Raw genomic sequence first — 72089 nt, forward strand, 5'->3', positions numbered from 1 at the left:
AAATTTAACTGGTTATTTATGATATAATAATGGACAACTATGCATAGTTTCATTAAATTCTGAATGCAAAGTCTATTACCGATAGAACTACCTTAAGGACGTTACCAAAAAATAACTTTTTCTTAGGATTGTCTTTAAATCGTGTGTATGCATTCTTATAAGCAGCTTTAACACTCTTTATAAGCAGCTTAATTTTTTAATACCCATTACGGTGTTAAAATAGTTATGAGGTGCTAAAGTTAGCGTTTTTAACATTTTAAATCTTATAAGTAAGCATATAAATCCCTAAGTGTTTTTAAAGGTATGTTTTTTATGTAACATACATATGTAACGTAAGCTAATTTTCTAAAGATTAGTTTTAAAAACTAATTTTTATTAGATAACAGCATGAGAAATATTTTCCTATAAAGAAAAGTATAACTAGGCGGCACTCGTTTTTCCATAAAATACATTTAAAGTGATGAAATGAATGGCATTTGTGTCTTATTTCTTCTATAAGATTTTCACTAAATCAATATTTCATCTATTCGCTCCGTGCGTGAGTTTCGTTTCCATGATAACGATACACTACTTTAATTATAGAATTGTATGGATGCATATATAATTGTATGTATATTGCATTTAAGACTTACATTGCAAAATTTAATATTATTGTCTCACAAATTTAAATAAATAATTATGAGAACTTACATTTGAAAAATAATATTTGTGCAATTTGATTTCTTATTTTAACAATTTTTAATGCATTAAGTTTAATTAATTCGTGTTTTACAATAATTTTAATTTGACATTTCTATAAGATTAACATGTAAAGAACTGCAAATTAGTCATAACAGCCCCCTTTAACGCCAAAATTTGTCACTGGAAGGCTGGCATCGATTTTATTGTCCCTACCATGACTACGCACACAACGAATAATATATATCGAAAAACTCTTAATTTTCGTTCTTAAAGTTCTATCAAAATTTGAAACGTAGCTCTCAAATATTTTCATACACTCTTTTTTTTGGGAACGTCCTTAAAGTTATGTATCTAAAGCCGGTTTTCCACTAAACAAAAACAAAACTGAAACTCGACTTGAAAAAAACAAAACTGCAACTTTTTACAAACTTTTTAGAGAATGGAAATGTATTAGCCAATGGCTGTTACAGTTTCAAATTTGTTTTTGTTTTTGTTTGAGTTTTGTTTTCGTTTGTCCGATTAGTGGAAAACCGGCATTATATAAAATAATTGGTTGTTTTTATATGCCCTATAATTTGAAAATTATTTTATATAGTATTTCAGTAAAAATTTAAACACGGATATTTTAAAACACAGATTCTGTGTTTGTGATTAAAAATATTAAAAAACCATCAAAATATTCTGTTACAAGGTCACTTTTTGTTGATCATTCCGTTCGTACTGTCATATTGTTTATTATACTATCAAACAGGCTGCATTTTTTGTAAGTAACTATAGACTATATGGAAGTGTACTTCGGACTTATACCCGCTGTCTATGAGATCATCATATTTGGTTATCTAAATTAATTTCATTTTGGAGTTCGGCTGCATTGAACAAAAACATTTCCTTTTTGTCTTAAAGAATCTAATATCCATTTTGTTTTTCCCGGGAATGAGTCCTCTTTTTTTAAAATGAAAGCCTAGAAATTATTTGAAGTACTGAATAGGTCTCTAAAATATATTGAATTATAATCAATATTTTCTTTCAAAATGGCGAAACTAGAGTATCTAGTTCCGACCAAAAACGATCCTGGACTTGTATGTCTGGTCAAGTTTCAAACATAAAAGTTTTCCTAAAAATATGAAAATTTAGTTTTTAACTTCCCATAGAGGAAGTTATTGTAATGGGTCCGATTTACGAAATCGAAATTTTCAACATATCTTTACGTTTCATGGTTAGGACGAGGCTTGGTTAAGGTCTCGTTCGAAGCGTATTAAATGTTTTGAAATTTTTTATTTTTTATTTTAAAATATTATACTGGGAAGTGTGCACCTCAAGAGTCGCACAAGACCCACTCCAGGGCTTGTTCAATTATATACGTACTTATTAGCATCTGGATAAAATCCTGCAACAAACTTGCCAGCAATGCATGTTGATTTCTGAAGTATGACTAAAAAAGAACTATACAAAAAAGCGTTGACAAGGATAGATGCTCGGCACTCTTATGTTTATTTTGCAGGTTTCTGCTTAAATCATTCCACAACGTTTTTCATGTTTGCGTGTTTTTTTTTCAGAAGAATTTTTTGTAGCAGAACCACACAAATTTTGGAACCGACTTATGACTTTTCATCATAATCATAGGGAACATTTTATTTTTATCTTTTTTTTTAAAGCGATAATGAGCACTCCTAAAATGTTGTTTATTATAATTAATCAACATTCACAGAAAAAAAAAAATTGCAAAAATTCATCTATCTATATAGAAAAACAACAGGATTTTCAAGGTTACATTAAAAATTTGTATTACAAAGATGAAAATTATTTTTTATACACTGAACTCATAAATTATAAAGTATATAATTACCATTAGAACCATCATCATTATAAAAACCTACACATTCTATAAATACAATCAAGTTAACAAAAAATTGAATTTAAATAAAGTAAATTCTGATTCTATACCAAATTTTTTATTTCATTTGGCGAGCACGATAGAAAATTCCTTTGGAGTTTTTTTTAATTCAATGTCCAAAAAAATCAGTTTTAAAGGATCGACTTTAAGGTGATATGCAAGGATTGAATAATACGAGGGATTTCAATAAAATTTTATAAATATATTTTTTGATTAACAAAGTTTCCAAAAATCACAAAAAATTCCTAGGTCGTCGGGCTTTTTATTATTATTTTATCGTTCAAAGTTGGCTGAAAAAATGATGAATCATATAGGTTATCCTTCTCATTGGATATTTCTATATCAAAAAATCTAGGGAGTGTGATAAAAAACCATCTAAAATATTTAGACAATCTTGTAGTTTATAATAATACCATAAAAATATAAGGTTGCCGATGATATAAAAATAAAATTTTAATTTAATTATGAGTTCATCGAAGGTCCATCCTTTGATGAACAAAGAAGACTATAGTTAGAGTATTGATGATTGAAGAGCGATATCTATATTATCAAATTTATAAGCAGCACTTGTACACATATATATTATATATTTTTGTAGTTGCGTGGTATTGTAGAGCTAAAAAAACACATTATTTGATTACAAAGACTCATTGAACGCATATGTTTATCATGGTGTTTTTTAGATACGTTCAATTAATTTGATTTATTTTGTTTCATCTTTATATAAAATTACATAATATTTAATAAGATAGGCAGATTATTTGCATGTGATGCGAATCTAAAACACCTAATTTAATGTATCTATTATAAAAAACTAGCTGTGAACTACCCGCTTTGCTGGGAAACATCCCCACTTGCACCCCTCCCTCCACATTTCCTTGCGTTGGATAACAGTTTTGTAATGTACACGTCATGCTCTTTTATTTGATATCCCACTTAGGTATATTTGTAAATTTTCGATAATTCCTTCCCACTTTCTCGCTACACCTTTCTACCCTCCGAAGGTTAAAAGTAGATAAAAACAATAGATCTTTGAAGCTGGTTGTATATCGTGTCAATATTGGAGCTTAATCGATGCACAACTTTTTTATTTTTTTAAGCATATCCCTTTCAACCCCTATTTCAACCCCTTAATCTACTATAATATGGATGTATTATACATGAAAACCTTCCTCTTGAATCACTCTATCTATTAAAAAAACCGCATCAAAATCCGTTGCGTAGTTTCAAAGATTTAAGCGTACATAGGGACATAGGGACAGAAAAAGCGACTTTGTTTTATAATATGTAGTGATAAAACACAATATGATTCCATCTAAAGGTATCCATTTCGAAGCTAATAGTTAGAATTTTAGATAGCTATTATGTTATTGCATATTTCTTTTTTTAACGTTTTTATAATAAAAATAAAATAATAAAAATGACCTCACACACATTTATTTAATAGTTAGTTGTAGATACGTATCCTATTTTTGATGCTACCTATATTTTCATACCTTTTAACATATTTTATATCCATTTATATCCGTATTTAAAACTGATGATAGTGTACAGGAAGTAGTACGAATAAAAATGAATAATAAAACTGCGAGGCCCTATTATGATCCAAAAGTTGTACGAGAAAAATCCGTGCGAGGTGGCCGTGTCACGATTTTTACTATGGTCAAAGCTCTCGATCTTTTCATTTTGCATCAAGACCATCTCGTAGCTCAAATCAGGCAAAAGTTATAAATTTCCCAAAATTTAAATAGCTCTGGGCAAATACACGATGAACCTAGTTGCTTCTCGATTTTTGGCAAAAATTAATTGGCATATCTCCTCTTTGATTGAAGGTTGGAGTTTAAAAAGCCTTTACACTACAAGATCAGGCCTTCACAATGCAAATAAGTTTACAAGTCTACTTGGGGATTCAATTCTCCCTCGTAATTTGAGTTAAAACTTACGAGTTTTGGTGCGAAACGGTAGATAAGGTGATATTTTTGGCATTAGTATGGCTGGTAGCGGTAACATGCCACTCTTTTGCTGATTAGTAGAAGGATGTAAGTATCTGCGAGTTTGCTTGTGACCAGTGGCGTTTGGTCAAACGTGGATGTCACCTAGATGATAAAATTTTTGTCACCAGGAATCATGTTAGAAGAGGTGCTCCGATATGTAAAAGTTAGGGTAAGTACCATGTTATCAGTTTTGCGTGGTACAGGTGAGTACAGTTGAGAATCTGAATAGCACACCCTATCTGGTATCTGGTACCTGGTATCTCACCCCTCCACCAGCAAATATGTACGGCGATGCTAGATACTAGCTCTGCTAATTATCGTACAGGAATAAACCACGTAGTGACGGTAAATCAATTTTCGAAGGGAATCAAGTTTCAATTTGCCTTACAAATACAAAAACGTGTAAATTTTCAAATACTTGTAACTTGCATATACAAAAAAAGTTGTATGTCAATTGATGATGTCATTCAACACGCCATAATACTTTACACTGTTTTAGAAATTTGAATTGGTTTTTTTGAAGTAAATTTGAATATTTTTTGGTGTAAATCAGGTACTAAAAATTTAGGACAAAAGCCTATTACCAACCTCCGTATAATTAATATTACTTTCCAATTACAAGAGTTATGAAGAGATAAAAATAATATTAAATGTTTTTTGTAAATCGACTGGTATCTTCTTAATTCTATGAATCAAGGTAAATTCCTAAAATCTTTTATTAGTTAACATAAAACGATGATAACGTAAAAAAAAAAAGATCCTGTAATACGAAATGGAATAATAATCATTATCGTAAATAATAATAATGTTAGCTACATTAACAACAGTTAAAACCCTCACATTTATTGCTTTAATATATCCGTATCCGCCCACCCATTATATGTATTATTTAAATCAGAAGAAATGAATTTTCCGACTTTCCTTTACATTTTTATTTCAGTTCAGTATCATTTTATTGAGAAAATTTTTCTATACCATGTATATAGGTAATAGATATCAAGGTATACTAAGTTAAGTCTCAAGTTTGTAACGCTTAAAACTATTGATGCTATAAACAAAATTTGGATATAAGTGTTCATAAAATTACCTAATTTGTCCATTTCCGGATGTCCGGTCGCCCGTCTATCTGTGAATACGATAACTCAAAAAAAATTAAAAGAGATACCAAGCTGAAATTTTTACAGTGAAATCAGGAGGTAAAAAGTGAGGTTGCGTTCGTAAAAGAGCAACAAAGGTCAATTGGGTCTTGGGTCCGTAGGACCCATCTTGCAAACCATTAGAAATAGAACAAAACTTTAAATGTAAAAATGTTCCTTACCAAAAAATAAACAACTTTTGTTTGAAACATTTTTTTGTAAACATTACTGTTTACTCACGAGGGCACACATTAGATGCAAATTTTATAGTATGTATTTAGATGGGATTATCAGTTATGTATGTGTGACAGGTATATGTGTAATGTGATAGAGAAATTAACACTGTCTATACATGGTATTTCAACAATTAACACAGTAAATTGTTTGTTTTCACTTGTTTTTTTGTCAAGTCTTGAAAATGCATTAAAACTAAGTTGAAAACACAGCAATTTCGAAAAGTTCAACGAAAACCGGGCTGAAACTTTTTCTATTTTCATATAATTTTATCTATTTTTGAATTATGAATTTTCGCAAGCAAATTTCTCAGGACACGACTAAAGATAACCGAACGGTTGGCGTGAGTTCTCACGTGTTAGCAAAAGAGGTGTTGTCACGCGGACTAATATTGAAGCATCATTAAAAAAAAAGAATACCAATGCTACTTTTTCAACCTTGAAGTATTATTATTCATCCAAAGTGTCAAGGTATCAAAATAGGGTATTATCGTTAGTCAAAAATAAATTATGAAATTTGAAAAAAGTTAAAATTTATGTAAAAATATACTTAAATATTCTGATTTCGAGTCATTAAAGCACATTTTTCTTTTAAAATATTAAAATTAAAAATCGTAATTTCTAAACTGTTTATCACGTGACCTAAAACGCGGGCAAGCCTTGCTGTGATGTCATATCGGTATGAGCCATAAACCATCAGTTAGTTCATTGTAGACAGCTGGGTTAATATATCCATAGATAATCAGTATTTATATTTATTATAATCAGATGTCTATGAATATATCTGTCAAACTTATCTGTGTTATTTCGTATAATGATACCGATATCACGTCATCGAATTGGATGCACGCGTTTTTGACAGTTTAAAAAAGGTTTAAAATTTAATTTAAGTTTTTGTGCAAGAAAGCATGTGTATTTTTCTGAAATAAGTTTTTGGTGGCTTTTTATTAGCAAAATCAACATTTTGAAGTACTTTTTCAAATATTGTAGAATATCCTATTTCCAATTTAAAAATAATCCTTTTTTGTTCTTCGTATCACATTAAAAATATCCAATTAAATAATTTGTTTCCAAATGTAATTTAACATATTATATTATTTATTTAATTAAAACTGTTTTTTGAAAAAAAAAAACAAGTATTGTTTTGCATTTAATATATTATTTAGTAGGTAAATATTAAATTAAATTTTTGAAAATAAATAATAAAATACCCCTTTAATTAAAATGAAATAAAATAAATAAATAATAATATACAACAAAATAGTTGTTAATATCAAATAAAGTCGTTTATTTGAATTGTATATATGTCGTAATGTGTAATCCATGCCAAAACATATTTAACTTCAAATACGTGTTTAATTTTGAACAAAAAAAAAAATCAGGTTAATGTGTTTACAATACATTTTCATTTAATGGATATTTTTTAATAGATCGTTAGCCCATAATGAATCGAAAGAGAGAGAAAACTATTATGTTACTATGGTCCTTATCGCACGTTATCGTTCTGATTTATTTTTAACTTTATGACGTCATAAGAATCCAAAAAATTTAATTTTGCTCTATCACATCCAAATTTTATCCAATTTTGATAAATCAAGTATCAAATGCTACTAAATTTGGGTCATATTTTTCAAATTTGTGTTCAAAATTAATCTAGCTCAATAGATTTCAAGAATGTGGAGCCCTGGTACCGAAATTAAGCACATAATTGATAGCTAGCGAAAAACTGACATCACAGTTGAAAAGAATGGTTCAAAATTAGTGGGTTTCAAAAAAAATTCCAATAAGTTCGGGTCAAATTTGCCTGTGCTATCAAAAAAATCGAATTTTTTAACTTTATGACGTCATCAGAATCCAAAAAATTTAATTTTGCTCTATCACATCCAAATTTTATCCAATTTTGATAAATTAAGTATGTAATCCTACTAAATTTGGGCCATACTTTTCATTTTTGTGATCAAAATTAACCTGGCTCTAATAGATTTCAAGAATGTGGAGCCTTAGTACCGAAATTAAGCACATAATTGATAACTAGCGAAAAACTGACATCACAGTTGAAAAGAATGACCCAAAATTAGTGGGTTTCAAAAAAAATTCCAATAAGTTCGGATCAAATTTGCCTGTGTTATCAAAAAAATCGAATTTTTTAACTTGATGACGTCATCAGAATCCAAAAAATTTAATTTTGCTTTATCACATTCAAATTTTATCCAATTTTGATAAACCAAGTATGTAACCTTATTAAATCTGGATCATACTTTTCATTTTTGTGATCAAAATTAATCTAGCTTTAACAGGTTTCAAGAATGAGGAGTGCTGGCCCCTAAATTAAGCTTATTAGTGATAGCTAGCGAAAAACTGACATTCAACCACAAGACTAAACTTGGTGCTCGTACTACTTTAATTTTTTTGCTGATTTGTTTAGAGTGGTATTACTTCGATACTTCTATGCTTCCTTAAAAGTCTTTTAGTCTAAACTGGATTTTAAAAATATATAAGCATATTAAAATATGTGTGGTAACCAACATTTTACTCAGTCCTTAGTATTAGAATAAGCTGTATATTATTGGTATACTTTAAATACTTTTGATACGCTTGTGGTTTGAGTGATATTTTCTGGTATCAAATAAACTTATATAGTTATATTGTACTACAAAAGAAGCACTATATACTTCATCTAGTCTATATAAGCATCAAAGAGATGATAGTATGGTGGTTTTTGTGAAAAATAAAACGATTTAAGTTGTACAACAAATAATAAAACAAGATGATTTATATTTTTAAAACGTAAAAAAAAGGAGATATATAGAGATTCGTTGAAAGTAGGATACTAGATCTATGTTTTGTATGGTCGGAAAACACAAGGAAAATATATATAACAAAAAACCATTGAAAAAGATTAACACAAACGTACTAAAATAAATTACTTGATTAAAAATAGAAGAAAAATTTATATACAATGTGTTTCAAGTTCATAATGTAATATTTGTCATACCATGTATATGAAATATACCAAGATATACTAAGTTTAGTCCCAAGTTTGTAACGCTTAAAAATATTGATGCTATGAACAAAATTTTAGTATAGGTGTTTATAAAATCACCTAATTAGTCCATTTCCAGTTGTTTGTCTGTCGTCTGTCGTCTGACCGTCTGTCCGTCTGTCATCACGATTGCTCAAAAACGAAAAGAGATATCAAGCTGAAATTTTTATAGCGTGCTAAGGACGTAAAAAGTGAGGTCGAGTTCGTAAATGAGCAACATAGGTCAATTGGGTTCTTTATAAAAAATTAACAACTTTTGATTGAAACATTTTTTCGTAAACATTACTGTTAACTCGTGAGACCGCATACTATGCGCAAATTTTAGTATTATATGGGTATATCAGTTATATGTGTCTGAAATGTATGTATGTGTAATGTGACAGAGTAATCAACACTGTCTATACATGGTATTTCAACAATTAACTCAGTCAATTTATGGTAATTGTATTAGAATATCCTACATTTGTATAAAGAAGCTTAGAATTTTCTGACAATATTCCCGTAGCGATTATTACAACAACCTTAAGAGAATTGAACTAAGATCATGATACATTTCCTTGAAACATAATGTACATATGGAAATGACAAAGTAGTAAAAACAGATGAAAATTGAATTCTATACAATTGAAAATGATTTACGATATAAAATTTATAATTTTTGGTATTGTTTTAAATTAGTTTTAAGAAACTTCTTGTAAATAATTCGTTTATTTTATACACACTTGAAAAAACTCTTCCCAATGCTGTGATATAATCTTTAATTTAAAATTTAATGTTTTTTTTATTCGTATAGAATTATAGATAATAATAATTATAGGATATCATGTACTCAAAAAGTAAGTACTTATAATAAAAATAAAATCTCTTTAAAAAAAATCACTTTTAATAGATAATTAATAATTGTAATGGTGATTCAAAATAACTAAACAAATTAGATTTTTGTGGTAATTATAAATAAATAATAATATTTGCAAATCATGAAAGCAGATTTTAAACAAAATGCAAAAAAAAATTTTTTAACTGACTTTCAGAATTTGCAAAGATTAAGGCAAGATACAAAAAAAAGACAAAGAATATTTATAAAACTAAATTTAATTCTCAATGACATAATATTTTTGGTGTACGGGTTTTATTTTAATGTTGATTTATTAGGTTGGTTCAGTGGCGTGCAAATGATGCTTGTTTTTGGGTGAACAATAATTGTAAAACACCCATTTATTATTTGAAATAAAAATCAAATATAGTTCGATTAAAATCTGAACGTTTTTTTTTCAACACTTTTTAGCATATAACAATACTACTAAATATTAAGAATAGGACATATAAAGTTTAGTAAAATATTAAAAAATGTCCTACATTGAAAACACACATATTTATATGGGCTTAAAGGAGTATTCTGGTCTAGAAGCCAAAATTGTAGGGATTTTTCAAACTAAGCTTATAAAAAAATTATAAAAGTTTTTGTAGACATTTTTATATAATACTAGCTTGATATCCGCCCGCTTCACTGAATTTAAAAGTAAAAACCACCTCACTTTTGATCCCACTTATCTTCCTTCCTCATAAAACTCGAAGGTATGGTTTTACACAGCTAAAATATATGGAGTTTTCAATTTTTTTTTAAGTGTAAAAAATTTATATGTAATTCATTGAGTATATCCTTAAAGATGGCCATGAATTGTTTGACATTTATTTTTAAAATTTTTATAGAAATCTTTAATTTATGATTCTAAATGATGATCATAGATGGAGTAGTAAAATGCAAGATGAACTTTAATTTTTTTAAAAATAATCTTTATAAATTAGATCTCATGTGTTATTCTGATGTATGAGCTATATTATTGTTCAGTTTCATTCAAATCCATTTATTAGTTTTTACGTGAAAGCACTTACTTTCCAAATATAGAGATCTTATAATAAAAAAAATTGTAAAAATTAAAAATTCTTCGAACTACAGGCCGACGGTGACGTGGGGGCTACCAAAAAAACACCGCACTCTCAGCCCTTGTAGTGATCCGAAATAAATAAAAAAAATTGAAAATTTGTTAATTAAGTTATAGATAAATCCAATGTGATAATTTTTTATACATATTTATAGTTAGTTATATTTATAATTATAATAGATTAGATTAATACTGTGAATATAACTCTGTAGTTAACAAATTTATTAAAAAAAAGTCAGTGTTTCTACACAAAAATCATTTTTTTCATTTTAATGCAAAATTCTTATGTATGGGTATGGAGGTTAGCGGGCCATGCTCGAGGATCGCGCCTCGAGGCAATGGTTCAGAGCACCTAGCCAAGTAGACCCTTGTACTCTATTCCCGCTACACTTTTCAGTGGCTATTATAACCAACTGATGTACTGAAACCCAGGATTTGCAAGCGCTGAGTTTCCTAATTTCTTCTGGTTCGACTATGGCCGGACCAAACCATTTCCTTTGCTGCTGTATGAGCGCCGGGCAGTAACAGAGAAAGTGGATCGATGTTTCTTCTGAATTTTCTTCGCATCTGTCACACACGGGAGATTGTCTTTTTCCAATCTGATGTTGGAACTTGTTCAGGTTATCATGCCCTGTGAGTAACTCTATGATGACTCTAATATCAGCTCTGTTTAGTTTCAAGATCTCCTCGGCTCTGTTACCGAACGAGTTTCCTTCACCCAACAGGCTTTTGGCGATTCGCCCTCCCTCGTAGCTGGTCCATGCCTTTAATTGTTGGTTTTTCAGATTGTCACCTAATCTCTTAAGACCTTCTTGGTATGGCATCCTCGCAAGCTTTTCTTGAGTTGGAGCCATGGGGGTTCCCAGTTTGGTTAGCTTGTCTGCTCTCTCATTACCGTTACAACCAGAGTGTCCGGAGATCCAGGTAATATTGACTTTATTGTGCCTCGCCAAGTTGTTTAGACTGTTTCTAGTCTCCTTGATGAGTCGCGATGACACTGTAAAGTTTGATAGCGTTTATGTAAATGGTAACAATTTTAAAAGCATTTATTGACTAAAAAACCAATATTTATTACGATTTCTTCATGTACCCATGTAAATAGGGCTGTTTTTAATATTTAATAGATCAGCTAAACGGACCTATGAATTGTTTTAAAACTAAAGGTTAAAGGGGCTTGGTTAAAAAGCAAAGAAGAATATCGTATGATAATATTTGTTGGTAAAGTTGGAAAAGTATAGCGAAGCGGACGAATACCGGCAAGTAGTATTTCAATAAATAATTTTATTTAGGTAATGACAAAATAATTTAAAAAAAAAGGAATTATCCAGGGTAATAAACCATATCTTTTGTAAATGAAATAATTAATACTTTTCAAAGCTACGCCAATGATCTAATACACATGAATGGTGTATAGAGAAACCTCCTAAATCTATGACGGAATATATAAAAGAATATTTGAAACGTACAATCATCTAATTGAATTTTGTGCATCAAACGAGTAAGATTGCTAAATTTTTTTTATAACTATGACATCATTAAAGGGTAAAGTGGCTTTAGTTACCGGTGCCAGTTCAGGAAATGGACAAGGAATTACACGAGCTCTTGTGAAACATGGAATGATTGTAAGTTAATTGAATTTTTATGTTCCTAAAATAAATTTTCATATTTCGAACTTAGATAGTTGTCCCTTTCGATAGATAAAGCTTGTTTAAAATCTTCTTTAAGAGACTTCGGTTGACTTAGCTATTACTCAGCCATATATAATTACCTGACTAAAACACAGAAATCCAGATTTACAGAAAAGGAAATGTTCACTTCAGTTTCCTCCATGCAACACGATCATTTCATTGATCTGGTAGATACCCTTCAAGAATTATTCTTATTATTCAAGAAAAATATTTTTCGAATAATTTAAGCCTTTTAAACTCAAATAAAACTCTAAGGAGGGATAAGGCTTCATTTCAGCCCCACAATAATGAAAGGAGACTGGGTGCTTAATGATGAAATATATTTTTAGAAAAAAAAACTATAATTAATATTACTGGTAGGACGCAAAGCTATAAGTTGTAATTTTTAAAGCTGAATTGTATAAAAGAAAACCGACTTCAACAGAAAATCTTTTCCAAAACAAATTAAAATGCACTAAAAAGTAAAAAAATAACGATAATATAATGTAGTTAAAATTATTGTATTTTTGGAGTCGGTGTCAGCCGAAGAAACAACTCTGAAAGAACAGTTTGCTACATTAGTTTGGCTGACACCGACTCTAAAAATAACAATAATTTTAACTGCATTATATTATCGTTATTTTTTTACTTTTTAGTGCATAATAATTTGTTTTGGAAAAGATTTTCTTTTGAAGTCGGTTTTCTTTTTGTTAAAAGTTTTTTTATTTTGTGATTTTTAGTGAATCTGAAGTACACTAACTAATTTTTCACTAAAAAAGAATCATCGAAACCGGTTGACGTGATATTGAGTTATTCGTCCTCTTGTCGTGCATAATGAATGCAAATTTAAGACTTTTATGATTTTCTCATGGATGCTGTTGTCAGAACTAGACTAAAATGAAATGGGACCACACGGGAAGCCCAAGCTTTCAAACAGATAAAGAATCATCAAAATCGGTTCACCCAGTCTAAAGTTCTGAGGAACAAACATAAAAAAAAAATACAGTCGAATTGAGAACCTCCTTTTTTTTCTTCTGGGATGTAATGAGGCCATATCGATATCTCTCCTTAACTTTTCCGCGAAAATAAAAGATTTTAGATAAAAATTTGTGGTCCGAGGTAAAATTGTAATAAAAAAACCAGCTGGAGTATAGGTGAAAAACCATTCGACAAAGGAAATCTTTTTGGCGCTCTAATTATTTTACATAGCATGGATGTTTTTAGTTTTAATTTTGAAAGAGTCATTACAAAGAAGGTTCTAGTATTCGAATTACTAATGTTAATTGAAGCCAATTGTTATCTAATAAAAAAAACTGACATAGAATCAATTAATAATATACATAAATAAATATGTTTTTAAGTTCACAAAAAAAAAAGAATTAAAAATATACATTCACTATTGCAATGACCTTGACAATTAAGTAATGATTTGCAAAAATAAATAAATTTAACCTTGACTTTATCTTCCGGTATTATCTCATAATATAAATTACTGAATTTTTTTTAAAGAGAATTGAAAAACATTTCATATATCTATCGCCTTAACCAACTGGACCATAATATGCTTTAGGCTAATGGACAATTTTTTTTTTAACGCAACGAATTTTTATTTATTTTTTTATTTTTTTTTTTACAAAATACAGTCAAACCTGAATAAGCGAGAGTTCAAGGTAGCACAATCTCATTCTCGCTTATAGAGGTTTCTCACTAATCCGAGTTTCTCGCTAATGCAGGTACATGGATAGCGTTTCTCTCTTATAGAGGTACGCAGCAATAACAAGTTACAGCAAGTAAGAATCTAGTAAATTGTAGCTATAGTTCCTCCTAAATAATATAAATAAATAAAGCTCGACTGCCGCTTATAGAGGTATAGATAAGTAGCAGTCTCACTTACGGAGGTCCATGAGGGAAAAACGACTCTCTCTTACAGAGGTTTTTGTTTCTCGCTAATAGTTTTGGGAGCTTAAAAAGACGAGTCCTGGCTATTACTCTCATTTATAGAGTTTTCTCACTTAGCCAGGTTTGACTGTATATACAAAAAAAATCAAAGTCGATTTTCGATGATTTTAAATGTTTATGATTTTGTAAAATAAAAAGACAACTTAATTGTCGAGTAACTCCTTTTTAGAAAATAAATAAGTTTTTTTGGTACTTTTGTTTTAGGTTGTAGGTGTGGCACGTCGATTAGATCGTTTAGAAGCTTTAGCCAAAGAATTGAAAAATGAACCTGGTAAATTTCATTATCTTCAAGTCGATATGTTGAAAGAAGATCAAATTTTGAGCGCTTTCCAATTTATTAAAAAAGAATTTGGAGCGTTACATGTTCTAGTTAACAATGCTGGAGTTGCACGAAATACTAGTTTATCAGGTAAAAATGGCATTGTTTCTTTTAGTGAAGTAAATTCAGCATAAAATATTTTAGTTTTAAAAAAAATACTCGCCCCGTTGTGGAAGAATAATTGTTCTAAAGAATTTAGAAATGTGCTTGCAAAAATCCATTTTGGAAGACAAAAATATAGGGTAGTATAGAGCTAAAAAAACGAAAAAATTTAGACTAGCGAACGTCAAATCCTTTCAAAACTTTACGAGAGAAGACGGTTTTATCTCGTTTTTCGCCATTTATTTTCTCGCCTTGTATGATTGGCAGGAAATTCGTTATGGGTTCAAATTGTAACTTACTGGTATCTTTTTGTAAATGATAACTTTAAATCATATCTTTTCGTCGAAAAATGATATAAGATTGCCGCACAATTCACGAAAATGCAAATTATAGATGCTTCGGCAAAGCCATACGCGATAGGTAACGAAGCATCCTACGTCAATTGAAACAAAAGAATTCCTACGTGATGAAACCGCGAAAACACAAAAGAAAACGGCGTTTTACATTAAAAAAAATACTAAAAAGAAAAATCTCTATCAAAGGATAATTTTAAAGTTTAAAACTTTTACCAAAGCTTTTACTTTCATCTGTGTGACAAAAATGTTATTATTGTTCTTAATAGAGTGGTAAATGTAAATTAGAGAAGCTTTAGCTTAACATAAAGTTAAATATTAAAATAAAGAAGTTAAATGTATATTCATTGCATTTTTTTTTACAGATGGTGACACCAAATTGTGGAAAGAAGTGCTTGACACAAATATACTTAGTTTAGCAATTGCTACTCGTGAAGCTGTCCGTATGATGGAAGAAACTAAAGTTGAAGGCTACATTGTTCATATAAACAGTATCTTTGGATTAACAGTCCCATATAAAGTTGGTAAAGACTTAAATATGTATGCAACAAGCAAATATGGTGTTACAGCAATGACGGAAGCATTACGATTAGAAATTTTAAATAAAAAATTAAAAATTCGTGTAACCGTACGTTTGAAAACTACTCTAAAATTCTGGTGAAAATATTATTAAAGTTATTTGTTATTTTTAGAGTATTTGCCCAGGTGTTGTTGCTACTGAATTACTTCAAGCAGCAAAAATGGAGAAATTCGGTGAACAATTCAAAGATAATCCGATCTTGAAAACAGAAGATATTGCTGCTACAGTTATCTTTTTAATTACATTACCTGGCCATGTTGAAGTAAGTTGATAATCGTACTGGCATAAAATGAAGAAAATCGATTGAAATTATTTAAATTTTTTTATTGAAGCGATTATTAAAAAAAATGAATGGGGAGGGGGCATTTTTACTATGTTTTTATTAATTCGCTTTCTTGTATGTCTGTCCGGGTGGGATTTTTTTAAATTGATTTTAAACTAACTTCCTAGTTAGCTAAAACGAAAAAAAATTGAGCGTTCCGTCACAAAAAAAACCAACACCAACTCGTTAAGCATAATCAATGAAGAAATCAATATATAGGAAAATGTTTCAGTCAGAAATAGTACAGTCTGTACTTCCAAAACTTTTTTTTCTAATTTTTCGGGAAATTTTGTGAGAAAATACATATGAAAATATGCTGCGCCTATAGAAAATTTGATTCCGAATAGCTTTTGGTCTTGTTTTTGTTACGTGCAGGGCGCTTATTTATAAGAAAGAAATCCTGTTACGTTTAGTTGTTTCCATTCTCAAAAGTTTTTAGAAAAAATTAAGAATTCTTTTCTTGTAAGTGAATTTTCCAAAAATATATATATTCTGGGCAACGATGTATATGAATTTGTATTTTTAAATAATATCATAAGACTTTCAAAAACATGCAAAACATTTTTTTAAAGTGAAAAATTTATAAAAGATTCTATTCGATAAGTTCTTGTTTTTTTTTTACAGATTCCTAGTCTTACTATTCGACCATTATGGGAACAATTTTAAGGGCATCAACGACGGATAAAAATTTTGTTTTAAGCTGCGATTTTATTGCTTTTCTTGATTAATTATAAATTATGTAGATTATTGTTTCAAATAAAATTATTATTAAAAGCATAAGCTAATTCTTTCATTTATACTATATACTTCATAGGTACATTTTACACACCACAACTAACTTACTTAATTGTTTAAATACTCTATAATCCATAGAGCTCATAAAGAAAAAATTTTTTTCAAAATGGAATAATAAAAGTTATACGTCTACATAAAATTCTATTAGCTTTAGGAGCTTGATCTATAGAGTAATAAACGTCTTCAAAAACGAAGCATTTGATTTTCTTTGATTTCAATTTGATTTTCTGAGTCCCACAAATTTTTCCAAGAAAGTCATCACGATTTTCGTTCATGCTTACAAACTACTCAAAATGAATAAACTGTTGAATTTTGAATATCGAATAGATCTCTGCTTCGAGTTTCTAGAATCTCGATCTCTGCGTAGGAGGCCACAAAATCCTAGCTAGATTTTTCTAAGACAGTGTATAATGTTAAAAAAAATATGCTTACGGTATTTTCGTTCGAAAAATCATTTTGATCTCGCTTACCTGAAAAAAAAAACGAAAATTTTTAGTTTTTATTAAACAATTTCTTAAATTATTTATTTTTTATTCAAAATTATTTTCACTTAATTACTTTAAGATAAATTATCTATGGCATAGAATCTTAATTGTAATGAAATTGCAACAATTGAAATCAACAACTGTATAAAATTGCAATTTTAAATAATAAGTAGGTATTTCAAAAATAATTACCTATTACTAATAAATAATATGCTTAACATAAACTTCAATTAGAAATCTATTTTCATTAGACCTCGTTGACCGAGAAAAACAAACTTGTTGCATTAAAACAACATTTTACTATTTTATAGTACAATAAAATTAAACATCTATCAAGAAAAAAGTGTTGCTATTTGAAATTACGAACTATTGTTTATTAATTTGTAACTGCGATTTTTTTTTTCAAATAAATTTTTTCTGTATTTATTGTGAATTATAAATTTTTAAAATAGAATGCTTTTTTGAGAAAATGATAAAGTTATACTATTTGTATATAAAATTGACTATAGAAAATTTACATAAGGATTCGCTCGTGCTTGAATGAGCAAAAAAAATGCACGGTTCTAAAATTGGCATATCTCTGTGAATTTTGAAGCTATAAAATCGAATTAAAAACGAAAATGTTTGTAATTTGCAAGAAGCTGCTTATTTTATACTCCCAAAAAAAGGAATATAAGTAATCACTCCCCGAGAAGTCAAATTTTCGGTAGGAAATTGTTAAATTCAAATATGCAACTGTGCCAAATATAAAAAAAAGGACTTTTTTCATTAAAATCATGATTTATTAAATAATTTTATTGTACTATTTTATTCTAAATACAAAATACTGGTTTTAATTACAATTGCATTGCTTATAATTGGATTTAATTGAAATAGTCTCACGTATTTTAGTATGAGAGCTAATTGTAGTAAGCGTTCAACTACATATTAAAATGTTTTGTACTCTAAGAACTATTTCTACAGGCTTGAAGTGATCCAAGCTCCAAAAGGAATAAACTTATTCCATAAAAAAGAAAATTATTTGAAATTAAAATGGAAATTCCCAGAAATTGAAAGGAAAATTCCCAGAAACAGGATGCCAAAAATATTTCCTTGCCATTTTAGAAGGATTAAGACTATACGTATGCAAAACCTTTTTTCTTATTATTTTGCGAAAAGTTATTCTTTATAAAAATCTCTGCTTTCGAAAATATTAACATTCAGAAATTGACTCTTGACATGTAATGTACAGAGTGTCCATCATAATTGAAAATTTTGATAGGGCTGTTAAAGGTCGTTTAGGAATATAGACCATTTTGAACAGATAATAAGGGATAAACTGTTCAAGAAATCATTCCCGATTTTGTAAAAGAATAATTACATGTATGGAACATGAAGATGGATCCGTTGAGGCAAAAACGAACTGACAATTTGTTTTAATGAAAATCTACTCAGCCGTTCGCAGAGCGTCGCGTTAGCCGTTCGCTAAACATGGCTAAGAATACCCGATCAAATGGTTTTCAATTAAATTACGAAACAAACACTCTCGATTAAATTACATTTCAAAAACAATAACCCGCTCTTTTTATTCGGGGGCTAAAATGATATCTTTCGAAAACTTTCGAAAATATTAAATAATTCTAAAAAAGATGTACAAAGTTAAAGAAAATCGTAAACTAATACTAGGGAAATATAAATTTTTTCTTAGAAAGATCATTTCCATCTAATCTCCCGCATGCAATATTATAGACAGACATACGGGCAGATATTGCGTGGTAATAATTTCATTGTTTAATTTATATTTAAATCATAGTTTATCCTTGAAAATTAAATGTTTAATGTCGATTTTTAATAAATTAGTTTCAGAAAAGAGTGTCTTGATGTTACACTGATTCGATATGTCAGAAAATTTACTAATAAATTGTTTTGTTAAAAATATACATACGAATGTCTTTGTAATGTTAGTGAGATAAAAAATCCGGTTTCTATCAATTTAAAAATGTTGTAAACTTGAATTTGTTGTAATTTTAAATTTCCATTTTGATTAATAAAAACAAAGAAAATACGTTTAAATTTCATTTGTAAAAGTGTTAGCAAAGAGAAAATACAAACTTACTTAAAAATTCAATTTGCGCGATAAAGTATGTCTGAAGTTGATCGAATTCATAATGGTTCTTATAAATCATACCTGTACGTAACTACTTAGGTACTGATATTAGTTTAATGTATCTGTTTGGAAGTATCTAATAATTAACTAAAATATTGGTCTTTTGCCGATTCCAAAGTTAAGCAAGTGAAAACAAACAATTAACTGAGATAATTGTTGAAATACCATGCATAGACAGATTGATTACTCTATCACATTACAAACAAAAGTTGGTTATTTTTTTATAAGGAATATTTTTATATTTAAACTTTTGTTCTATCTCTAACGGTTGACAAGATGGGTCCTACTTGACCCATCAGAGATAGAACAATGGACCCAAGACCCCATTGACCTATGTTGCTCATTTACGAACTGGATCTCACTTTTTACGTCCTGAGTACGCTGTAAAAATTTCTGCTTGATATCTTTTTTTGTTTATGAGATATCGTGTTGACAGACAACCGAAAGTGGACTAATTAGGTGATTTTATAAACACCTATACCAAAATTTTGTTCATAGCATTAATATTTTTAAGCGTTACAAACTTGGAACTAAACTTTGTATACCTTGTATATTACATACATGCATGGTATAAAAATAGGGAATTAAAAAGATGCTGGTTGTTTTTCACCGTACCCATTAAATAATTATAGGTAAATGATAAACAAATGATGAAAACATTATAAATATTTCTTATATGGTGATTTATAAATAGAGTTATTTACCATATTACCTATCATTTTTATGATTGACATCTGTAAAAAATGCAACCAATAGCTGGTCAAGTTGCTTTAGTTACTGGTGCAAGTTCTGGAATTGGTGCAGCGCTTGTGAAACTGTTAGTGAAAAATGGGATGAAAGTAAGTGAAAATATATTATTTTTTTATATAAAAGGAACATTTTTTGTTTAATCTTTTGTTTTATTTCTTACGAATTCGAAAATGAATCGCGTATACCCATTACCCAACAAGCCAATTTTACTCGATAAAAATTAAAGCCATTTTTTTTGCTAGAACACTTTATAGAACAATTCTGCATCCTTTAATTTTTGAATTATTTTGTTTAGCGACCGAGATACAGTCAGGCTAGTTGATTTTATGAACACCTAACTAAATTTAATTAACCCTTCCTATATTAAAGAAGCGTGGTTAAAATATGTAAATATTTTTCTGAATTTTTTTAAAAAAATTGAAAAGTTAAAATTAGTATATCAGTTTTTTCATCAGGGAATGATTTCCACACCTAATGAAGGTCAAATCACATACTGCGCGTTTATAATAATTTATTATGTTGATAATGTCTTTAGGACATTCCTCGGGAAGTCAAAAAAAAAACAGAACAAGGATGTCAAAGGACAAAAAAATCACGATTCTTAAGATTTTCTTTGAATCCTTTATAAATAGGTAAATTTTTTTATATCCTTTACGGAGTTAAATTTATAGATTTGTGCTGTTAAAGTTTGCGTTTTTAACATTTAAATCCTTGCTTGAAGTATTTTTAAAGGTATGTTTTATTATGTAACAAGGCAAATTTTCTTAAGATTAATTTGGAAAACTAATAATCATTAGCGAAAAACAAGACAAATATTTTCCTATAAAGAAAATTAAAACAAGCGGTGCTCGTTTTTCCATAAAACACATTAAAATTGATGAAATGAATGGCATTTGTGTGTTAAGTCATTTTCTCTAAATCTTTAAGCATCAATATTTCAAATACCATGGTATATATGGGAAAATTTTACTCTTAATTTTTGTCTAATTTGCCTTTTTTAAAGTCCTAACAGAATCCGCCTCAAAAATTTGAAAGTGAAGTCTCAAACAATTGCATACTTAATAATTTCATCACTTAGCGAGGAACGTCCTTAAGAAACGATCGTTTAAACAATTATTTAACTAAATTAAAAGTAGACGCTACTCTTGAACGTGAATTTAGCTTAATTATTTTTTAATTATGATTAATCAATTAAGTAAATCGATTTATTTCAAATTTCGGCGCAAATAAAAATTTGCTGAAATGAGAGGTACACAAAAATTTGCTGAGATGGGAGGTACCTAGGTGGGTGTGTGCATAAAGGTTAAACAAAAAACTGCCTATTTATCATGTTATAATTTATGATGTTAAAATTTAAATACACATTACAGGTTGTTGGGGTAGCAAGGCGGAAAGACCGCTTACTAGCGTTATCGAATGAATTAAAAAATGAATCAGGAGAATTTCATTATCTTCAAGTAGATATGACCAAGGAAGATGATATTAAAAAAGTGTTCGAATTTATTCAAGACAAATTTTCAGTATTACATGCCCTCGTAAACAATGCTGGTGTAGTTCGACTTGATTCCACTTTAAAAGGTAAAATATTAAATAAGAATTACTGACTAGTGATTTAACTTGTGTTCCTTTATCTCCTGTGGGAGTATGGGACATTCAGAAGAGCTCTCCACCCGCCTTCAAAGCTTTTTAAAGCTTATCGTGCTTATTTTATGAAGTATTTAGGTAGCATTGAGAATTCAGAGTATTGCTAAAATTTTTCCAGATGGTAGTACAGAAAGTTGGCGACAAGTTTTAGATACAAATGTGATAGGTGTTTCAATTGCAACACGTGAAGCTGTGCGCTTAATGAGGAAAACTAATGCTGATGGTTACATAATACATATAAACAGTGTATTGGGTCTTGGATGTCCGTTGCCTGTTGGAAAATATGCTAATATGTACATAGCTTCAAAACATGCTGTAACGGCTATGACAGAAACGTTACGACAAGAATTATTAGATGAAAATCTAAAAATTAGAGTATCGGTAAGTAATCAAATCACATTTAGTTTCAAAAATTTATAGGTCAATTACAATTAGTTTTAAAAGAGATAAAAAACGGCTATGACATTTGGTATTAAATAAAAACTATAGGTTGTAAAGTTTCATTAAAATCTATTCAGTAGTTTTGGTGTGAAAGCGTAAGAAACAAGCAAACAAACAAACAAGCACATTCTATTTTTAGCTTAAACGAAGAATATACTAACAATTTTGCTAAAACAATACATGCTCTTCCCGTAATAATTCGAATTCCTTTTTTTTTAGAGTATATGCCCTGGTGTAGTTGAAACAGAGATGATACAAAGTGTTAAAGGCACACCGATGGAAAAAGCATTATCAGCAAATGCACCAAGTTTAAAAGCGATCGATGTGGCTGAAACTGTTTTGTTTTTATTAACCAGACCATCTAATGTAGAGGTAAACAAAAAGTGGAAAATAGGCATTAAAATATCAATATTCTATAATTTCTGATGTTTTTTCTATTTTTTCTAGATTACACAATTAACCATTAAACCAAAAGGAGAACTAATTTAAGAATTTATGTTTTTGATAACGTGATTTTAGATATGGTACTTTGACTTGTCCAGTAAAATTTAAAAAGTAGTTTAGAATTTAAAAAAAAAAAAATAAGTAAAAAAATATGTTTTTTTTTTTATTGTCATCATCTCCAAAAAATTATATTTTGTGTTGATATCAAAGAATGCTTCAAAATTTTTTCCTATCTTAGTAAGAAACGCATTATGATGTCTTCATGCGTCTCTGAGATATACCATATGGGAAATTTTGATAAAGCAAGAATGTAATCCTACTAAATTTGGGTCAAACTTTTCAAATTTGTGATCAAAAGTAACCTCGCTCAAATAGATTTCAAGAATGTGGAGTCTTGGTCTCGGAATTAAGCACAAAAGTAATAGCTAGCGAAAAATTGACATCACAGCTGAAAAGAATGACGCCAAGTTAGTGGATTTCAAAAAAAATCCAATAAGATTGGATCACGTTTGCCTGTGTTATCGAAAAAATCGAATTTTTTAACTTGATGACGTCACCAGAATCCAAAAAATTTAATTTTGCTATATCATATCCAAATTTTATCCAATTTTGATAAATCAAGTATGTAATCCTACTAAATTTGGGTCATTCTTTTCAAATTTGTGATCAAAATTAACCTATCTCAAATAGGTTTTAAGAACGGGTAGTTCTGGTACCGGAATTCAGCACAAAAGTGATGGCTATCGGAAAATTGACATCACAGCTGAAAAAATGACCTAAAGCAGGTTACAAAAAAAAAAAATTCTAATAAAATTGGATGAAATTTGCCTGTGTTGGAAAAAATACTCAATCCCTTTTGAAATGATAGCAATTAGAAACACCTGTTATTTAAATGAAATGTTTTAATATTACCTACTCAATTTACAAGTATATAATTACACAATTATTAATGTGTTGTTACAAATTGGAAAATAAATGAAATCGTTTAGGTAATATTAAAAACTATTAAGAATTTTATTTCTTCGTTGACCGAGAAAAACTTGTTTCATGAATAAATTATTATTATTTTTAAATAAAATTCTAAAAGTTTTACTTAATTACTTTGATGAGATTGGATTTAAATGTAATCTTTCAATCGGCTATCTTTCTTTACAAATTTCTTATCGAAACAACGTTTGAAGCCCCCTCAGTTTTAAAAACATATCTTTTCGCTTCATATGAGTATTTTATTTGATTGTTGGAACTTTTACGTTCTAGTAGTATTCTCTTAACAAATAGTTTCTCTCTTAACTAAGAATTTTCTAACGGATATATTTTTGAAATAGTTGACAAAATGAATAATTTTTGCCAGATGCGTTCCAGCTAATTTTACTTCACAATTTACACACAATATAGAGATCATTTTAACCTATACCATAGGGATCATTTAACCCTAAATGACATATTTTAATGCATCTCTTAACTAATCTTGATGAGTAAAACAAGAATAAGGCGAAAGCTTACACAAAAAAAGAAATTGTATTATGAAATTTGTCTTGCCATAGATCAGAAGCAGTAAAATTGATATGTTTGCTAAGGAACATCAAATAAATTTTACTAAAGAAGATTTAGGCTAGGTCTCATCATAAGTGTATTTATACGAATTCATTTATGAAGGCGTAGTGTATACTGCGCTTTATAATTCCTTTTAAAAAATAGAAAATTCTCAGTCCTCAAGAATTCTTATAATATGATTCTTTTCGAAATTCTTACAAGAAATTTTTATAAGAAATATACACTGCGTGTCTTCGTAAGAAATTATTGTCTTTGCGCAAAGTAATACCTGTATTTATTTTAAATACAGAGAATCCAGTTTCTAAGAATAATAAACTTTGATTACAACTTTATTTCAATTTATATATAATAGGTATTATTAGGTTAAACATAGAAAAAAGTTATTGATTTCATTCATGAAAAATAAGATTTCGACTATTAAATGAATTAATATTAGGGAGAGCCTGAAAAGAAATGGTAAGGGTTCGTTTGGTTAAATTAATATTACAGTCATTTAAAAATTATATTTACCAAACCTCTCAACAAAGCAAACTAATCGAAAATAGTGTTAAAAAAATTGTAGATAAATAATAATAATTTAATTATCTATAAAAGTTTCCAATTGCAAAGTTCTCGGAATATTTATATTTTGGTTTTTGTTTGTCCAGAAATACTCAAATCTTTAAAATAAGAAGTCCCATGAAAATAGAATATAAATCAAAGTAACGAAGAAAATGGAGTTGTAAAAAAAAAATTCGAAAATATAGTTTGTAGTTAAGGGTGCTCAATTATTGTTAACGTACTCATAAAATATTTTTAATAAATAATAATAACAAATTAATAATTTAAAAACTTTTGGTATTATTAAAAACATAATTTGTTTCTAATATGAGAATAAAATTTATAAAAAGAGTCATTGCTTAGCATTATTCTCATTTGTTGTTGTTATACAATGCAGGAAGTTATTGGTAAAGTTGCGCTAGTTACAGGTGCCAGCTCTGGAGTAGGAGCAGCAATTGTCAGATTACTCGTGAAACACGGAATGACGGTAAGTCCAAAAGTAAAAATATTTCCTAAATATGTTAAAAATTAAAAAAAAAATCAATTGTAAAACATTGCTACAATGGAATTTTAAAGCTAAGATATCAGCGCTTCAAGAACACTCTCAACTAAAATACCTTTCAAAAAATCTTTCACTACATTTCGAAAGCTATGCCAAATGTCGAAAAAGATTTTCCCAATATAAAAAAATGTGTATACCTCAATTTTTTTCAGGTAATTGGAGTAGCACGGCGTCTCGACCGCTTAGAAAACTTATCCACTGAATTGAAGAATGAGTCAGGACAGTTTCATTATCGTCAAGTAGATATGACAAAAGAAGAGGATATACAGGCTGCATTCAAATTTATTAAAGATAAATTTTCAGTTATGCATGTCCTTGTAAACAATGCTGGTGTTCTTCGATTTGATACTAGTCTTAAAGGTATGAAAACAGATTCCTTGTGGAAAATAGCTTTAGTCAAACATCGGAAAATTTTCGTTGCTAAACTTGATTTTGAGAAGGTCTTGAGGCTAGATCTAACAAGGTAGAAGGTGTCATTTGAAATTTTAAAGTTGGGGTGGCTAGGAACGTAGGAGTGTAACTTAAAATTCTCAAGGTACCATTTTTGAACTTAAAAAAGTACCATTTTTGAACGTCAAGAGTTATTAAGAGTAGATATCTTTGAATGATCAAACTGTATACATTCATACATGTACAAATTTTGCAGATGGATCTACAGAAAGTTGGCGTCATCAACTGGATGTTAATGTGACAGGAGTAGCAATTGCATCACGTGAAGCTGTACGCTTAATGAAAGCAACTAATACGGATGGTTTTATAATTAATATCAACAGTATTACAGGGCTTCATGTAGCAGTTCCATTTGGAAAATATGCAAACATTTATCCCGCTACAAAGCACGCTGTAACTGCTATGACAGAAGCATTACGTCAAGAATTATTCAACGAAAATGTTAAAATTAGAGTATCGGTGAGTTTCTATCTATTACAACTTACCTATTTTTATAAAAATTTTGTTACTACAATCAATAATTCTGATAGAAACTATGAGCTAAGCTTGTAAATAAAACAAATGTTTACAAATGACTTGGTAAAAGTGATAAGGGCTGACTGACCAGTCCTGTTCTAACATTTAACTGACTGACAGTCGCTACTGTTACTTATATGCAATATACAATCTATATAACAATTTCCAACTTTAATACATTCATTTAAATATCACGGAAATTCTGACCCTTGTTCTATCGTTCGCTTGACTGACCGCAGTATGTGTGTGTACACAACTACTATAACCAATCTTCAAATGATCAGCTTTAGTTAACTCAACGAATTTTTTTTCGCTCTCTCATTATTATTCTAAATATTTTATTATTTTAGAGTATATGCCCTGGTGTGATTGCTACAGATATGTTTGCGGGTGCAATAGGCACACCTTTGGAAAAAGAGTTTGCAACAGATGCACCAATGCTGCTACCGGAAGAGGTAGCTGACACTGTTTTGTTTTTATTAACACGACCCATTAATGTTGAGGTAAAAATTAAAGATAATGTCAATAGAAATCCATATGAAAAGTCATGAAATTGCTTTTTTTTAATAGGTCACTCAAATCATTATAAAGCCTAGAGGAGAACAGGCATAGACTGTCTGGAATTATTCGATATTGATTTGATCACAATGTTTAGTAAATACAAAGCGGATTAAACGCACTACGTAGTAACTAAGACGTAGTCTGAATGCGGTTTGAAAACGCTCAATAGAGTATTTTTTTTGGTAGTAAATCAACCTTAGTAAAAATTTAAATAAACTGTTTAAGCAAACTGTGACATGTATTTTTCTTTTTCTGTAAATAACCTGTACCAACTTTATGGAAAATGAAGAGAAGTGAAGGCTATAATGCGGTAGTCTTTGTCTTTGTCTAGTTGAAATTTTCCAGCGAAGCGGATGTGTAACTGCCAGTATGCCATAAGATCATGTGTCATACGATAATATAATCTTTAATTCTTTAAAATACTCGAAACGTTTGACTTTAAATTGGGGGAGGTTAGGTGGATTTAATCTCACACTAGAACACGTCTGTCTGGGCTATTGAAATAGTCAAACAGTCAAGAATCTAATGTGTAAAGATTCAAGAAGTGAAATTAGTAAATTTTCAGCATTTCAAATGCATGTCTGATATATTCTCGATTTGTTAAATTATTGAACCGATATGAATATTTTGCACTGTAAAAATTCTCTACTTTTGTGTCATGTACCTACATAAGTAGAAGAATTCGATCAAAAATCCAAGAATCCTCCATTATTAGATAAGAGAAAATGACATTCTGTGAAACTTTTTCTAACCCACCCAAAAATGTTCTTCGGATTATTATGGTCACATATATCACATAAATTTATAGTACCCATATGGCTAGGAAAATGGCTTCCTGTGAAATTTTGTCAAATCGCTCCAAAAATGTTCTTCGGATCGTTTGCAGAATTTTACCGGGCACAAAATTTTTTAAGGAATAGTTTTCGAGCTATAGACTATATAACTATAATGTATGTGTAGGTTTGATCGCCCGTAGCTCGAAAACTACTCGATAATTTTCCATTGTTTTTTAATGTTCGATTTCGTGGCTGGCTCAAGATTACAATTCAGACACTTTTAATAGAAAGCTTTTTGTAAGTAGAAACTTATTTATTAAAATTTCTGATTTCATTTTTGTATGACTTTATGTGTACCTTGAGTATGTAACTTGAACATATATTTAACAGGTAAGCAGTATTACAAGCGATAGCTGTGTTGTTGAGTGGTACCTTGGGATATTACAGCCAAATGTAACATGTTCGAGACGGCTACATGGTCGAGGTTATAATAATGAATTTGTTCAAGTAATGTGTTACTACCACGATTTCACCTATAGCGATCTCCTACACCCTAAGTGGAAATGGTGGCAAATTGAAGCATCTTAACCATCTACACCTTCCTATATGTACGGGGTTTTCCAATAAGAGGTTTCATTTTTCATAGCCCGTTATTTGCATAGATGTAACTTTTGAAGCTGTCATCTTTTGACCATTATTGAAAATGCAACGAATTCACTACAAAAAGGTTTACTACAAAATCACTACACAAATTTTTATGACCAGAATTGGAAGAGGGCGCTACATGCCACACAAGCAACGAAATCATCACAATTTTGCAAGAAAAGTTTCCTGACCGTGTTATTTCTCGATTAGGTGATCACAATTGGACACCGAAATCTTGTAATCTGACACCTTTAGACATTCTTTTTGGGGCCACGTGAAACATAAGGTCTACACCAATGCTCCTTAATCGATTCAACACTTAAAGATGGAATTCGTGAAGTTTTCAAGGACATACAGTTGTAAATATGCGAATTGGTCATGGAAAATTTCATGAAAAGGATACGGTTCTGCAAGTGTGGCCGTGGCGACCGTTTGGCTGATATCGTTTTCCATTATTACTGGCATACCTTCTTCTTTACAATGAAACAAACATTGATTTCTCTTAAGAGATACTCGTTTTTTAGCGAATTGGAGAAGGAAATGGAGCCATTGCTTTTGTACTAATGATTGAATTTTGAAAAATTTGCTTCAAATGTTTAAGTTCGATTTGAATAAAATTTGGTATCAAGATGGGTTTTGGCATTTGAAAGGTCAAGTTCGTTAATGAGAAACTCGACAAATAAGCAAAGGATGGGGGATGGGATGCGCAAAGTACAAAATTTTAGATTAGTTTTAAGCAAAAAACTCTACTCCTGTGGGTTTTTCTCTAGACACTTAGTTCTCGAAATAAAAATTCTTGAAAAACTAAAACTGCAATAATATTCGATTTAAAGAAAAGTGTGCTACTTTTTCTATTTCTGAAGGAATTCGCTAAGCTGATGCAGTTCATGCGCTACGAATTTTGTTTAATATCAAAATGAAACCTCTTATTGGAAAACCCCGTAGGTATTAATACTCTCTGTACTACGACCTAAAAAGTAGTCGGGCGTTATAGTAAACTTCAACGTTTTCTTATATTCGCTTCTACGAAATCGTGAATTTTAGTACAAAATACGTGATTGAAATAATACACTATATGTATGTTCGGGTGGATTGATTTATAATTCATGGGCGGTGTATGGCTGGCTCTTGCTTGTACTTGCTGTTCGCTTCAAGATGTGTGGTTGTGTGTTGTTAGTTCACAACTATTTATTATACTTTTAGTAAATTTTTACAGTCTGTGAGGAACACTTCTCTTATGTTTTACAAGGGTCAATAATAATGATAATGGTTTTTTTTTTTTTTTGTTGTATTGTAGAAATAAATACGTACAGATGTTCCGAGAAGAAATAATACGAAATACGAAATTCGATTAAGTGTTAAACAAATTGATAACCATAAGGTTCAGTAATTATCTACAGTGTGCCCTCATTTAAGGTGAAGACATCCTCACATTTTCGTTATTTATAGAAATTTTTCACAGTCATACCGAGTGATGGCTCACATTTTTATACTTAACCCATATCTGAGCTCAGCTTACTATTAATTGACAAATAGGGCCGATTCTTAATATATTGCCTAGAGTCTGAGAAGTTAGAACTTATTAGCGAAAAAAGTGTCAACACCTACTCAACGCAAGGTCGCGTCGGCAAATATAATACAAATTTTGTAGTTATGTGCTTATCCCTTTGGTAGGATAATATCGAAAGGAAATAAATTTTCTGAGCCCTTCTCTTACCTATGTAAAATAATGGAATGAGGATCCACAAGAAATTGGAATTGGGTCTTGGATCCGTAAGAGCCATTTTGTAAACCGTTAGAGATAGAACAAAAATTTAAATGTAAAAAATATTCTTTATAAAAAAATAACCAACTTTTGTTTGAAACATTTTTTCGTAAACATCACTGTTTACCCGTGAGGGCGCAAATTACGCGTAAATTGTATAGTATGTATTATATGGAAATATCAGTTATGTATGTGTAACATGTATATGTATATGAAATGTTATAGAGTAATCAACACTGTCTATACATGGTATTTCAACAATTAACTAAGTCAATTGTTTATTTTCACTTGTTTTTAAATAAATTAACACAAAGTTAGAAAATAGTATTATATTTTCAATGTCAACCATGTATACAATCCATAGATTTATATGCCCATTTATACAATTATATTATTAATAGTGTGTCGTAGTGAATGATATTATTTAAAAAAATAGATGATTTAATATAGCTAAATATTATTAAAAATAGCTGAATGCTGATGATATAACGTAAAAAAAAAATATTAAATTTATGTATTCATCACATGAATCGATTACCAATATGAATACACAATGAGAACAGAATATACAGATATTAAATACGTATCTATGATGGAAATAAAATGAAAGGAATTTATCACTTCATTACCGTTTAAATCAAATATTTATTAAAAAAATTTTCTTTTCTATTTATTTATTTAAAAAAAAAAGAAAAAAAGTGTATCTGATATGAAAAATATACCACCGATTAAAAGATAGATCGTTTTATTTTATTCACACAAATTAAAAAGTATTAAAAGTATTAATAGATTGTTTCCAGGTAGTTAATTGATTTTATAGACGATGAATTTTCTTTTCATGTACGATTTTGGAGGATATCTCAGAAACCACGGTTCCAACCATTAAATGAACCCGATTTTTGAATTTTTTGGTTGATGATTACCATATGTACTGAGTTTTATCGCAATTGGAAATAAAAAAATTTTCTCGATTATTTCGATTTTTTTCAAAGGGGTACCCCTTAAAAAAATTGCAAAAAATCGAAAAAATTTTCTTGTCACCGATTTTGATAAAACTCACTAGATAAGGTTATTTTGACCCAAAAAATTCAAAAATCGGGTTTATATGACGATTGGACTCATATTTTCGGAGAAAATTGCTCTTCATGTACGATTTTGGAGGATATCTCAGAAACTATGCTTCCAACAATTAAATGAACCCGATTTTTGAATTTTTTGGGTCAAAATTACCATATATACTGAGTTTCATCGCAATTGGAAACAAAAAATTTTTCTCGATTTTTTCGATTTTTTTCAAAGGGGTACCCCTTAAAAAAATTTCAAAAAATCGAAAAAATTTTGTTGTCATCGATTTTGATAAAACTCACTACATAAGGTTATTTTGACCCAGAAAATTCAAAAATAGGGTTTATACAACGATTGGTTTCGTATTTTCGGAGAAAATTGCTCTTTATGTACGATTTTGGAAGATATCTCAGAAACTACGCTTCCAACAATTAAATTAATCCGATTTTTGAATTTTTTGGGTAAAAATTACCATATGTACTGAGTTTCATCGCAATTGGAAACAAAAAATTTTTCTCGATTTTTCGATTTTTTTCAAAGGGGTAGTACCCCTTAAAAAAATTTCAAAAAATCGAAAAAATTTTGTTGTCATCGATTTTGATAAAACTCACTACATAAGGTTATTTTGACCCAGAAAATTCAAAAATAGGGTTTATACAACGATTGGTTTCGTATTTTCGGAGAAAATTGCTCTTTATGTACGATTTTGGAAGATATCTCAGAAATTACGCTTCCAACAATTAAATTAATCCGATTTTGGAATTTTTTGGGTCAAAATTACCATATGTACTGAGTTTTATCGCAATTGGAAACAAAAAATTTTTCTCGATTTTTTCGATTTTTTTCAAAGTGCCCTTAAAAAAATTGCAAAAAATCGAAAAAATTTTGTTATCACCGATTTTGATAAAACTCAGTAAAAAAGGTAATTTTGATCCAAAAAATTCAAAAATCGGGTTTACATGACGGTTGGATTCATATTTTCGGAGAAAATTGCTATTCATATACGATTTTGGAGGATATCTCAGAAACTACGCTTCCAACAATTAAATTAACCCGATTTTTGAATTTTTTGGGTCAAAATTACCATATGTACTGAGTTTTATCACAATTGGAAACAAAAAATTTTTCTCGATTTTTTCGATTTTTCCCTTAAAAAAATTGCAAAAAATCGAAAAAATTTTATTGTCGCCGATTTTGATAAAACTCAGTAAATAAGGTAATTTTGACCCAAAAAATTCAAAAATCGGGTTTATATGACGGTTGGATTCATATTTTCGGAGAAAATTGCTCTTCTTGTACGATTTTGGAGTGTATCTCAGAAACTAGGCTTCCAACAATTAAATTAACCCAATTTTTGAATTATTTGGGTCAAAATTACCATATGTACTGAGTTTCTTCGCAATTGGAAACAAAAAATTTTTCTCGATTTCGAACTCCTTTTCTGTATTTTTTGCGAAAGAAACCTATTTAAAAAAATAACCTTATCCCAAAATTTACCAAATTTATTATCAACCCAACTAATATGGAAATCTGTGCCAAAAAAAAAACTTGTATGGCGTCTGGGGTACGGTAAACCGAGCTATTTTTTAAATCTGCGTACCTACTCAGAAACAAAAATCGGAAAATTTATCGGGTTGTTAAAATCTTGTCCCTTACTCTATTACATAAACTTCTATTTATCTTCTGTTGGTTTATTTTTGGAAGAATGGGAATAACACAGAATTTTTCTTTAAATAATTTTAAAACTTTCCATTTTAATGGATTACCATTATCTGGCCCGGATTATCATTGATTGACCGACATAACATTTTAAAACAAATATATTATTATATAATAAATTTATATTAATAAATACAAAGTATCAGTGAATTAATTTCATGTAAATATTGTGTTTATCTTTATATATAAAAATTAAATGTCACGTTGTTTGTCCGCTATGGACTCCTAAACTACTGAACCGATTTGCAAATTTGATTTGCGCACCGTGTGCAATTTATAGTCGCAATATTATTTTATTGCAAATTAGTTGTCTATTATTTGACAGTCACAATTATCTGTTAGTTTCAAACGGGTCTAGCAGATGGCGATATCTGTTGACTGGATTGAGTAAATATTCAATAGATGGCGCTATGTTAAAACTACAAACGTTTCTTATAGCATAACCACCACGTGTTGTTGAGGCTGAAGGTATAACCTAATATATTTTGTAATAAAAGAAATACAGTGATATTCAATTGTTCTTACATTTTCAATTTTTGGTGTATCTTAGGATATCAACTGTACGAAATAATTTCATTGTATTAAGGGATAACGGTCGTAAAAAATCAGTCATGGAGGCCGCCATGTTTTTTCACAAATGGCACCTAAGTTAAAAAGCATGGTGGTCTTGATGACTGATGTCCTTCTACTGTTCCCCTTGAATAACAACAAATTTAGCCATAGCAATGCGTGGCCGGGTCTGCTGGTGATTATATAAAAAGCAAATCAGATATTGGTTTGGCTGGTTTATAAATGTTATAAAACTCATTATATTCATTAATATTAAATTTTAGTAATTAATTAGTTTAAATTTAATAAAATATTTTAAAACAAATTATTTCATATTTTAATAATTTATGTATTTTATTTTTAGTTTACCCATAATATTTATTAATCAATTACCAATAATCAAATAGAATGAAAATATTAACATAAATCAATTTATATGTTGAAGGATTGATTTGTTATTTTCGATTTGACTGAACCTTATTTTTGGCTGTAAAATAAATTTTATGTGTTATTGTGGTATTAGTACAGCGAACAAAGGTAGTTCAAGCATAGTGGACCATTTTCGGCCCAATGGATTCCTTAGTATTTTGACTCGCTGATCTAGATCTGTTGATGTGGTTTTTCGACTGGACTCAAGACTCATTGTGTGGTATTTTGACTGGACTCTTTGAAAATATTGATGGGAGTATTTCTTAGTAGTTTTAATAAATATAAATACACCCATCTGTAACCACGCCTTCTAGGGAGTGGAAAAATTTATGTTGAAAATGGGAATGAAAAGCAAAATTTAACGTTAAATCAAATTTAACGATAAGTACTCCGAATTAAAATTGCTAATAACTCGGAAAGTTTTGACTTGGGCAAAATCACGTCAAGGCATCTAACTTCTGATCTAGAAGGTGAACAGAGCTAATCTCAAATTTGCATCAAAATCGGTGCTATATGTCAAAATTTAGAGATTTCGTCGTTTCTATCGGGATTAAACTTTGTATACCTTGATATTTTTCAAATATACATGGTATAAAAATGTATGAGTATGCTCGTAAAAATATGGTAAAAAATATATTTGAATGTAGATATATTATTTATATAATATTCAATCGACGTAATCAATTATAACCAGATAATTGAATATTTTATTGATATTGGTATCTATTTACTGGAATAAATGCATTCTATTTTAGTTTAATTTCGTATCTGATTTGTAATTAAAATCGAATCATTTTCATTTGTTTCACATAACGTATTCAATTGAAAAGCCAACTATTATTTCATAACATATATGTATAAAAAATAAGTGAAAACCTGCAATGGATTGAGTTAATGGTTGAAATACTTAGTACGCAAAGTGTTGAATGTTAGTGCCTGCATTATTTTTCTTATAATTTAGAAGAGTTTGGAAATCCAACACAATTATAGCGCCCGAAAGGCTGTCATTTATTTTTTTTTTCGATTATTTCGAAAAGTTTCGAAAGAATTTTCTATAATTTATTTGTTTGATTTTCGAGAATGTCTTATGTTGCAGTTACTTGCAAATTTTCAACTCCCTATCTTTTATAGTTTTGGAGAAAATGGTCACCAAACTTTTGTCCTAGTCTGAAACTTAACGGGTAAGTTTACGAAAAAATGTTTCAAACAAAAGTTTGTATCTCTAACGGTTTACAAGATGGGTCTTATGGACCCAACAGCTTGACCTGTGTTGCTCATTTACGAATACAAACTCATTTTTTACGTTCTGAGAACGCTAAATAAATTTGTGCTTGAAATCTCTTTTTGTTTTTGAGTTATCGTATGGACGGATGGACAGATCTATACCAAAATTTAAGCGTTACAAACTTGTTACTAAACTTAGTATACCTTGATATATATTACAATATAAACAGAGTATAAAAATATTCGTTTACATTTAAAAAAATAATATTAACTTCATTTTAATTATATTTGGTTTGCATACTATGGCGTTAATGTACTGCCTGAGGCCTGTAGCAATGTTTTAAAGGCTCTCTCAAATGAAAAATTTTTCGTAAAATGAAAAAAGTTTTTTGCGAAACGTGCAAAAGCACAATTAATACAGAAAGTAATTAAGTATATGTATTTTTACGTATTTTTATGAATTCCAATTCATTGAAGAGCAAAAATGGAAATAGTTGGAGCTAGTTCATAATTCCAAAATACTATGGCAGATATCCTTCATATAGCTACGTCTTCAAATACTAATAAGTCTTCAATAACTGTACATAACTCCTTAACTATTTGGTTTTGGACAAAAGTATATAAAGCACTTTCGACTTAAAATTGTCCAAAGAATACGCTCTTAATCTCTGTCCATCGAGTCACGGGACACCCTGTATATTCGATAAGATTTTACAACAAAAATTTTGATTTATCCCTCTGGAATCGATATTTCATTTTATCTATTGGTTTATCTATTCCCATAAATAGGTGAAATTTTAGCCTACTTGTGAGGTAAGCAAGTTAAAAACACACTAAATAACAAACATAAATTTTCATCTGATAGATTTTCATAGAGAGCAGAATGTAAATAACCTATAATATGTATCACCTACGTTAGTTACATGTATGGAACATAGATTTGGTATCACCTCAAAACAATAGATGATTTGAATGCCACATATAAACTGTGACAATCATTTACAAACCATTATTTACTGTCGTTATTTGGGTTGTTTGTGACTAGATATAGATTTACAAAACTCACTCCCGCTCATGCCAACTGCAGCATTCAAAACATTTAAATAAATATAACTGGATAGGTACTATAGTGATGTGACGAATATTCGTATTCGCATATTTTTGAACATTCATGTGCAAAGAAACACTAAGGCAAGTGATTTGTAAATTTGATCCAATCTAAAAGGAATTTTTTTAAAAACTCACTAATTTTAGGTCAAAAGTTTTACCTGTGATGTTACTTTTTTGTCACCATTCATCTATATGTTAAAAACCGGGACCATGACCCCAAATTTTTGAAAGCAATTAAGGCTAAGGTTAAATTTGATCAAAAATTTGAAAAATATGGCTTAAATTGAGTAAAATTACAAACTAGATTTACAAAAAATGGATATATTTTGGATGTAATAGAGCAAAATAAATTCTATGGATTTTGATGACGTCATTAAGTTCAAAAATCGATTTATTTTTTATAAAACAGACCAATTTATCCGTTCTTAATGGATTTTGTTTTGAAATCCACTAATTTTTATTCCAACTTTTCATCGGTAATGTAATTTTTTCGCTACCATTCATCTATGTGTTTAAAACCGAGACCGGGACCCAAAAATCTTGAAACTGATGAAGGTATTTCCGAAAAAATGAAAATGATCCAAAAACTTTGAAATTTTATTTATCAATTAATCATCGCTATGTACTTTTTAAATTGAAAATATTCGAGAGACCTGGCGAAGAACCCCGGAGCAAGAAATTATTAAAGAAGGCAAATCCTGGGGAGAAGTCAAGTCCATGGCACAGAATCGAGTTCGTTGGCGAGCATTTTTGAGGCCCTACGTCCCCCTCAGGATCATAGGACATAAATATATATACTTTTTATGTGAAAAATTCATATCGATTCTCTGATCGACTTAGGAGAAATTAACTATCAAAGTCAGTTTTTATCAAATAAAGGGTACATTTGTCATTAACCGTACGGTAAATCGATATTAATTTTCATCAAAGACCTGTATCAGGGTGATTAATTGATAAATAAAATTTTACATTTTTGTTATCCCATTTCAATTCTTTAAGGTATTTCGTCCCATCACTAGTAGGTAGATGCTTATTACCTACTATCAAAACACAACACAAAACAACAAAACACAATATCCACTTGACTATTATTACATATTCACTATACTAAGCGACATTAACCACTTCTGTCGGCCATACAAACAAACATACTACTTTCTATTACCAGAAATTTCAGGATAAAATTTCTTTTTTACAAGCTTTTATGTAACTTGCAATGCATGTATATGTGTGTATGTTTGTCTGGGTGGAATCTTGCAACTCAATTTTGAAGCAGTTATCGTCAACCAATTGAGCTGAGTTGGTATGACAATGCATGGAGTTTTGGAGCACAAGCTTTTATTAAACTAAAAAATAGAAAATAAGTTTTTCTATGAGTCACTCATACATGACTATTCGTAAAAGCTTGAGGCGTTCAATATAAATCTAAGTTGCAAGATTCCTCCCGAACAAACATAGTAACATACATTCAATGAGATGCTCTGAATCGTTGTTGATATCTTATATTGAGCGTCTCAAGCTTTTACGAATAGTCATGTAAAGCTTGTACTCTAAAAAGTATTTTTTATTTAAATCTTTTTAATAATAAATTGGAAAAAGCAAAAGGATTTAGCTGTTAGTCCATAACATCTAAAACGACTAGATCAAAGGTCGTAAAAGCGGTGCCATGGTTCAGAGACGGAAAAATATCGCTCTGTTGAATTTATAGCCAATTCTATGCAAAGAAAGCCTAAGAAAAGTGAACTGGGACGGGTAAAAGAAGAATATAGAAGTAATTAAATCGGAAAAACACAAGGGCGCATCCTGAACGTGGCAAATGCAGATCAAAGTAATGAACTATTAAAACATATAGGAAATATCGTATTAGACTTGTTTGTATCAATTGACCTCCAAAAATGGGAGGAAACCATAGGACACTTGCTTTATCACTACCCAGCGATGGAAAACAAATGCTCCTTTTTAATGAGATACAGATTTCAGATGGGTCTGGGCCAGAAAAATATAACGATTTTTAAACGAAGATGATTCCAGGCATAGAATTTGGATCGATATTATGATTAAAGGTTTACCGGTTTTGGATAACTAGGGCAGCCCATGAAATCTAACCTCTTCAAGCTAAAAGAATGTACGCCAAGCTGCAGACTCTTCACAATTAAAACCGGTTACTCCACCTCGTATCTATGAAATACGTAAACTTGACTGGATTTAATAGCTAAAGTGGATTGAGAAAATTTTAAAGAATTTAAACTTTCACGTCGTTTATAGGATTTCTAGATTTTTTCCTGAAGCATATTGTCCGACATGAAAATACATTTATATTCAGATGTACTGGTATCATAGTTAGATACTATATTTTATATAGTAAAAGATAAACGACATTCATAAAATGGTTGTCTGTTGGCCAGGTGGTTCTACAATGCGGTATACCCATGGTTAGTAGGTAGAAATAGGTATAAGTTAGGTTATAGTACACTAAATGCATATCAAGACTACTCTAAAACCAAATAAATAGATAAATTATATGAAACAAGATTCTATCTCTTTATATAGTGTGTCACATTTAAGATAAAGACACCCCCATATTTTCGTTATTTATAAGAATATCGATTTGCATGTTTGTACAGTCATACAGGTTTATGGATCATATTTTTTATGGATACTTGACCGAAATTGACAAATTGACAAATATGTCCGATTCTTAATATTTTGCTGCGCGTTATATATATCGAAAAAATTATAAGACCAATTAAGGCTTTGTTGTATTTGACCACAAATTTGAAAAGTATGACCTAAATTTAATAGAATTATATATTTGGTTCACAAAAATTGGATTTAATTTGGATATGATAGAGCAAAATAAAAATTTTTGATTTTGATGACGTCATTAAGTACAAAAAATCAATTTTTTGGATACACAGACAAATTTGATCCGATCTAAGTGAAAATTTTTTTTAAACACACAATCTTTGGGTCATACTTTTCGATTGTGACGTTAGTTTTTCGCTACCATTCATCTATGAACTAAAAATCGGAGCCAGGACTCCACAATCTTGGAACTTATTAAGACTTCGTCAAATTTAATCACAAATTTGAAAAGTATATTCTAAATTTAGTAGATTAAATTTTTGGATTTTGTCATTAAAGATTTTCTTTAAAAACATCGTAATATTACTTTAATTTATGACGAATTTTTCGTAAAAAGGAAACGGATCTTGCCTGTCTTGTTAAAAAGAAACAAAAAACAAATTATATATATGCAGTTGTGTCATATATAATTTGTATAAGTATACAAACGATGTATAAGTATTATGTACTACAATAATACGTCTGTTATCTCAAATAGTGCATCTATATTCGTTGTGTGCGTAGTCATGATAGGGACAATAAAATCGATGCTAGCGCTTCCAGTGAAAAATTTTGGCGATAAAGGAGGCTGGAATAACTAATTTGCAGTTCTTTACATGTTAATCTAATAGAAAATGTCAAATTAAAATTATTGAAAAACACTAATTAATTAAACTTAATGAATTAAAAATTGTGAAAATAAGAAATCAAATTGCACAAATATTATTTTTCAAATGTAAATTATCATAATTATATATTTAAATTTGTGAGACAATAATATTAAATTTTCAATGTAAGTCTTAAATGTAATCTATACAATTCTATATGCATCCATACAATTCTATAATTAAACTAGTGTACCGTTACCATGGAAACGCCTCCTTTAAAACTCACGCACGGTGCGAATAGCAGCATGTTTTAATAAATTTAACTATATAACGGACATTATACTTTAAACTATTAATAAACTATTCGTTAAAGTGATAAACAGTTAAAATTTTGTCCTTTAACTAGTTTCTAATTTTTTTAAAGAGACAAAATTATTCATTGTGCGCATGTACCTGCTATAAACTGCTGAGCACTTCTTAGACTATTGTCATCATAATTATTCCGAAAACTTTGTATAAGTATGAAGTATTGTTTTATAAGTATCATGTTGATATCTTTATGCATCATACATCAAAAACATAAAATTATGACTATTTTCTCTCATATTTGCTTGAATGAATAATCAAATAGTTCTGTTTGATTTATGTCTATTGCCTGCACGTAAAAAAACATCTCCGAAAAAAAACTACTACCAAATATTATATTTTATATGATACCAACCAAGATCCTTCGACAATAGTTATAAAAGCTGTATTATGTAAAAAAAAAGCTGTAACATGGGTTTAATATCCTTAATTTTTATCTAAACCAGTCAAAACAATTGACTGATGTAAATGTTGAAACACCACTGTATATAGAAAGTGTTGAATATCAGTGATTGCATTGTTTTTAATAAATTATTAATAATATTTTTAAGCGTTATAAACTTGGTACTAAAATTAGTATACCTTGATATATATTTCATATATACAGGGTAAAAAAATCAGTACAGTAAGTACCGTACATTTTGAAACGCAAACACTCATATGCTGAGAAGAGTTAATAGTTTTCCCAAATTGCTTTTCATAAATGAAAATATAAGATCATCTCTATCTCTATATATTATAAATGCGAAAGTAAGCATGTTTGTTTGTTTGTTACGCTTTCATGTTAAAACTAGCAATATGGCTCATACTTCAGAATAACTCATGAGATATAATTTATAAAGATATATTAAAAAAAAAAAAAATTTTTTTACATTAATTGAATTTGACATTACCTTAAATTACAGATTTTTATAAAAGCGGGCATTTGACATTACTATCAATTACAGATTTCTGTAAAAATAGTCAATATAAAATATTTCACGGCCATCTTCTATGATGTACTCAATGAATAATTACTATTATACATTTAAAAAAATAGAAAACCATACATATATTTTACCTGTGTAAAACAATCCTTGCCATTATTTCGAGTGTTATAGAAAGAGGATAAGCGAGAGCAATCTTTATCAATCTTTACTTTTAAACCCAGCGAAACGGGTGGGTATCACTCTAGTAATATATAAACACAAGATTTAATACACATTCTAAATAACAAACCTAATGTCTTCACATTATGGTTGATATGTTAAAAAATAGATTCAATCTTTGTTTTGATTCTTTATAATCTGATTTCGATTTGTAGTTTGTGATATATTTACAAAGAGGGGTAGAGCACTGTGTGATTTTTCAAAATTATTTTTAAACTGTCTTAAAATACAAAACAAAAACAAAAACACTAGAAAATTAAGAAAATTAACTAAGGTGTTTATTAAATACTAGCTGTGAACTACCCGCTTTGCTGGGCAACATCCCCACTTGCACCCCTCCCTCCACATTTCCTTGCGTGGGATAACTGTTTTGTAATGTACATGTCATGCTCTTTTATTTGATACCCCACTTAGGTATATTTGTAAATATTCGATAATTCCTTCCCACTTTCTCGCTACACCTTTCTACCCTCCGAAGGTAAAAAGTAGATAAAAACAATAGATCTTTGAAGCTGGTTGTATATCGTGTCAATATTTGAGCTTAATCGAGGCACAACTTTTTTAGTTTTTGAAGCATATCCCTTTGAACCCCTATTTCAACCCCTTACTCTACTATAATATGGATGTATTATACATAAAAACCTTCCTCTTGAATCACTCTCTCTATTAAACCTCATCAAAATCCGTCGCGTAGTTTCAAAGATTTAAGCATACAAAGGGACATAGGGACATAGGGACAGAGAAAGCGACTTTGTTTTATACTATGTATTGATGCTGTGTATTACATTAAGAGTAATAGTAAACATGCTTAGTATACATCAGGCATGGGCGAGTTATTTTAAGTCGAAGTCACCATTGTTATAACTTTATTGTGTGCCATGAGGAGGCATTGTTCATAGAGGAGGAAGCGAGACGGGTATACGACTCTTCTACCCATCTCAGTTTCTCTTATAGTAATGAGATAGGATGTATATACATGGTAGAAAAAGGTCTGGGTCCTCTGAACCTAGTGTGGTAAGCAAATGTTAATGGGTTTTGTTTTGTGGTCTTTTCAAAGCCACACACATCGCAACTCTTCTCTGAACTAGTACCGTTTTCTCACACTTTTCATTCATCATAAATCATTTAATAATCATATCGAATTCATAAAAAAAAAACTGACATTTCATTTCTATTTTTGTTGCTGTTTTTTTTCGGAAAAAAAACGTAGGAAAAAGATTTGTTGAAAAGATATAAAACCAATTTAAAAATACATATTTTGTTTATAAAATGAATATTTACTTGTGAATGTTTGTTTATATTTGTAGATCTGTCGGTTCTGTCGAACTGGATGGAGGTTGTTACATAATATTTTATATTATGTAGATTCAATATTTTTATGATTTCCAATATGACGTACAGAATCAGGTGCAGTTTGCAGTACGCAATCTTTTTAGTTTTTATAATTCTAGTCAGTTTGTTTGAATATAATACTAGTTTTTATTAAAACTAACTTTTCACATTGGACTTAATATGGATGGAACTTTTATAAAAATAAGATAATTTTTAGTTTCTATGAAAATATGAAAATTTTTGTCGAAAAAAGATCATCTTAATATATATATTTCTTTTGTGTGTGTGTATGTGACTGAACTCCTCCTAGACGGCTGGACCGATTTCGATGAAATTTTTTGTGTGAGTTCAAGGGGATTCGAGGATGGTTTAGATTTACAATTTGGTCCAGTACAACTGTTTTTGAGGGCTCCGTACCAAAAAAATGAAATTTCATTAAATGGTGGGAGCGCATATAAATCATATCACATTATGTATACTATGTGTACTATGTATTTTTAATAGTATTCAGGTATTGTCAATAGGCATTTATTAGAGCCATATGCGAGCGCAGCGAGCTCTACTATCAAAGGTCAGGCCAAAGGTCGAAGGTCAGGCCACTCCAATAAATAGGAGTTAAATTGGGGTTTAGCGGGATGGGTTTAGCGGAGAGGCTAAACGTAGTATAGGTATTCATGAATTGGAGTTACGTTTTTACGGGACAACGTCCGTCGGGGCCGCTAGTATCACTATAAATCTGGAATAACAAAGAGATTAGATTACTTTTCGTCTCTATAAATATACCACTTTCCGAGCTATGGCTCATTGGATAAAAACGTTTAGCTCCCAAGAAGCTATTTTATTTCCAGCATAGCTCCGTGATAATCATGACTACAACAATATGAGTATTTACGGTGCCACGGTATTCACGGTGATTATTCCCGGTGATAACAGTAGTATGATTACTTATGTGTCCACTAAAAATTACGTTTTTACGAAATTTTACTTCAAGGAATATTATAAAAAAAGAACTAGCGAAATCGGTTCAGTTGCTCTCGAGATTTGCGCTTAGCAACATATTCAGCGATTCATTTTTATATTAGAGACTAGCTGACCCGCCGAACTTCGTACCGTCTAACAGTCGATAATTTTTAAGTCTTAATTTTTATGATTAATAAACATACAACTGCAAATACTATTACAAACCTTAAAAATTGGCATGAAATTTTCCCCAACTACTTTTGTTGTTCGAAATGAAGTCATTTGAAGTCGTTGTATTGTTTTGCTTACCCGGAACCTCTCCACTAACACTTAAACTTTATAGTATGATATTAAAGTTCAAATTGACTTTTAATTATTATTACGAATTTTCTGTATGGGAATATAGAAAAGTGTTGTTTTAAGACTTTTTCAGGCAATTCTTTAAATTTTTCTCTCCGCAAGAACCACCTTTGTACTTCAAGGAATATTATAAAAAAAGAATTATCGAAATGGGTTCAGCTGATTTCGAGATTTGTGCTTAACAACACATTCAGCGATTCATTTTTATATTATAGATTATATTTTTTATCATGGTCGCCCTACACACATCAAACGCTTCTTGTGATTGCTTAGAGCCAATACGTCTAAAGAGAGCGTAACGTCTAAATTTTCTTCGCTCGGCTACATAAAGGCTCAGCTACAACTGATTCGGCAATCTATCGGCGACATATACAGAATGTTCGATTTACATCTAGGCATATAAATATCACGAGTATGACAGAGTACATGCGGTAGACATGCGAGTATGACAGAGTAGGCTTCTCTGTTGTAGTTCCTATATTCAACTAAGAAACTCCAACTCTCCAAGCGTCTTACAACTATATCTCAACAAATATCGAAGCTTCAACACATGTATATAATACCTCCCACTTAGATGCATTGCTTAACACATGTACTCGCTCATACTTGTGATATTTATAATGCCTAGATGTAAATCGAACATTCTGTATATAATATGTATTACCTACACTCATCGTATTAATATAATATTGAATTGAAGACGTATTACCGTAAACATACACTCTCAAATATCTAGGTACTATACTTACTACATAAACATTGTTTGTGATGGGACCAAGTAGAATATAATAGAATAAGCTAGTTCAATAATCAGAATACATTCTGGGTAGTGGGTACTTAACTCGTAGATACAATCGCATTGTGTATGTGTTTGTGTATGTATGTTTGTAATGTAGGATGTACTCGTTGTGTATATTACCTGCATTGCAGATACAGAAGTGTTCTACTCTACCGACAACACTATTGTGTAATAATAATTATCAACTTTAAAGTTTTTATATACTATCATCGAATAGTGGAATTATTATGTCTACCTTCTTGTTTCTCCGGAGAGTTTTCTTAGTTTAATGAATAAACGCTTTCTTCATGTACCTGTTTCTTCTCCTTCCTCTTTCTCGGACAAGGATCTCTCACCACGTGACTAAAGATTACCGAACAGTTGACGGAAGTGCTGGCGCGTTAAAGCGTAACCAATTCTGTACCTTCTATGTTTAGGATAACGAAGTCGATTCCCGCCGTCACAACAAAAATTATTAGTGGTATACACATAAAGAAGGTGTACTCAGTCTCTCGAAATAGAGCTGACATTATTAGCGGAAGGATGGTAAAACATATACCACCTTTTTGGGTAATATTCACGACGGACATTATGGGGCATATTACCCATTGTGATAGTATATATATCATATACGGTATCACAATGAGTCCTATGGGGCCTAAGATGTCCGTCATGAATAATTCCTAACACCGGGTTAGCAGCATTTTTTATTTATAGCCTGAAGTCTGTGTTATGAAATCAAAGCAAGCTTGCAGGCAATGAAGCAGGTATTAAATTCGTCAGCTTTGTACAAACACTTTGTACATTCGACGGACACACAATAATAAAAAATAACAAAGAAGATGTTGATGATTCGTTCTTATCGACTATGTTTGTGTGTGTATGGGAAGGTTGTCAAGGGCGATCACATTAATGATTAAAGTCCATACCTTTCAAAAAGAAATTTGTAGTGCTGTAAAAGTAACGAGGAATTGAGTACCTGTATGTATTCCTTTTCTAACAAAGTTATTATTCGACAAAGCGAGATTGAATGAATGCTTACAGGGGAGGGGGGTCAAAAGTCGTCAAAATAATGCTCACGTAATTAATGAATAAGACCTTTTCATTTGTTTTTACGTTGGTGCAATTTAATTTACGATGTTCCGCTGGATTCGGCGTAAAATGCATCTTTGAGCTTTTTTCATTTACACACACACGCATTGAAAATTAAATAAAAAAATTCCCTCAGCCTGCGATTGCAAAACACTTACTACGACTTCAAACTCCAAATTGTTTTTGAAGAAAAACGTTAATAATCCTTAGAAAAAGTAAATACCTAATCGAAAATTAAACAAGTGAAAACAAACAATTGACTGAGTTAGGTGTTGAAATACCATGTATAGACTGTGTTGATTACACTGTCACATTACACATACATACATGTCACACATACATAACTGATATTCAATACATACTATATAAATTGCGCCTGTTTACTTTTTTATAAGGAATATTTTTTACATTTAAACTTTTGTTCTATCTCTAACGGTCTAAAATATGGGTCCAACTAACCAAAGACCCAATTGACTTGTGTTGCCCATTTACGAACTCGACCCACTTTTTATGTCCTGAGCATGCTATAAAAATTTCAGCTTGATATCATTTTTCGTTTTTGAGTCATCGTGTTGACAGGCAGACGGACTAATTAGGTGATTTTATAAACACCTATATCAAAATTTTGTTCGTAGCATCAATATTTTTAGCCGTTACAAGTTTTGAACTAAACCTTACCAAGACAACTTTCTTTTCAAATTCAATTGTAGTTACTAAAAAGAGAAAATACTGCTTATAAACAGAAAATTATTGGAGTAGATTAATTTATGAAAATAAATCATCTGAAAATATAATTCAATCAATGTTGTTTTTTGTATAGAATTTTTGTATAGATTTTATATACCTACCTAACTTGAGTATTATTGTACCTAATAAACTCTTCGTTTTTTTGTGTGATTTATTACAATTGATCACATCAAATGAAAAATCTCATTGAATGAATGAAAAACAAGTTTTCTACATGATCAAAAAATATACCAAAAATGTAAAATGTAATTTTACAGTTTCGATTCCAATCACTAATTTCCTTCAGAACAATTATGCTTTGAAGTCGACACCAAAGGTATAGTTACTTCAAAGCGAAATTGCCTACTATGAAATTACATTTTAGTTGTAGTTGCATTTTTTCCGAAATATTCCGAAAAAAATCAACACAATTATGGCGGACTATCGGTTATTTAGTTAATTTAGTATTTCTAGAATTTTTCATTTTTCGAGAATTTTTCACACTATTTAAAGCTACCTGCTAATTTCCAACTTCCTATCATTTATAGTTTTGCAGAAAATAGACACCAATCTTTTGTCCTAATTTGAGCCCTCTTGGGTTAACATTGAAGTTTACGAAAAGGTGTTTCAAACAGAAGTTCTTAATTTTTTTTAAGGAACATTTCTTAAACTTAAACTTTTGTTCTGTCTCTAACGATTTACAGGATCCATTATACAGACCCAAGACCTTGATCTTTATTGCTAACTTAACCTCACTTTTTTCGTTCTGAGCACGCTATAAAAATTTTAGCTTGATATCTCTTTTCGTTTTAGAGTTATCGTGTCCACAGGCGGGCAGACAAGGAACCGGAAAAGGACTACTTAGGTTATTTTATGAAGACCTATACCAAAATTTTGTTTGTGGACTTAATTTTTTTGAGCGTTACAAACTTGAGATATCTTGATATATTTCACATACATATACAAGGTATAAAAATCGTCATAAATGTCCAAAATAAATCCTAAAATCGTGTCATCTAAAAAACCTTCAACAGGGGTACGTGAGATCACTAGTTTGAGACACCCTGGTCTAGTACATCCCTATTACATTTTTCATTACGACGTAATAGTGATGAAATTAGATATAACTTAAGATTGACTTAACAATCAATAAACTAAATCAGATGCACTAAGAATCAAGTCATCATAATAAGATTTCCGTTTGTTTGAAGATGACTAATTAACTTGAATATCATGAGCAATGCTATAGAGATGTACCTAAGTAATATAAGCTACTTACACCTACAGGTAACACCTATAAATTAATTATCCAACAGCAAATGGATTCAATTAAAATTATAGGATTTGATATCATCAGTTTAGATATTTGATACAATCGGAAATGGCGTTTATGTTTCAATCAGTTTACAATTTTTACTAGGTTGTATGAGTTAGTAGACAAATCAAAGTCGAAATAAGATGAATTTTTTGTATAAACCTTTATTTTGATAGAACAGATGTGATCTCCAAAGTCATGTTTAGCCACGTGCCAATGGTTAATTAAATTTTTAAGGTCAAAACTCCAAAAAATCAGTTTTTTTGAAAATATCTCGTTTCCTTTACCTTCAATCGTTTGTAGAGCATACAATTTTCTACAAATTTCATCCGAAACCATTTTTTATACGTTGGTCCGTTGTTTAAATAGAGCAGAAGAACGAAACGAAATTTTGGGAATTAGTGAAAGGTAGGATATCTTACGAGTATGACTTGATTGTGGCTGAAGCAAAATACTACACCGTTTGTTACAGCAATTTTTTGAAACCAAAAACTTCTTCAATAAGAAAGATTCCCCAAGCCGAAAACGTCCCCGAGCAATCAAAGAAATTTATAGATGTACAGAAGATCATGAAGTATAATGGACTGGGATTAAATGTAAATACAAAGCAATGAAATAGATATGTTCTCAAAAAACTGCATTTGTACTATCAAAATATAGGTTTGTACGAGTATTCAACTTATTCCGTTAGATTCCGTGGTGAAATCTTCAGATGATTGGACTATTAGTTTAGATTTTGAGATTGACAGTAATTTTGGAGTATGGTAGTGAAGTCATAACGATACTACTGCGGTAATGAATTCTTAATGCGGTAATGAACTATTTTTCCAGACGTAAAATAAGTGGAAATAGAGAAAATATTATTTTATCATTGTGGATAAACGTGCCTCATTTCCATAAGCTTCATACGATTGATTCCATTCCGTAAAATTCAAATAACTACAAAATTTCTACATAATTTATTTATAATATACATAACATAAAATATATTATAATACAGTAATTCTTTACCATATCGATGGCTGCTGTACGTCTGTTTAGATAGAGTTGGTTTTATTGCCATATTGGAATTCATTTTACAGACGATGTGTCTACAACAAGTAAAGCTTTTGCCAACTATGTGTGCAGACACATAATAAGGTGTCACAAAAGTAACGAGGTGACTAAATAAATTCAAGAACGCATACAACTACGGATGCGTTCCGATATAGACAGCGAGCATGGCGTTCAGTGCTCTTTCTGGGGAGAAATTCGTTCCGTTACACTGCCACAGTATTCTAAAGGAATTAATGACGTCATGAAACGTCATGAATCCCCGCCATTTTTGTACAGCAAGTACCTACTGACGTATAATTATTAACATAAAGTGAAATTCTCATTGAGTTGAGGCAGATCGGCGATTGGAAAAGTGTTTGATTTGCTCGAAAATTCTCGCTGTATAAAAAGGGAGTTACGACTATAGTTTTATGAATCAATGATTGTCAATTCTCTACTGTACTGTGCTCCAGTTTGGTGCCTAAAATATTAAAATGAAATTGAGACAGTTCAAGTCTGCTTTTATAAAAATTTACTTCAGTTACCTAGAAACACGCCTGGATACATAGAACGAATGGAAACTGGGCTACCTAAAATCGGCAATTTTTTTAATCTACTACTTAACCGATTAAAAAGTTATTTCACCCATAAAATCAAAGGAACATTTTCAGTAACATATGGACTGTATTCTATTTCCAAGAAAATTAGAATTAACTGGAGTTATTTTGGAAACTGGAATTTTTTGTTTAAAATAGAAAGTTATTGAGCCGTCCCGTAACTGATGTGACATCCGTTATAACAACATTGTGTTGGTTATATACACCATCAAACAAACTATACGACGATAAAGGAAAGACATACCACGTCTTACGTAATCTAAGCGTAAATCTATTTTATTAAATTGTTATGTCTTTAAGTTAATAGTTTGTATTCCCTAGACATTCATTTGAAAATTTTGTCTCCTATCATTTTAGAAAATGTTCTTACATATTACATTGTTTAGAGTTTAGACATAGATATAATTATACTTTGGTTAAACATAATTGAATTTATTCAACGTTGTTGCAGTTTTTGCACGTTCGTTTCCAAGCATTCTTTAAACGGGTTCAAAAATGAATTTAAACAATTTAATATGCATTTACTAAATTTCTTCATATTAGTTTTTCAAAAAGTCAATAATTGTGAGATCATTTTTGAGATTGCCGTTTTGAATGATAAAGAAGAAAGAATAAACTTCTAATAAAATGATAAATTCGATTAGAATTCGGTAAAATTCGACGAAAATCAAGAATACTTAGCTGAGTTTCAAAATTTGTTCACCTTTAGAATGCTACATAATCAGCTAGTAACATGAGCTGTATTTTATTTTCAACAAATTAGGGTAAGTGAAGGGACAGGAATTGAATGTTCTACGACCTCTAAAGATCAAATTGATCATATTTAAAGCACGATGCCTTGTTTAAACAAAGACAAAAGCGAAAATGGAGAAATTTTTATAATTTTCTATTAAATTTAATTGCAAAAAATTAAATGAACATAATTTGTCTTTATCGAATATATTTTTAATTTCCATGAGCAAACAGTGCACAAGATATATAATTTAAACTTTTATTGAATTTTTTCGTAAAAAGAAAAATGAAATTAAATTGATTTTCCCCTATCATAAATAAAGTACACATTTTTACCTCTATGTATAGAGTACTAATTTAGGTAATGTTTTCCTTCCGAAAAGTCGTTGCTGCGTTTAACGGAAGTTTTAAGTACTATTAGCATAATAAGTACTTTTTGTGTGTGGATGAATGAAAATGAATCAGTCAAATCACTCATTGTCATTTAAAAGGTTGTTCAAGCCACTATTTTGACAAATCAAGCAAGTAAACTATATCTGTTAGACTCGAATGATTTTTTCATTGAATGAAAAGATAAAAGAGACCCTGGTATTTTATAATTACGATAATTTTTCAACTTTTTTTATATAATAATTTTAATATTGGAATTTTTTTAATCAAAATTATTACAAGTTTATTGAAATATTTGAATATATAACACCATTAAATTATTAATTTGTCCAGTTTTTACATTCCATTTTAATTTTGTAACTAGTGTTTTGTAATAACAATGGAATGTAAAAACTGAACAAATTGATAATTTAATAATATCACACTTTATTTATACCAAAATATTTGTTTTTCAGTGAACAGTAAAGCTTCTGATTTTACAAAAAAATGAACTGCTTCTGAGTGGAAGTGTCAACGTTAATCTTATATCGAGGTAGTATGACGGGCCCACCAGACTTTTTTCCTTGATATGAGCCAACTCACATGTATTTATAACCGTTTACAGTTGGTAGGTAATACGACTGTAGACTGTAGACAGTAGTATACGGTACAGTTGAAAACTACATCATTAAATTGGATATTTGCCAATATAAAGTAAGCAATTTACGCTATCAATATATATGAGCTCATGTATAACCTATGTATACATATAATATGTTAGTTAAAAAAATTGCTGTTTTTTTTTTTTTTATTAATAATTTATATTATTTCATAAATGTCATATTCTAATGGACAAATTTTTTGAAAAAGTACCGTTGTGATCAATAAAAATCACACAAAGTGAACTTAAAAATGTTTACATATTATTGACTGTGCGTAAGTCATGGCAGGGAGAATCTGATTGACATCCACGCTACCAGTGGATAATTTTGGTGTTAAAGGAGGCTGTTATGTCCACTTTTTGCGTATAAAGGGTATGGTAAATGTCAAATTAGAACTATTGGAAAGTTATAGTTAATTAAGCTTGTTCTTGCGTTAGAAATTGTGAAAAAAGAGACAAAATTCCATAAATAACATTATCCCTGAATATGTATTAAGGTATTTTTAGTTTATTACAAACTTTGTAACGCTTACAAATATTGATTCTACGAATAAAATTTTCCTATAGATGTTAATAAAATCACCTAAGTAGTTCATTTCCAGTTGCCCGTCTGTCCAATCCACATGTCAGCACGTTAACTAAAAATCGAGTGCGAATTCGTAAATGAACAATATAGGTCAATTCGGTCTTGAGTTCGTATCTTGTTAGAGATAGAATAAAAGTTAAAAGGTAAAAAATGTTCAATATAAAAAAATTAACAACTTTTGTTTGAAACAATTTTTCGTAAACATCAATGTTTAATCGTGAGAACGTTTATTAGAATAGAACATCTATCTACACGATAACTCGAAAACGAAAAAAGATATCAAGAAATTCATGAAAAAAAAAAATAAATTCCAACATATAATCATTTATGTATATGAACCTTTCAAGTATTTGCAAGTTGTGTTTGTATTTGTAGGCTTTCATATGATGAGTTGTGTTTGCTGTAACGTGACCGTATGCATAGTTTTATAAAAATTATTATCTAAAAATATTAATGATCCTTAAATTTTATTAAAATTAATTTTGTGTTTTGATAACTAGATATTATGATTAAAAATTAGAAACTTTTATTCAACCGATTTATTCTTAGGTGTATTCTTAGGTGCTTTTCACCACTCATATCACGGATAACAAATAGATTAATTTTTCTGAATAAATGTAACATGATGTGGTTGGCCTCTATTATAGACAGCCTGTACCGATTATAGATTGCGTTGTTTATTTTGAATTTGATTGTACATTCATTAAATAAATTTCACATCGAAATGAATAATTACTCATGTTATTTGAGTTTTAGTTAATTTACAGTCGCAAAAAATTATTATCGACTGTAACAACTTTTTAATTGGATGGATTTGTTCAATAATAAATAGACTAGAAAAAGACAACGAATTTTTTACTAAACTAATATTATTTACTCAGATAATTGATATCCATATAGCCACTAGGTATTTGATATTATATCAGAATTATACAGGATCTGGGTATTGCCAGTTATGGAGTAGGCTGAGCTTTTCATTAAGCCCGGAAACCTAGGTTAAATTTAATGCCTGCGAAAAATGTGTGCTTGAAGTTTTTTTATTGATAACATTTATTTTGCGTTTTATAGTAAACGAGATTAATTTTATAATTTCTTAATCAAGAATAGGCATTTTTCTCTTATTTTGAGCACTTTTGTAGTAGAAAATTTCATTATTAAATACAAAATTCAGTTTTAATAGTTGATGTAATTTCTTTACATGTTACACTTAATATTTAAAAGAATCATTCTAAATGTGATTAGTAATAATGAATACAACGAAACGATAGACAGAGTTCAAGAGCTACAAGCTTTGAGTTTCTGATAAAATATCGCTTTCACATATGAAAATTTATTTGTTATAATGAGAGAAAAAATGATGCTCTTCAGTGGGAATCGATAAATACGTGATGTATACAAGACAATATTATTATGAAATTTATTGTGTATATACCGAAAGTTCTAAAAATACTATGGGACTAATTACATGTGGAAGTAATTAATGTAATTAATATATAATACCCCAGATTGACTCATAGCGACATCTGTTATATGATTATTATATGTGAAAAAACGACAGGATTTGTTCAAAATGTTATGAATTGTACCATAAAAAATTCGAAATTTACTAAAAGGAGAAATTTTCCGGTAGTTTGTTTATTTTAAATGGGGTCCTACAGAGACAAATGGAGTTGACTGGCGTCCAAATGAGATCAGAAAGCAATAAAAAATTTTTGGCTGTCACCTCCACCTACAGCTTGCCGATACATAAATGAGTGACACATGCTGTTTTATATCACTTTTTTTTGGAAATATAATCTTGAAGCCATTTATAAATATTATCGAAGATAATAAATGAGAACTCTAGGATATTTCAAAATAAGTTTCGATTTTTGCCTCAATTTCGAAATACGTATTTATAAAATACAAAAAACTGATCTAGAAAATTGGGGCAAAAAATGGGGCGAAATTTATTTTGAATCATTTACTTCAATTTTTTGCAATAGTCTCACATGGTAAAAAATTAAAATCACCTTCATACTTTTTCAAACTTTCTGTAGGTTTATGAAAGCATACAAACAAACTATCCCATATGGAATACAAACCCAAGGCATGTCAACATTATTATTACAGAAACATGCTCAACACTCAACTCAGCTTTCAATATTTTTTAAAAAGGGGTGAAAAACAGAGTCTCAATATTATTTCTATACACTACAGAGGTAGGTACCTTCATACATAAAACGTTCACTACTAGTAGTCGTTCGTTACGTTGTCTGCATCTATAAGTGTTAAATCAATTGTGTTATAGCACATAATATTACAGATTGTTGGTTTTTACAGAGTGTAAGAAAATCCGTTGCTGATACATTAAACGAATATTTTATTGAATATTTGGGATTTCTATTGAATGGATTAAAGACTTCGACCAGAAAAAATAACTGAATTTACTAAAAAGCTGATCATTTGAGGATTAGTAAAAAATTAAGCATCGACTTGTTTAAGGGGATACACAAGGATGGAGTAATACTAGGGATTTCAATAAAACTTTATGAATACATTTTTTGATTAACAAAGTTTCCGAAAATCACAAAAAAATTCCTAGGTAATCCGACTTTTTATTATTATTTTATCGTTCAAAGTTGGCTGAAAAAATGATGAATTATATAAGTTATCCTTCCCAATTGGATATTTCTATATCAAAAAATCTAGAGAGTGTGATAAAAAAACTATCTAAAATATTTAGACAATCTTGTAGTTTATAATAATACCATAAAAATATAATGTTGTTGATGATATAAAAACAAAATTTTAATTTAATTATGAGTTCATCGAAGATCCATCATTTGACGAACAGGGACGACCATAGTTAGAGTATTGATGATTGAAGAGCGATATCTATATTATCAAATTTATAAGCAGCACTTGCACATAATATATTAAATATTTTTGTAGTTGCGTGGTATTGTAAAACTTAAAATAACACATTATTTGACTACAAAGTATGTATTTGGTTTATATGTATGTACCGTGCAATAAACCAAAACTTTTTTAAAATACTGTAGGGAAATAAACACCTTTTCTTTATCACTCATCTTTATCCACAACATGCCATCCTCCTGTGGTTCATTTCAACTTTGCATGCATGCATCATCCGTCATCATACTGATATTTGAGAAAAATCAATTTTCGCAACTTTTGCTTTTTTGCGCATGATTTTGCAATAGACTTTTCATAGGTCATTTCTTACATTCTAACAAAGATAGTCCCGGTGAAAAACTTTACTTGGATTTATTAAGCAGATCGACTTATTTATTGTTTTATTTCTCTGGTCTACAAGTCATATTCATTTTAAATTTTCTTAATTAAGGTACTTATTTCTAAAACCTTTATTTTTCGAGTACCTAAGTTTGGTGCACCGATATTCCTTTACATCCGGTTGCATGTATATGTGTCTGTATGATAATATGAAGAATATATATGAGTATTTTGTTGTGTTATCAATGAGTGTTGGTGATATCAACAATATGCGACGGCAGCGATTCTTATGAAAAGCATGCAAAACATTTTTATTAAAGAAACTTTTCATTGAAAGATGTATTGAGAGCATGATTGTTTTTGTTTTCATTGAATTTTTTTAAATACAAATACAAGCTGTACTCCTGTAGAAAGTTATAGTTGCATGGAAATTGATGAGAGGTATCCAGTAAATTTTAAAAAAATTGGTAAACTCTCGATAAAAACAAGTTTGAAACTATGGATTTTAATTAATTTTTGAAAATGAAGTTTTGTCCATGATACTTTCTATAGGTCCAATCATTAAATTAACCTGATTTTTATACTTTTGGGATCAAAATTACCTCATCCACCAAATTCCAAAACAAAATTTTTTTTTGCTTTTTTTCGACTTTTTCAAAGGGGTACCCCTTAAAAAAATTGCAAAAAATCGAAATTTTTTATTTATCTCCAATTTCGATAAAACTCAGTATATAAGGTAGTTTTGACCCAAAAAGTACAAAAATCGGGTTTATTTGATGACTGGTCGAATAGTTTTTGAGATACGGACAAAAATCGATCCAAATATTGCGATATCTCAGAAACTCTGCATCCAATCATTAAATTGACCGGATTTTTATACTTTTTGGGTCAAAATTACCCCATCCACCGAGTTTCATCAAATTCCAAAACAAAAATTTTTTTTCGTTTTTCTCAATTTTTTCAAAGGGGTACCCCTTAAAAAAATTGCAAAAAATCGAAAATTTTTTTTAATCTCCAATTTCGATAAAACTCAGTATATAAGGTAATTTTGACTCAAAAAGTGCAAAAATTGGTTACATTTGTTGACTGGTCGAATAGTTTTTGAGATACGGACTAAAATCGATCCAAATTTTGCGATATCTCAGAAACTCTGCATTAAATCATTAAATTAACCGGATTTTTATACTTTTTGGGTCAAAATTACCCCATCCACCGAGTTTCATCAAATTCCAAAACAAAAATTTTTTTTTTCGTTTTTCTCGATTTTTTCAAAGGGTACCCCTTAAAAAAATTGTAAAAAATCGAGAAATTTTTGTTATCTCCAATTTCGATATAACTCAGTATATAAGGTAGTTTTGACCCAAAAAATTCTAAATTCAGGTTTATTTGATGACCAGTCGAATAGTTTTTGAGATACGGACGGTTTTTTTCGATTTTTGCCCCAGCAGTTTCAACTGTGCGTTGATCGATCAGTCAGTTTCCGTTCTTATATATATATATATAGACTACATATTTCATAAATAAATGAAATTGATTGATTAATTGATTATTTCACTTACCTATAGTCAACCAAACAGCTAGCCATGAAACGATTAATGAAAGAATAACAATATATTCCATCTCCGTTCTTCTCCAAATTGGGTTTTTAGCAAAGTTATCGTAATTGACGACGAAACATGTTTTTAACATACACGGATTACTTTGATTGATATTTTATTTTAAAACATTTCACTTTTATTTGTAATATTTTAATTTTTTTTTTAAACGAATTTTTAATCACCATTTATATATTTCATTTGTAGGTGGTAGTTGAACATAATATTATTAATCATATAAAATCTGAAAAGAGAGAAAAAGATATGTTAGTAATTAGAAAAATAAACAAGAATCTAATTTTTAGATTAGAAAAGGTTCGCTTTTATTTCGAATTGCACTAGGTTGCGTTTATTTTTATTCAATTTGATGATTTAAAAGAGAATAAATTATGATGCTTAGATATTTACAATTTTTTGTATGCGTAGTCATGGTAGGGGCAATAAAATTGATGCCAGAGCTTCCAGTGAAAAATTTTGGTGTTAAAGGAGGCTGTAATGATAAATTTTCAATTCTTTACATGTAAATGTTTTCGAAAATGTCAAAATAAAATTATTGAAAAACACTAATTAATTAAACTTAATGAAAAAAAAATTGCGAAAATAAGAAATCAAATTACATAAATATTATTTTTCAAATGTAAATTATCATAATTATTTATTTAAATTAGTGAGACAATACTATTAAATTTTCAATGTAAGTCATGAATGCAATCTATACAATTATATATGCATCCGTACAAATCTACAATTAAAGTAGTGTATCGTTACCATGGAAACGCTTCCAATAAAACTCACACACGAAGCGAATAAAATTATTCCCCAAACAAATTTTTTTTGGATTATACAAAGTGGACCATTATCATCTATTATGGCTAAAAGGTCTTTCTGTAGTAAGGTAATCAAAAAAACTTTTTCAAACGCTGCAGATTTTGATGAGAGACATTACATTCTAATATCGGATAGGACATAGTTATCTGGGTTGCTTTAATTGGCAATTTAGATCCTAAAAAAGCCACTTTAAATTAGAAAGTTGATCCTCATAAAAAACTATAACATATTTTATTTAAAACATTTTTCGAAAATCATAAGATTTCAGGGGAAATGAGACTTAAAAATATATCATTATTGCATTCGATCGAAAGGAAATACGGTTAATTGTAGAAAAATTTTGTAGACAAAAGTTATCAAGGACAAAAAAGTCATTCGTCTGTGATTATAACTTTTTAGCCCTAGTAAATTTTGAAGATGATTTGAAAATCAAGGCTAAATGACCTTGAAACAATAATTTTAATTTTGGCTTAAGCATTTTTCTTTAAGTGATTTCTTTCGATTTAATGCAATAATGACATAATTTCCCGAAAGCTAACGATTTTCGAAAAACTTTTCCGGAAAATCTGGTCGCTACAGCCTTTCATGCCCGGACTATAATAGTATAGATAGATACTGCGCAAAACGGGAGAAAAGTTTCCGAATCAGAAGGCGTGATCATTTGAGGTCTTTCAGAAAGAAAAAATAAATTGAATTGACATTTACTACAAGAACAAAAGCTTCATATTATGTATATCAAAAATTAATTTCATCTTAGACGGATGTTGTACTAAAAATAGTAAAAGACGCTATTCATTATCACATTTATTTCTCCTCTGACACGGACGTAACGAACAATTTTTTCCGCTAAAATTATTACATAAAAGTATTACAACTTTAATTAACGAACGAACGCACATGAAATAAAATAATAAATCATAATTCTAAATAATTTAATTAATATAATTCGAGTTACATATCATCTAAGTTGTGATTTAAAATAAACATATGAATGGAATGTATGATGTATATAACATAACATAAACATTGTGCAAAGCTTTAGTTGCCTGTTATAATGTATGTGCTTTAAATATATGTAGAGATGTAGAAGAAGAATAAAGTTTGTTTTGAAAGCCAAGTGATATTTTGGTTCACTGCTTCTTATAAATATTGTTTATTTATGAAAACTTTTAGGTTTGTCGTATATGTTATATATATATACGTTTTATATTGGTATGTTTTTATGCAGATTGTGTGAGAAACGGGAAGTAGGAATTTAGAAGCTACTGAGTGGTAAATAAGGTATCACGATATTATAGATGTTTTATTATACAATAGAGTATTCTACTATAATTGAAAAAGAACTTCAAAATGTTGATTTTGTTAATAAAAAGCCACGAAAAAATTTATTTCGGAAAAATACACACGCTTTCTTGCCCAAAACTTGAATTAAATTTTAAACTTTTTTTTAAACTGTCAAAAACGCGCGCATCCAATTTGGTGACGTAATATCGGTATCATTATAGGAAATAACACAAATGAGTTTGGCAGATATATTCATAGACATCAGATTATAATAAATATAAATACTGATTATCTATGGATATATTATACCCAGCTGTCTACACTGAACTAACTGATGGTCTATAATTCATACCGATATGATATCACATCAGGGCTTGCCCGCGTTTTAGGTCACGTGATATACAGTTTAAAAATTACAATTTTTAATTTTAATATTATAAAAGAAAAATGTGCTTTTTTGACTCGAAATTAGAATATTTAAGTATACTTTTGTATAAATTTTAACTTTTTTCAAATTTCATAATTTATTTTTCATTACCGAAAGTACCCTATTTGATTGATAAATCATTTAGCGAGTATGAGAGAGTACATTAAGCAATGTGTATGCAAATTTGTCTCAGTCACCACAAGAACCCTATTGGAGACACTTTTTACCTTGAACACGCTATACGTATTATTGAGATTTCAAAAGCTCTCCTAGGGATACATTTAGGTGATGAAATTAAAATGACCCACCGTATAGATCCAACATAGCGCACAGGGTATAAACTCACATACAAACATGTGCTCTCGTGTGGTACAACGCTTTTCCATATTGTGTAGAATACTCTAGCTAAAATCGACCATACTTGCTTACTTTAGATCACATGTACACACAAACTAACTGAAGCTTATAGCTTATCAAAAAGTTCATATATATTTGACTACATCATGTATACAGTATTGATTTAAAGTCTGTTATCAGTTATTTGTGATCTATATAAATTCATGTAGTAAGAAAATCTAGTGCTGGTATGAAGTATTCTGATTCACGAGTGAATAATTATCTTAACCGCACTCGTTTTATGAAAATTTTGCTCACGGATTTTCTCTCATAAAGGTGCAAAAAACATACTAACTTTGGAAATTTTTAGGCTTGTTCGTGTACTTTTGTTGGTTTAATATAAGACGGACTCGGTAAATTAAAAAAACTGATATAAATATGGCGAAATTAGTGAAAATGAATTTAATTATTTAGATTATTTCTCTGCTTTAATATTTTGACTCTCAAACATCTCGCATCAAGCGGCCAAAGATAACCGAACGGTTGAACCGTTGAGTGAAGACGGCTTGACAACCGAAATGACTTTGACGTTTAAAATTTAATCCCTGTGTATGCTTAAAAACTAACCGGATTTGACATTTATATGGCATATACTATTGAAATTTATATGGCATATATAACCCTCGGGGGGTGGAAAGGTGGAGCCAAGAAGTGGGGGTGAATAATCGAATATTTTCAAATATACCCAAGTGGGTATATGACGTGTACATTGAAAACTGATACTCCTACGCAAGCGGATTTGGGATGGGGGTGAAAGTGGGTATATTGCCGAACAAAGCGGGTAGTTCACAGCTAGCAATAAAAAAGTTACTTAATGTTTCTGGCCTGCATCTCTTCGCCTACTAATATACTTGAATAAAGATTATGAATCTATGATAAATTCATCGAAATGAATCATTTTCTGAATCGAAACTTTTCAATTCAACACTAATATGCAAGCTTTTGTGACTTAAAGTTTGTTTTTGAATAGTTAAAGTATATTATGAATTATCATACTTCAATGTCAAAACTTGTAAGACTTGTATATAATATGTCTTCTCATGAAATATTTACGAAAACCTTGTTATTATTGTACATGATGGCAGGCAGGCATTGGGGGAACATTTTAGAGATAAATAAAATTTTATAGTTGGAAAACTTTGTAAAATTTTTGAAGTTATCTATGAATGTTAATTATTCACATTTGAAAATAATTCCATTATAAAATGAAATAGGTAAGCGTATTGACCTTGTGGGAGATTAAAATATTTATGAGCATGTTACGTTATACAAATATAGATACTACTAGAACGTTTTTCAATATCTGACTGTTTTAGTGGTCAATGGGCTTAATCTAAGATTTTCTTTAACTTTTTTCATCCTTGGTGGGAGTTTCATAGTTCCTTGACAATTTTAAACTGCCAGCACTAGTTTCAATCTTTCGGTAATCCGTGAAATTTACAAAATTTAAAAAAACCCCCGACAAATGCGATTCTTGTAATTCGATTTTTGGAAACTAAGTTATAAAATGTTCTCAATCAAGTCGGTTCAACCGTTTAGGAGCTATGATGCCACTAAGAAACACACAGACGTACAGATTAACACTTTAAACTTATAATACTCTTCTTAAATCAATATCAAAGTGATGGTCAAGCACATCAGATGAGATGAAAAGGATACTTTGTGAGCTATCATTGTTTGGGACAAATTTTTGGAAATATTTTAACTGAAATTGAAATATTGAGTTGGCTTTGTTCTTTTGAATTATAGTTTTGAATGACCTAATTATTTTACCATTTCACTTTTCAAAATGACTTGAGCTAGGTTGGTTTATTTGACCATTCATTTCCATAGTAATTATTTATGTGTTAAAATTATATGTAATGCCTTTACCAAACTGAATTGATTTGGATCATCGCCAATTATTTAGTTTTTTCGGGTATATAACCCTAAGCTCGCACTTGAAACATAGCCAAGAACACTTTTCGTCAAATTAGATTTCAAAAGAAACCAAAAAAATTAAAATCGGTTCATCCGCTTAGGCGTAATGATGCCACAGACAGACAAACACACATAGCGATCAAACTTATACCACCTCTTATTTTAGTTCGTGGGTTAAAAATGACGATTTTATATGAGAAATAAATATACTTATAGGCTGTGTACTAATAACAATTCCAACTTCAAACTAACGAATGCATACTTACGAACTGACCCGAAAATATGAAAAGTTAAAAATAATTTGGATACAAATTTATGGGTCTAATGAAAGAAATAACCACAATTTATGAAGGGCTTGAAAAAAAAATTCGAAAACTGTAAATAGGTTGAAGAAATCTGACTTAAAGTTCACGATAATTATGTCCGATTGTGACATGTTTTGATTGAAAGTCTTGAAAAGTTAATTTTAATAAAAAAACATACTGTTTAAGTTTTGTGTAAAAGTGTTGCCAAAGTTGTACATTATTTATTCTGAGCTTTAAAATATCATATGCATATTTGTCATAAGCATAAAATTACTCGTATATAACAACATAGTTTACACTAAATATATATGTAAGATATATAAAAGCCAGCGAACCAACAACTGAAAGGAATGAGAAAGTCTTATATTAGAAAACCTAGTATTCCAATGCGACAAAGCTCTGTTCTGGGTATGTTGTTGTGTGCTTTGCTACAGCTAACAGTACTTACGTTTTTTACTGTTGTAAAAACATAACTGGTACATTTATTTAAAATATTTCTTCTTCTCAAACATCAAAGTAAAAGTTATGCTGATTCAAACATATACGACTTGTAGTATTGGGAGTTTCATTTTAAATATATCATACGTTTTTCTCACTAAGAGTGTATAGAGTTAGTAACCGAAGGATTTGGTAATAACCCGTTCACATTAGCGTTATGAGCATTTGGCTCACACTCGATTTAAAACATAAATAACTTTTATTTTATTTTTGGTACATGTGAAACTTTTTGTATCTCTATATAATTGAAGTGAGGGCTTAAATTAGGTGCAAATTATATAGTTTGTATTATAAAGGAATAGGTTAGGTAAGGTTAGGTTATATTTATATTTTCGTTCGGTTATATTTCGGTAAGGTTTATAATAGCCTAAGTGTGTCCACGAAGGACACACTTAGGCTCTAGAGCCCATTGTGACACCATATATGCGTTTTACCACCTTTCCGCTGATAATTTCATTTATCAGCTCCTCTATTTAAGAGGCTGAGTGCACTTCTTTTATGCATATACCATGCATTACACCAGCCCATCACAAGTATTAATTAAATTAATTTTGTTGAGACGGCGGGAATCGAACCCGCTACCCTAAGCATACCGCGGACGGAATTGGTTACGCCTTAACCAACTGAGCTAACAGGACGAAATTATAAGGGAATAACAGTCTTATGTCTGCCCTAAGAGTGACCATCTCTTTCACTTACATGACGTGCAAAACAAACGATTCCGTAATCAATACTGCCTTGACATGGTATTTCAACAATTAACTCAGTCAATTGTCTGTTTTCCCTTATTTAAACACAATATTACAATTAATTCGTACAGTAAAAAAGGTAAGTAGCCTTAAAATCAAATCTTTTAAAGAGTAAAACAAGTATTTGCCATCTAACATTAAAACTTTAAATTTTCGGAAAAATATCTTGTAAAGAAAAAAATAAGCTCTATATTTATAAAGTAAGAACGTACGAAAGGAACACAGATCCTATCGGGTGTCCCACGATACTTTTCGTACTTTTAATTGTCTTAAATGACGCAGCTTTTGTAAAAGTCATGTATGCTTGCTTGATTCGTTTTTAATGAAACAACCTATATACCTGTATGCATTAAAGTATCGTATACCATTCCCGGTCTGTGTAGTATTTACAGGATTTATAGAATTTGTGTATAAAAGGTAATATTTTCACATGTAATTATTCTATCTAACATTTAAAGTAACCTAAGATTTATACAGGCTAGATTATAAGCACTGAGTTTGAGGAGAGTGAAGCTGAAAAGTCATCGGCACGGAATGCATTGAGGTTTCATGGAAAATATTAACTTAAGGATGTATGAGCATGACAACAATGTTTGATTTAAAGGCTCAAAATTTGTTTGTAGGTAGTCTTTTACTCAAAGAATATGTGGTTAAAATTTCAGCTTAGGTATCCGTGCAAATTTTTAAAAAAAAAGTCATTAAAAATCGATATAAAATACATTGGCTCTTATGGAGGAATCTCAAAAAACGACATATTTTGGAAGTTTTTGATAATTTTCATTTGGAATGAATGAAAAAAAATTAAAAAAAAACTTTTTAATAGAAAGTAAACATATTAGCAATGAATTAGAAAAGAAAAAAACTAAGTGTCACCGTCCATATAAGGGGTGTGAGAGCAGGGTAGATTAAGGGTTGAAATTAGTTTTATCTTATTTTCAACTTTGATGATGAATTTTGTTATAACTTCATGAATGTAGACGAAAAATAAGAATAAAATTTTTCGATATGTGTCTTGGTTTTCGAAATATCGAAAGCTAAATAATTAAACAAAATTTTCAATTTTCGATATTTTGAAAATTAAGCCAGATATCGAAAAATTGTATTCTTACTTTTCGTCTTATATCGTCAAGTAATAATATAAATTTATCATCAAAATTGAAAATATCTATTTTTAAATTTGTGCCCCCACTACCATGCTCATACATCCTTGAAGCTATTTTAAACTATAAAATTTTTGCTACCGATAGTACTTAGAATCATCTGTATACACATTTCTACATTTGTTCAATGTTTATATTTCTATAGAGCACCGTCTGTTTGTTCAGAAAAACCTTACTTTATCGATTATGGAAAATTTTTATAAAACTTTCTATGTGTAATATTCGTTTTATAATATTCTTATTTTTAACTATTTGTAAATAATATTTCTTAAAGCTACTTTTCAATCTCAAGAATCATATACTTTGTACTTTTTAGTATAAGCAGATTCAATGAAATGAATTTGCAACAAATTTGACCCCATAACACAATAAAGTTAAAACAATGGTGACTTCGACTTAAAATAACTCGCCCATGCTTGCTTTAAATCAAACATTGTTGCCACTCTCATACATCCTTAAAAAATACAATTTTAACTCATCGAATCGAATTTCTGAATGTGAAATATTCCCTCTATATCAATGTTCGTAAAGGTAATTAATAATTTTTTTTTTATTTCGATTTCACAAAACCTTCAAATAATTTATACACTTTTTATTTCATGATAATTAAGTAATTGAATTGATGTTTACTGAATCTAAATGGATTCATAAATTTAAATTTATTCTTATTATATAGGTAATTCCAAATAATACAGGTAATAACAATCTTGAAAACAGTCATATAATTACAATCGTATAACATTTATAGTCGTCATAATATACAGAATGTTCGATTTACATCTAGGCATATAAATATCACGAGTATGACAGAGTACATGAGTTAAGCAATGCATCAAAGTAAGAGGTATTATAGGTGTTATATGAAATTGCGAAAGTGACTTGTATCGTCGCTTATCTGTTGTAGTTCATCTATTCAACTAATAAACTACCATTCTCTAAGCGTCTTACAACTATCTCAACGCATATCGAAGCTTCAATATATTTATATAATCCTACTCACTTAAATGGATTGCTTAACGCATGTATTCTGTCATACTCGTGATATTTTTATGCCTAGATGTAAATCGCACATTTTGTATATTGCAACAACAGCCAATGTGTTAATGTGTTAAGTACTATGTACGGGTTATAACGACCAAGGACTAGTTCAAAACAAATCATTATGTGTTTATTGGGGGTCAACCTGGTTAATAATTCATTCCAATTATACATAAAAGAAGATGAATCTTCAAATCAGATATTTTTTTTTGCAATGTTGTTTGCAATGTAAAGACAATTTTAAATTCCAGCTTTCGACCTCGGCAAACGACCGGGTCATTCCGAAAAATCATCATGTCCAAACTTTTCGGTATTAATTTTCATAACAATTATTTATTTATAACCATTTTCATAAGATTTTACCACAGTTCCTTTTCTCCTCTATAAATACTTTTTATTTGCAGGCTCCCTCGTCTGATCCTTGGATTTGACTTTACTGAACAAGTTTTTCTTTTATTCCGTCAAAAAAATGTTAAAAATATTTGTTTAAAAAAAAAATTCAAGCTTCTTAGCATCGTCTAATCATTTTCGTATTTCACCAGAAGTTTTTTATATATTGTAATGATTTATCACATTAGAAATATATATCCGATAAAAATTATGTCCTTATACGGGGAAATAAGGTTTATGATATATGAGATTAAAGTCTATTCTATAAAATTGAAGTGTGTAAGAATCAAATAATACGTATAGTTAGTTCTAGCGAATTTTTTTGCTACTATTTTATACCCTGTATATATGAAATCTATATGAAGGTATACGAATTTTAGTCCCAAGTTTGTAACGCTTAAAAATATTGATGATACGAGTAAATTTTTTGTATCTAGGAAAAACAGCAGATGAAAATATAAACACGATAACTCAAAAACGATAAATAATATTAAGCTGAAATTTACAGTGTGCTAAGGACATAAAAAGTGAGGTCTAGTTCGTAAATGAGCAACATAGGTCAATTGGTTCTTGGGTCTGTAGGACCCATCAGGACCAAGTTAAATGTAAAAAATGTTCCTTATATAAAAATAAACAACTTTTGTTTGAAACATTTTTTGTTTACCCACGAAACAGAATTGTTTACCCACGTGGGCGCGAATTAGGTGCAAATTTTATAGTATATGTATTAATATGGGAATATCAGTTACAATGTGTGTGGCTATCAAAGAGTGGATATCTTTTTTTACTTACGAGTCGTCAAAAAACAAACGATAACGTAATGAACACTGTCTATACATGGTATTTCAACAATTAGCTCAGTCAATTGTTTGTTTTCCCTTTTTTTTAGATTTATTACGTAAGATACTAATTCAAGCACAAGCTCATTTTACACACATACAATTTTTCTAATAAATAATGTTTAATAATGTTTTTTATGTTATTAGTAAAAAGTAGATGATACATGCACTAAGGAGGTAATAAAAAGATAAAAAAGCAGTAAAACGTATCGGTTATCAGCAGAAACAGATAATTACTTTGATAACAATAGCCAAAAAATGCAACAAAAAATATCAAAAAGAAAAGAAAAAGTATCAATATCTTTTTTTTTGGAAAAAATTTGTATACGCTCATTTAGATACTTATTTTGATTTCAGATCTTGTCTTCTGTTCTCGCAAATTTTCAAATTAGAACGAAAAATGCATTGAAATCGACATCGAAACAAAGACTTATTACAGAAACAACAATTCTGTAAAAACTGTGTAAAGGCTATTCCGGGAAAATTATGGCCAGTTTAATCTTTTTACTGGGCGAACAATTCGTTTTCCATCGTTGTGGAAAACTTCGAAGGAACTGTATGTATTGGAAGGTAAGGCGTGTATATCATCGTAGCGTGTGTTCAGCCAAGAACATGGCATATGATTTCTTTTTATAGCTTTTGTTTTAAGAGTTTCGTCTATATCAACACGCCTACAACGTTAGAACCCCTTAAAAATGATGCTTTTAGCGATACCACGCTATTGATTATCGACATTTATCTCTAACCACGTCGAAGAATACGAATCACCGACATCAAATGCATTTGATCTACCGAAAATCGATTTTTTTGCTTCAATTTTCTTTTTTATTATACCAATATGACTGTTTAGAAAAAAAGAAAAAAAAAGCAAGATTCTATTAGAAGAATAAAACAAAAACCGATAAATTAATTTTATTTTTTATTAAACAATTTTCATTTTTCTCCTGTGTTTTATATTACCTCTACTATATCTATATTGATTGCTTATTCATAAAAATATTTTCTCATATCTTTCAATAATTTAATACCTTTATGGATTTTCCACTAGCATGTGTTGCATTTTTATTATTCAACGTTTGAAGATATCCAAGACAGTTTCTGTTCCATTCTGTTTCTCATTTCTCTTTCAAAGAAATAGCTTTAGGTTTTTTGGTATTATTTGAATTTATGTTCCAGTACTTGCAAATATTTTCGAATATTGATTTAGAATTCTGAGAACGTATCCTCCTTTGCTTTCCATTCAGGTATTTGATGATTACTGATTACTATTGATTTCATATGAATAACTATTGATTTCAGTGTCCTAAGTCTACAGCTTAATCAACTTCGCTATCGATGCTTGTTGAATATATACCAAAAACTGGTATATATTATAAAAATGATCAATAAGTTTATTTCAAACTTTCTGCAAGTTAGTAACAACAATCTTCATGTAGTTGGCACAATCACATATGGACTAGACAAATCTTCTATTTAAAGCAAACAGAAAAAAATTTTCTTTCAATACATCGGTTCGCTTTATTTCCACGATTATATATTCCAACTAAGTACAATTATATTTTCCATCAATGAAATGCATGAGTTTAAACTAAAATCAATTGATTTCGTAGAAGTAATGATTTTGTTTATTTTACTTCAGTGATTTTGTATCAATGAATTAAATCCTATTCTATAGTAAATAAAAATACTTGTTCCAATCGTTAAGCAATTGTTTGAAAGTATTTTTATTTTATTTCAATATGAAACGACCAACTTCGGGATGAGGTTGTTATTATAATAATTCTTTATTCAGTGTATTTATAATACTTTACACTTGCTTAAAAGTTGCTTCTTTCAGCACCAAAATAATTGATTTTCTCGTTTCTAAAGTAATGCCCGGAAACCTCCCACTTCCTTATACATCAAATTTTGTTCCGTTGGTAATATCTTAACAATAAACGGATCCACGATTCGAAAGTTGTGTGATGGTTTTAACGTTATAAAAGAATATTCCCATAAATTATATTATATCGACAAATATTATTCCTGCCTTTTTTATTATAAAAATTTATAATGTTGAAAAATTATTTCAATTATCCATTAACTGACGTTATTTTAAGTGAAGATTATACTATTTTTTTATATTTTATCTAATTAAAAAAGGGGTCAAGACTTTTTTTACCTTGGTATCTTACAAAAAAAATCTTTTAGCCTCTCTTTTGTTCACATTTTTATGGATTTTAATTTTTTGCTATGGAACTCTTTTGAAAATAAAATTTTGCCCATGATACTCGCTGATATTGTAACTTTTTCTTGGTGAAATAGTTTTTAAAATCAGTTTAGTAGTTCATTAACAGGATCACTAGTTGAAGATATCTGCAAATTTTTAACTGCCTATCTTTATAGTTTTGGAGAAATGGACACTAAAATTTAGCCCTGACGGGTAAACACTAACCAGTGATCTTTACGCGAAAATGTTTCAAACAAAAGTTGTTTATTTGTGCATATTGAAAATTTTTTACATGTAATCTTTTGCTCGATTTCTAACGGTAAACAAGACGGATTCCTACTCGTCAATAAGGAACGTTTTCCGCAAATTGAATTGAGTAAATTAAAATGTTTTTTAATTTAATTTTTTTTTTTTCGGTATTTAATAAGAATGTTCTGGCAACTTCATACGTGATCGCACTGTTTTTATTAAATAGGATGACATTCTATTTAATTATTCATTTCATTTTCAGCTATAGTCCATCATCATATATTTTCACAAAAAAATAGAATAATAAATGGAATAAATAATAAAATTACTTTCGTACTAACTTTTTTTTCATATTCATATTATTTTACTTATTTCATTGAATATACATCATATTCCATTAAAATTGAAAAATTAATAAGATATTTTTTAAAAACAGAAATATGCTAAATATTTGTTGTTAAATATTTTATTTGTTAATGGTATTTTATATATATTTTTTCATTCTAATGGACTACTATGCAAGAGGCTTTAGAGGAAATTAAAAAAAAGAAAAAAAATGGGATAAATATTTTGTGGTAATTAAAATTTCTAATTGATATTACATTGTGCATTAAATAATGCTATTCTGTTGTCTGTATGCCAACATAAATTATTATACCATGTAGTATATGAAATATACATAGTATATTAAGTTTAGTGCCAAGTTTGTAACGCTTTAAAACATTGATGCTACGAACAAAATTTTGGTTTAGGTGTTCATAAAATCACCTAATTAGTCCATTTCAGGCTGTCCGTCCGTCCATCCGTCTGTCAACACGATAACTCAAAAACGAAAAATGATATCATGCTGAAATTTTTACAGCGCACTAAGGACGTAAAAAGTGAGGTCAAGTTTGTAAGTGAGCAACATGGGTCAATTGGATCTTGGGTCCGTAGGATCCATATTGTAAACCGTTAGAGATAGAACAAAAGTTTAAATGTAAAAAAAGTTCTTTATAAAAAAAGAACGGAAAGGCAGACAGACGTACAACCGAAATTGATGAATATATGAACACTTATATCACAATTTTGTTCGTATCAATATTTTTAAGAGTTTTAAATTTGGGACTCAACTTCGTATACCTTGATATATATTTCATATACACAGGGTACAAATGTATATAAATACACTTTTGAAGATATCTACATAATTTGACGTCATATTCAGAATTCAATTTAATATTTTTTTTTTTGGAATACGTTGCTTTCTTTTTTTAAAATTTTACAAAAGTTTATTAATAAATTTTTTCATATTATAAAGCCAGAAAAAACGAAAATTGGTGAAAACTATAACGAACAGTGGCATTGAACATTTTTAAAAAGGGATATTTCTTTAATTTAAATTTCTCCTACTTTTCTATTGCTTTCAATTGTGTTATCATGACGTTTAAACGGTAAGCCAAATTTAATAGATAGATGGCATGCAAGTCACAACGGCCAAATGGGCTCAAAGAGCTACGTAAAATGAGAAAAAAATAAGACATTTCCATGTTTTCAAAATGCATGCCGATGTAAAACAAGTAAGTTTCCATCATAAAAACACTCTGCGAAAATTGGCATGCGACCCTCATGACCAACGGTGGAGAACTTTTGTGATAATTCAACATTTACCTAAAATTTTTACGCAACCCTTTGATCCCATTTGGCCGTTGTTTGAACTGCCTTATGTTACAAAGGCAGGGAATATAATATCACGAAAAACCACAAAATTTTTTGACAAAAGAAAAGCCACTTTCCTTATGACGTGCAAACGTGCAGCCTCAAATAACTTCTTTCATATTTTAGGGTTAATTATTAATTCTAAAAAAGGCATGCAGTAGAAAATGGGTGGAAAATGAGCGCACAAATATGACATGAATGTTCTATGAACTATATATGTCAAACTAAAATTTCAAATTCTCCCAAATGTCCATTTTCCGGATTAAATATCGGTCTGTTACAAAAGTTTATTAATAAATTCTTTACAAAAAAATAAGACACTTCAAATTACATAGTAACCCCTATTTGTCGTGTCAAAAAATATTTTGTATCGTAACATCACATCGTATTTTTAATGTTGTTGTTGAACTGGGAGTAGAAAACAACGAATTCTTCTATGTATCTTTCATATTTTTGTATAAAAATTTTGTATTCTTCATAAACAAGTGGTTTATGTCCTTAGGGATCAAACGAGAAAGAAAATGAAGATAATGTAGGAGTGTTTTTTCCTTTTTTTTTTTTAAAAAACGGGTGCTTTTTTAAAGTTATATTGAAAACAAAATTAAACACATATACACATATAGACTATTGATTATGTTTAAAAAAAACAGGGCAATAAAGAACTGCGGAGTTCACGGGTTTTGATTGTAGGAATCTTAATATCAAGAATGAATCGAAAATCTGTGAAAGCGTAACAACACGAAATCCTCTAACTTACAATGTGATATAATAATTACCTCACATGCATTTTTGAAATGATTCTTTACATTTACATTAAAAAAAATAACTTTATCTATAAAAAAAAATTTCGGGAAATTTACGAAAATTTTATTACCTTCTGTAGTGAGTCGTCCAGAAAATGAAAGTCTAGAATATGCAGTTTTGTGCATACCTTATTAATTTATATTAGAGCTAGAGTGATACCCATCCGCTTTGCTGGGCTTAAAAGTAAAGATTGATAAAGATTGCTCTCACTTATCCCCTTTCTAAAACACTCGAAATAATGATTTACACAGGTATAATAGCAATTATTCATTGAGTATATCAGAGAAGATGTCCGTGAAATATTTTATATTGACTTTTTACAAGAATCTGTAATTTATGACAATGTCAAATGACTACTTTTACAGAAATCTGTAATTTAAGGTAATGTCAAATTAAATTAATTTTTTTTCATTTTTTTTATTAATATATCTTTATAAATTATATCTCATGTGTTATTCTGAAGTATGAGCTATATTGCTGTACAGTTTCAATAAAAACCATTCGCTAGTTTTATCGTGAAAGCGTAACAAACAAACAA

General features: G+C 29.6%; 3 protein-coding genes across 3 annotated transcripts; all 3 read left to right on the forward strand.

Moving 5' to 3' along the window:
- Positions 1-12385: 12385 nt before the first annotated feature.
- On the forward strand, positions 12386-16908 carry LOC123293274 (farnesol dehydrogenase-like). Its single transcript, XM_044874037.1, has 5 exons — positions 12386-12546; positions 14755-14959; positions 15690-15952; positions 16017-16166; positions 16851-16908. The coding sequence occupies exons 1-5, from the start codon at positions 12451-12453 to the stop codon at positions 16890-16892; spliced, it is 756 nt and encodes a 251-aa protein (XP_044729972.1). The 5' UTR covers positions 12386-12450; the 3' UTR covers positions 16893-16908.
- Positions 16909-20340: 3432 nt separating this feature from the next.
- LOC123292401 (farnesol dehydrogenase-like) lies at positions 20341-23083 on the forward strand. Its single transcript, XM_044873049.1, has 5 exons — positions 20341-20491; positions 21773-21980; positions 22165-22427; positions 22707-22859; positions 22935-23083. Exons 1-5 carry the CDS (start codon positions 20396-20398, stop codon positions 22974-22976), a joined length of 762 nt encoding a protein of 253 aa, XP_044728984.1. The 5' UTR covers positions 20341-20395; the 3' UTR covers positions 22977-23083.
- A 2333-nt stretch (positions 23084-25416) lies between these two features.
- On the forward strand, positions 25417-27270 carry LOC123292402 (farnesol dehydrogenase-like). Its single transcript, XM_044873050.1, has 5 exons — positions 25417-25512; positions 25740-25947; positions 26234-26496; positions 26904-27056; positions 27124-27270. The coding sequence occupies exons 1-5, from the start codon at positions 25417-25419 to the stop codon at positions 27163-27165; spliced, it is 762 nt and encodes a 253-aa protein (XP_044728985.1). The 3' UTR covers positions 27166-27270.
- The last annotated feature ends 44819 nt before the right edge of the window (positions 27271-72089 follow it).

This window comes from Chrysoperla carnea, chromosome 2 (genome assembly GCF_905475395.1).
Source record: "Chrysoperla carnea chromosome 2, inChrCarn1.1, whole genome shotgun sequence".
Lineage (NCBI taxonomy): Eukaryota > Metazoa > Arthropoda > Insecta > Neuroptera > Chrysopidae > Chrysoperla > Chrysoperla carnea.

Bases quoted from the DNA above. Each gene is read 5' to 3' on its own strand.
- LOC123293274 (XM_044874037.1), top strand. From the start codon at position 12,451: ATGACATCATTAAAGGGTAAAGTGGCTTTAGTTACCGGTGCCAGTTCA. The intron at 15,953-16,016 runs GTACGTTTGAAA...TGTTATTTTTAG, and splicing joins AATTAAAAATTCGTGTAACC to AGTATTTGCCCAGGTGTTGT. The intron at 16,167-16,850 runs GTAAGTTGATAA...TTTTTTTTACAG, and splicing joins CATTACCTGGCCATGTTGAA to ATTCCTAGTCTTACTATTCG.
- LOC123292401 (XM_044873049.1), top strand. From the start codon at position 20,396: ATGCAACCAATAGCTGGTCAAGTTGCTTTAGTTACTGGTGCAAGTTCT. The intron at 20,492-21,772 runs GTAAGTGAAAAT...TACACATTACAG, and splicing joins TAGTGAAAAATGGGATGAAA to GTTGTTGGGGTAGCAAGGCG. The intron at 22,428-22,706 runs GTAAGTAATCAA...CTTTTTTTTTAG, and splicing joins ATCTAAAAATTAGAGTATCG to AGTATATGCCCTGGTGTAGT.
- LOC123292402 (XM_044873050.1), top strand. From the start codon at position 25,417: ATGCAGGAAGTTATTGGTAAAGTTGCGCTAGTTACAGGTGCCAGCTCT. The intron at 25,513-25,739 runs GTAAGTCCAAAA...AATTTTTTTCAG, and splicing joins TCGTGAAACACGGAATGACG to GTAATTGGAGTAGCACGGCG. The intron at 26,497-26,903 runs GTGAGTTTCTAT...TTATTATTTTAG, and splicing joins ATGTTAAAATTAGAGTATCG to AGTATATGCCCTGGTGTGAT.